Genomic DNA, 57,831 nt, shown 5'->3' on the forward strand with positions numbered 1-57,831 from the left:
TAGAAAGCTAAGTTAGAAAAGTCAACCGGAAGTTGACTTATGAGTAAACGAATTCGGATTTGGATTTTTATGATTCGATCAGCTTCGTTGGGTGATTTTAGACTTAGAAGTGTGTCCGAAATGTAATTTGAAGGTCCGTGATAGAATTAGGCTTGAATTGGCGAAAGTTGGAAGTTTAAAAGTTTTTAGGCTTGAATCCGAGATTGATTTGGTGTTTTGGTGTTGTTTTGGGTGTTCCGAAGGTTCGACTAAGTTCAAATAGTGATATATGACTTGTTGAAATTATTGGTTGAGGTCCCGAGGGCCTCGGGTAAGTTTCTGATAGGTTTGGGTTGTGTTGCGCTCGTTTTTCTTATGTTTCGACGCCGTTTCTTCAAGCATAAATGATATCATATTAAATAAATGATCTCCGATTTCTTTTTTGATTGAAGCATTAGATCCGTATCGTAATTACGGACCCGTAGCAAAAAGAATTGTTGAATTTGAACATCGTCTGAGGATTTTATGATCAGTTTACTAAGAATTAGGTTGTGAGATTTTTTTCAGATTAATCACGAAATTGCCACTGACGGCGTATTTAAAAATCTGCACTATTTGCAAATATTGAAACCAACATATCTCCTTCATTATAAGGTCAAATTGAGTGATTCAAAAGCCTAACTTGACTAAGATTTCACAAGAATCCATTGGAGGCATAAAAATGAGTTTAGGGATCGTTTGGCATGAGAAACGAAGCAAAATAGCTAGCAGAAAAATATATAAAATGAGGGTTTGTTCATTCAGTCATATTTTGAGTTGGAGAGCTCGGATTTGAGCGATTTTGGGGGCGATTTTCAACATAAGGATTGGGGTAAGTGTTCTCTACTCAGTTTTGGTTATATTTCATGAATCCACCTTCGTTTTGGCGATTTGATTGATGATTTCAAAGTGAAATTGAGGGAGTTAGGGTTTGAGTTTTGGAGAGTTTAAGTGAGGATTTGAGGGACCAAACGGAGTTCGATTTTGATAAATTTTATATGGTTAAACTCGGGAGAGGACGAGGTTTATTATTCTACCATTTTTGACTGATTTCGAGACCTGGGCCCGGGGGCCGAGTTTTTGGCCGGTTTCGGATTTTTGGCATATTTTATAGTTTTATTGTGAAATTTGATTCGTTAGCCTATGTTGATGGTATTAATCTGATTATGGTTAGAGTTGGAGCTTTTGGAGACCGAGTCCAGAGACGAGGGCACTCCGGAGTAGGATTTTACGCTGTTAAAGTAAGTAACAATTTTAATTTGAGGGTATAAACCCGGAGAATTTGATATCGTGTGACTGTTTGGAGGTGATACCCACACTAAGTGACGGGCGTGTGGGTGTATACCTCGAAGGATTGAGACTTGGTCCGTCCCGTGAGGCCTCATGGCCATCATCTATGTTTACGTAGTTACTTGTTGTTGAACTTGCCTGCCTTCATGTTAGAGATCATGCTTAGGCTTTATTCATGCTCACATTATTTGTACTCAGTCATAGAAATTATTGTACATGTTTATCTCAGTCTCTATTATTTGCTAATATATTGTAATACTTGATGTGGGTTGTGTTCCCTTATTTGTTGATGATGGTGAGGCTAGTAAGGTACATGATTGAGTGAGGCCGAGGGCCTGGTTGTGAGGATATTAATACCATAGCGCGTGTATTGACCGTGCGGGTCCAGGTATTGATACCATAGCACGTGAGTTGGCCGTGCGGATCCAGGTATTGATATGATGGCACGTGAGTTATCCGTGCTTAGCGCTTCAGCTTTGGGAGCCCCTCTGGAGTCTGTACACACCCCCAGTAAGTGCAGAGTGTTGAGCGTTGAGTACTGAGTGCGAGTGCTGAGTGATGGAGTGACATTGTTATGAGGTTGCATTTACTTTTGTCGTTGCTGCATTTACCTGTTAATTTTCCTTGTAGTCTTACTGATTTATGAAATTATCTGTCTACTCCTATTTGTACTTAATTGTGGAAATAATAATTGGATTATTCTGCTTAGCTCGTCACTACTGCTCGGTTCCTTAGTTATTTCTATTACTTGCTGAGGTGGTTGTACTCATACTACACCCTGCACTTTATGTGCAGATCCAGGTGAGTTAGAGTGCGGCGATCATTGAGTTCAGGCCGACTATCTGTGGAGATTGCAAGGTAGCTGCTAGCGTCCGCAGGATCTTGTTACTCCTTTTGTCATTTCTTCTTTTAGACAGTTAGACAGTTTATATATCTTAGTTTATAGTTTTAGATGCTCATGATTTAGTGACACCCTGATGTTTGGGGCTCGTTTCCGTATTTTCTATAATTATATTTAGAGTTGATTTAGTTTATGAAAAAATTCAAATGTTTTATTAAATTCTTATAATCGATTTAGTAGTAAAATTTTGGGAAATAGGCTTGCCTTGTAACACGATAGGCGCCATCACGACCATGGTTAGATTTTGGGTCGTGATAAGTTGGTATCAGAGCTCTAGGTTACATAGGTCTCACGAGTCATGAGCGGGTTTAGTAGAGTCTTGCGGATCGGTACGGAGACGTCTGTACTTATCTTCGAGAGGCTACAGAACCTTTAGGAAAATTTCATTTTCTTGTATTCTATCGTGCAGAATTGATTCAGCTTGGAACATAACTCCTTGAATTCCTTCCACGCATTCGTATGCGCACATGAGCGCTCGGTATCAGTTGTACCTCGACGGCTTATGATTCCCTGGATGAGGTGCGAGATATGATTTCTGTGTGTTGATGTTGGGCCAGTTTGGAGGATTCGAGACCGGGGTTTGACTATAACTTGAGCACTAAGGTGTTGATTGTGTGAGCGCGTGCTTGTGGTACTTTTGGGGATATTTAAGAGAGTATTCAGCGGCTTATGAGCCTTAGGGCTGTGTGGTTTTATGCTTGGGTCTCATGTGGTGAGTCCGGGTTGAGGATTGTGGTGTTATGGCGGGGCGAAGTATCAATTTGAAGGTAATTCAGAAGGGACTCGGAGAGATAGGACATCTTGGTAGTAGGTTGGATCGGCATGGTAATGGGTATGATTAGTTCTTTGGGTGTGAATGAGGTAAGAGTTCTACAGTGTGTAGGTTGTAGGATTCAAATTTTTTTTTATAAGAAATTTCACATGAGTAAAAAAAATTGATTCCAAGGCTGGTGGGTTTGGTTGAATTGAGAAATTTCACTTATGTTGTGTTATCGGACCTATATTGGATAGGGGTGGCATGGAATCACCCCCGAGTATGTGCAAGGTAAGGTTATGTGGTGGTTTGATGATTTTGGGAACAACTCTTGGCTCATTCGAGGACGAACGTTTGTTTAAGAGGGGGAGGATGTAACGACCCGATCATTCGTTCTGAGAGTTATAGACCCATTTCCCTCATCTATGCTTATTTATATGTTGTTCAGCTGTGTTGAGTTGTATCGAGTTGGTAGGTTTGGGTTCGGAGTAGTTTTGGAGTGAAATGAACACTTAGTCTCTTAGTTAGAAAGCTAAGTTAGAAAAGTCAACCGGAAATTGACTTATGAGTAAACGAATTTGGATTTGGATTTTTATGATTCGATCAGCTTCGTTGGGTGATTTTAGACTTAGGAGTGTGTCCAGAATATAATTTAGAGGTCCGTGGTAGAATTAGGCTTGAATTGGCGAAAGTTGGAAGTTTAGAAGTTCTTAGGCTTGAATCTGAGGTTGATTTGGTGTTTTGGTGTTGTTTTGGGTGTTCCGAAGGTTCGACTAAGTTCGGGTAGTGATATATGACTTGTTGAAATTATTGGTTGAGGTCCCGAGGGCCTCGGGTGAGTTTCTGATAGGTTTGGGTTGTGTTGCGCTCGTTTTTTTAATGTTTCGACGCCGTTTCTTCAAGCATAAATGATATCATATTAAACAAATGAGCTCTGATTTCTTTTTTGGTTGAAGCATTAGATCCGTATCATAATTACGGACCCGTAGCAAAAAGAATTGTTGAATTTGAACATCGTATGAGGATTTTATGGTCATTTTACTAAGAATTAGATTGTGAGATTGTTTCAGATTAATTACGAAATTGCCACTGACGGCGTATTTAAAAAACTCCACTATTTGCAAATATTGAAACCAACATATCTCTTTCATTATAAGGTCAAATTGAATGATTCAAAAGCCTAACTTGACTAAAATTTCACAAGGAATCCATTAGAGGCATAAAAACGAGTTTAGGGATCGTTTGACACGAGAAACGAAGCAGAATAGCTGGCAGAAAAATATATAAAACGAGGGTTTGTTCATTCGGTCATATTTTGAGTTGGAGAGCTCGGATTTGGGCGATTTTGGGGGCGATTTTTAACATATGGATTGGGGTAAGTATTATCTACTTAGTTTTGGTTATATTTCATGAATCCACCTTCGTTTTTGGGATTTGATTGATGATTTCAAAGTGAAATTGAGGGAGTTAGGGTTTGAGTTTTGGAGAATTTAAGTGAGGATTTGAGGGACCAAACGGAGTCCGATTTTGATAAATTTTATATGGTTAGACTCGGGAGAGGATGAGGTTTATTATTCTGCCATTTTTGACTGATTTCGAGACCTGGGCCCGGGGGCCGGGTTTTTGGCCGGTTTCGAATTTTTGGCATATTTTATAGTTTTATTGTGGAATTCGATTCGTTAGCCTATGTAGATGGTATTAATTTGATTATGGTTAGATTTGGAGCTTTTGGAGACCGAGTCCAGAGACGAGGGCATCCCAGAGTAGGATTTTACGCTGTTAAAGTAAGTAACAGTTTTAGCTCTGGCTTTGAGGGTATAAACCCAGAGAATTTGATATCGTGTGACTGTTTGGAGGTGATACCCACACTAGGTGACGGGTGTGTGGGTGTATACCTTGAGGGATTGAGACTTGGTTTGTCCCGTGAGGCCTCATGGCCATCATCTGTGTTTACGTAGTTACTTGTTGTTGAACTTGCCTGCCTTCATGTTAGAGATCATGCTTAGGCTTTATTCATGCTCACATTATTTGTACTCAGTCATAGAAATTATTGTACATGTTTACCTCAGTCTCTATTATTTGCTAATATGCTGTAATACTTTATGTGGGTTGTGTTCCCTTATTTGTTGATGGTGGTGAGGCTAGTGAGGTACATGATTGAGTGAGGCCGAGGTCCTGGTTGTGAGGATATTAATACCATAGCGCGTGTGTTGACCGTGCGGGTCCAGCTATTGATACCATAGCGCGTGAGTTGTCCGCATAGCACGTGAGTTGATCGTGCGAATCCAGGTATTGATATGATGGCACGTGAGTTGTCCGTGCTTAGCGCTTCGGCTTTGGGAGCCCCTCTGGAGTCTGTACACACCCCCGGTAAGCGCAGAGTATTGAGCGTTGAGTGCTGAGTGCGAGTGCTGAGTGATGGAGTGACATTGTTGTGAGGTTGCATTTACATTTGTCGTTGCTACATTTACCTGTTAATTTTTCTTGTAGTCTTACTGATTTATGAAATTACGCGTCTACTCCTGTTTGTACTTAATTGTGAAAATAATAATTGGATTATTCTTCTTAGCTCGTTGCTACTGCTCAGTTCCTTAGTTATTTCTGTTACTTGTTGAGGTGGTTGTACTCATACTACACCCTGCACTTTATGTGCAGATCCAGGTGAGTTAGAGCGCGGTGATCGTTGAGTTCAGGTCGGCTATCTGTGGAGATTGCAAGGTAGCTGCTAGCGTCCGTAGGACCTTGTTACTCCTTTTGTCATTTCTTCTTTTGGACAATTAGACAGTTTATATATCTTAGTTTATAGTTTTAGACGCTCATGACTTAGTGACACCCCGATGTTTGGGGCTCATTTTCGTATTTTCTATAATTATATTTAGAGTTGATTTAGTTTATGAAAAAATTCAAATGTTTTATTAAATTCTTATAATCAATTTAGTAGTAAAATTTTGGACAATAGGCTTGCCTATAGGCGCCATCACGACTATGGTTAGATTTTGGATCGTGACATATGTACACAAACCAAAAGAGAATTTTAAAACTCTAACCTTTCCCTCTCCTCCAAAACAATTGCAGTCCTCCTTAAGGAGTATGCCATACTTTAGTAAACAGGAAATAAATTAGCTTGATTTGACCTTATTTTCTCGATTTTAGAAAGAAAGCTCCAAACCAACAAGATTGTTTATCAAAACATATAGAGGGAATTTCTATGCAAGTGTCCATCTATTTTAGCATAGGATGGGTCTATCTTAGAACTTCACAAAGCCATCAATTATTAAAGTACCTCATGCCTTTATAGATCTATTGGTTATACATTGGCTTTAAGACCATGCTTTTAGGTTTTGGTGGGTTTTCAAAGTACTATCACTTTGTGCTAACTTTCATTAGGTTAACATGCTGCAACTTCTTATTTTGGGTGTGTTGTTTATGGGCCTAACATTTACAATAAATACGCAGAAAGAAGTACTGTCAGATAAGTTAGCATCATTCAATACATATAACTAAACTTGTACATTAAAAAAATAAATGTCAATTGAGTGACCATTTTTCTAAAGATCGAGGCTTGAAAAAGATGCTAAACTCGAATTTTAACTACATGTTTATAATTAATTAATTTGGATTTACAATACGTAAAATGTGAATTGAATTTCATTGGCATATATCACAAACAAAACAACTTAGGTGAACATACTATATACTGTAGTCTGTATAATTACATAATCAAACTTGAGAGAAGACCTGGCATGAATTGGTAGTGCGTCCAATTATGATTAAGAAGACCTGAAATGAATAAAACGAACAAATCCTTTATATTAGCAATAAACAAAGCAAAATCAAGAGAAAAGAACGACATGCAGACAGAGCAATAACACAATCTGCTGTACTTCTACAAAAAGGGCCTAGTTTGTCCTAACGCACTACCAAATTTAAGACTTCCAGCAAGATCAATTATATGCTCAAATATACGCTGCAACTCCTTGTATCTTTGGATGTGGTCAGACACTTGAGGATAACTTCTTCATGTGAAAATGAATCCATAAGCTTTCATAAGAGAAACAAAACATCACATGAAATAATCAAAATATAACTTTCACATTTGTATAATTTTACTAGTTCAGACGAATCTTAGTCACTCTCAGTCTTTTCAAACATAATGGTAATCAACAAACGAGCTTTTTTATTCCAAAACCAGCAATCCTTTGGTCTTGTAAGCGTCTTTTTATTACTTATTTAAAGCTAACTAAAGAAAAACATGTAATAATAGCTAAAAGAAAGAAATATGCAAAACTCAAGAAGGGGCTCCCAGAAGAAAATATAGAAAAGGTTAATTTGTCTTTCTCCTTGTAGGGCATAAAGCAACTACACAAAATAAAATCACACCCCTAAACATTATTCAACAACTTAACCCAACTCCAAACAACACAACTAAAGATATTCAGGCATTTCTTTCATAGAACCAACATTAGATTACATTACACATCTCCTTTGCTTGTTTTACTTAATCTACCAAATTTAAATTTTTTACAAAAACAGTTAATGGAATAGCAATTCAACCATTTTTATTGCCAAAGGGGTCAATCATGAGCTCCATGATGTGAATAATAATCTCAGAAAAAATCTTTTCAACATCTTCTGAAGTTCCTTCTGCAAATTTCCTTTGCAAGAAGCGGCATCCATTTTGATCCTTCGCCATGAGATATATTCTTCCAGCAATGTCATCAATTAAATTATACTTCTAAGATTGTGATCTCCGATGAAATTTGAGATCAACAATATCAGGAGAATAACTTCGTGAATCTAGACAATCCAAGCGAGATTCTGTACTTAGAGCATAGAAACCACGCTTCGGATAAGCACTAGGCAAAACTCTTCTATTTCGGTTCATACTTGAAAGACAGTGATTCCCTCCAAAAGAACCGAATTTAGCGGACTTGACTGGCTCTAGTCCGTGGGATCGTCTTAACATTCTTTCAAGAAAATATTGTTTCTCTCCTTTGTCTAGACCCTGCAGCGCATCAGAACCCATAGAGCAAAACAAAAGATTTAATATGGGCATCTTCATGAATGGTGGCCGGGGGCTACTATTGATTGCTCTACCTGTTATCATCCCATTTGGTTGAATTGGACGTTGATTGTTCAACTGTTGATTTTGAAGCTGCTGCATAGAACCAACATGAGATTACATTACACATCTCCTTTGCTTGTTTTACTTAATCTACCAAAATTTTCTTTTTTACAAAAACAGTAAATGGAATAGCAATTCCATTAAGCATTATGCATCTCACAGTTAATTGCTTCCTCACTTTACCCAAGAACTTCTAGCAACCATTGGTTTTTCTATCCTCTTATTACAATCTCTCGTTAAAATTTTATCTCCTTTAATTTGGTGAAGCATTGATGAGGTCATTGCCGAATTATTTGTTTTCTTGCATTTTTCTCATGCTCAAGCTTATTGGACCAAGTCATATTTGTATGGTTGTTGCGGAGATCCAAAAAAGCACAAGTGTTTTACCGAGGAAGAGACAATGATGTTAAGGAATCCTTGATGTATGTCAATGAGAGTCTTTTGGTTTTTTCTCGTAATGCCAAGTAACTTGTTGAAAGATGGACTATCATCCATCTTTCAAGAAGAAGAAAAAGATTATTGGAATTAAAACAGAAAAGCAACTAATTTAGGAGGATTATAAATAACATGTATGTAAATAACAAACTTTAGATAGTCAACTCTCTAATTGGAAATTTATGAGGAATGTTTTATTTGTTGAGTTATAAAATAGAAATTAAGAATGCAAATTGTTAGTGTCTGTCTTTCTTGCTTTCATAATTGAAGCTATAGTATTCTTACAAGAGATAAAGCCTCTAGTTTTACAAGAAATATTATTAGGAATATTTATTTATAATGATACAGGATATTTCAAGTTAACGAGATATTTTAGCCATGTGATTGCAATATACTACTTTGGATCTTATTGTAAAAATTATTTACTAATATGAATGTTTGAGTATTTTGACTCAAAAACCTAAAATATTTGGCAAAGTTCTAAAAACTCAAAAAATTTGAAATTTAAAAAGATTGGAACCCGAGAAAGGAGATCTATTGAACTCTTAATGTCTTAGTAAAGCATTTTTTTTTAATTAATGATAGGTCAAATAACGAATACACGAAAATAATGAAATTTTTAAATATCAATTAAAACTTATTGTTGTTTGAGTATTTTAACTCAAAAACCTAAAATATTTGGCAAAGTTCTAAAAACTCAAAAAAATGAAATTTAAAAAGATTGGAACCCGAGAAAGGAGATCTATTGAACTCTTAATGTCTTAGTAAAGCATTTTTTTTAATTAATGATAGGTCAAATAACGAATACACGAAAATAATGAAATTTTTAAATATCAATTAAAACTTATTGTTGTTTGAGTATTTTGACTCAAAAACCTAAAATATTTGGCAAAGTTCTAAAAACTCAAAAAAATGAAATTTAAAAAGATTGGAACCCGAGAAAGGAGATCTATTGAACTCTTAATGTCTTAGTAAAGCATTTTTTTTTAAATTAATGATAGGTCAAATAACGAATACACGAAAATAATAAAATTTTTAAATATCAATTAAAACTTATTGGTACATGATGTTGTAGAAAATAAATTGCGTCGAGAAAATAAAATCAAGACCGAAAATAATTGCAACAATCGTAGTATTTTATTTCAAATATTTGAGTGTTACAATCTCTATGAATCCTCCGATTCTTCTTTCCAATAGTAAATAAATTCAAGGGTCTTTGAGCTTGATCTTGAATATGTAGTTGTTGCCACGAACGATGATCTTGTTCTCGAACTTGAGTTTGATTGCTTGAACTTGAAACTTGTGGAGGAATTTGCAGTGTTTGATCCACGAGCTCTTTTTTGCTTCTTGTTATAACTTCTGGTCTTTTTTTTCTGGGTTATGAAGACCCTTATTTACAGTTGGGGAAGGGAAGAGTTGTGATAAGAACAAATTCTTTTCGACCAATCAAATTGAAGTATGGCATGGCCGCATTTGATTGGCCAGAACATGTTACTTGCACACGTGGCGCGGTTTCATTGGCCTTCTAAAGTGACTTGACATGCCTTGTCATTTTGACACGTGACACGATCATATTGACTCTTCCTTTTAACTTGGCGCGCCACGTCATTTGAAAGATTTACGTGCCTCTCTAAGTTGATGAGCTGCTAGTGTCAAGCTTCAAGGAACTTTGGAAATTGGTGGCAGGGATCATTATACTACTAAGGCCTTATCTTAGTTCATGTAAATCTCCTCTGTAATAACTTAGGAGATAAGAGATCAAAGCATTTTTCACCAGCAAGGAGTAGCAGATATTATAACATTCCAGTCCCGCTATTTGCGTTTTTTCTTCTGGATGAACTAAGCCAAGCTTGTACATGAGTTAATCCTCTTTGCAGTTGCTAAACTTCTCTTGTATTTATCTAATTATTCTAAATCCAACTAATTAATCTTAACATTACAAAAGAAAGAAAGAAAAAATTAAAATTATAACACCATTGTAATGAAAATTGTTGCCAAGGCCAAAGTAGACTAGGCATGTGCCACGTGAGTTTGGTATCAACTAAGGAGGCAGAAATTGCATAGGAAAGAAATAAATAAATCCGATTCCTATAATTAGGGGTGGGCGTCGGTCGGTTCGGCGGTTATTATGAAAGTACGGTTCGGTTTATCAATTTTCAGTTTTGTAATATTAATAACCAAATCAAACCAAAGTATTTACGGTTCGGTGCAGTTTTTTCAAAGTTCGGTTCGGTTATTTCCGGTTTATTTTTTCGATTTTAAACGGTTCAAGAAAATTTTATGCTTCTCTGGCAAAAGGAAATAGATTGTCATAATGAATGAATAGAAAAGAAGATATTGGTCCAACGGCCATTGCACATAACAGAGACGATATTCTCAGTTCTCATGCAATAAACAAGGCTAGAATTTATTTGATGTTCGTCCAGCCCAGCAAATTATCATTTTGAGATAGAGTTCTCTTAGAGGAGACAACAGAGAAAGACAGCGGCAGAGTGATATTGTCAGTTCTCATGCCATTGTTTATTTGCTGACAATATCACTCTCATGACAATATCACTCTAATTGTCATTTTGAGAATATATTCTCAGTTCTCATGCAATAAACAAACCTGAAAATGCTGCAAGGTCATCAAAAGAAACTAGTGTAAGATTCTGGTGATCACTAAAGAGGAGGATATTTGAAACTATACTATAAATGAAACGAAGAATAGAGAACAGGCACACAGAGAATAGGGAGGCCTTCAGCGCAAACAGAACACAGCAGCTACCTAAGTAGCAAAATACCGCACAGTTCAGCAGTGGCAAACTAGTCCAAAATAGTTTAACACAGTGACAAATCTAGCAGCTAACAAAGTCCAAAACAAGTCTAGAAATACCATCACCAAATAACAAAATAGTGGCAAACTAGTCACAACCCACAAGCCACAAAGTAAGTCTAGAAAATGATACTTAAAATCTTAAATACGAATCACTGGATGAGGCATGAGACACTTCTTAATATGATTCACTAAGCCATAAGTGCCATAATACTTTGGATGACAATTATAAATTCGACCACAATAAAGACACTTTGCTTTGCGAGCTTCTTCATTTATTTTAACTAGCTCAAAGTATTTTCAAATAGGCGATCTAGCTTTAGGATCACGAGGCATAGTTGAACCTACAAAAAAAAGAAAAAGATCACAAGTTAATAAAATATTTTTAATTATAAATAACAAAAGAATATCATAAAACAAGCAAATCTTTAAACTTACCACTTGTTCAAACTATGCATCAACAATACTAGTATCTCTTTCAACAATGGAAGTTTCTCTTCCGCTCGTTGCCATATCTCAAAAAAGATTGATTTTTTATTAGTCTTTCAAACTTTGGAGACAAACACCACCCTAAGAAAAGACCTCAAATCCAGATATAACAGGAACATTCTCATCTAAATCGGAAAATTGGAGTTAACGTGATATGATTAACAAAATTACTACGGCACCATAGACTAAGACATTTTCTTTCTTCATAAACTTAAACTTGACTTTGAGCTTTCATATACTGGAGTATTCTCAATCACATTTTTTTTGCAACAATAAAAGGGAAAAGAATTGTTCAAAATTATTTCAAGGAAAAAAAGAACTAAAACACAAAAAAAAGAAGCCTTATCTTAATAAAAAATCAACCAAAGAAATCTTGAACACCTTTTCCAGCAAAAACTCTATTAGAAAGTTCGGCCAAACCGGCATTAACAGTGAGCAAAACTGCAAAACGACACTAGACCCAACTCAACTCAGAACTCAGAAGAAGTCGCACTAATATGAGGAAGAAGGATGAGCGACGAGCTGAGGAAGAAGGCGTCACAATCGAGTTGAGGAAGAAGGCGTCACAGTCGAGCTGAGGAAGAAGGCAGCAGTCGCACAGAGCTAAAGAAGAAGGCAGCAGTCGTACAGAGACAGAGCTGAGGAAGAACCCTAAATCTAATTTTTGATTTAGGTTTGGGAAATGGGAATTGGGAAGTAAGTGACTAAGTGTAACGTATAAGACTATCAGTAAGTTTGGGTAAATTGGGCTTCAAAGTTCAAATGGGTATTGGACTATTGGGCTTCAGCCTAAAATGGGTAATAAGTTTTGGACTCTCAAAAGAACCCACATGTTCAAACCTATTTTTCTTAACTAATACCCAAAATTTTGGTTTTTCGGTTTAACCAAAAATCGAAACACAAAAATCGTAAACCGCACCGAAAAACCAAAAACTAATAATTTAATAACCGTGCACCGACCGAAAAACTGATTAAACCAAAACCGAAAAATCAAAATTCATGGTTCGGTCGGTTTTTTCGGTTCGGCCGGTATTATGCCCACCCCTACCCACAATGACTCTATGTCATCCACTTTAAATCCTATCTGGAATAGGAAAATTTTGACCGCTTCACCGTAAATACTTTCTATCCCACATCGAGATAATTCCTCCAAACAGCCATCCTTTGATTATTATATATTGCACCATCGTCTTCAATTGTTAACATCAAGATGCATTCTTTGCATCAACTCTCAAGTTCGATTTGCGAAGACTGGAGAGGTAACAAACTCTTTTTTTTTTTTTGTCTCTAATTTTCGGTTGCCTTCTTTTTCCTTTTTTTTTTAACGAGATGATCCATGCATGATGAAGACAATCATAGGGTGTAGGGGGATGAGTACTCATCCTTGCCCGAATATCGGAGAGATTACTCTCATGGTCCAATTATCGGAAAGCTTACTCTTAATATGGCTAGACTACCGGAGAGATTACCTTCAATGTGGTCCGACTACCGTAGAGATTTCTCTCAATTTGGCCTGACTACCGGAGAGATTACTCTCAATGTGGCTCGACTACCGGAGAGATTACTCTTAATGTGGCCCGACTACCGGAGAGATTACTCTCAAAATATGACTCGATTACCGGAGAGATTACTCTCAAAATGACCCGACTATTAGAGAGATTACTCTCAATGTGGTCCGACTACCAGAGAGATTACTCTCAATGTGACCCGACTACCGGAGAGATTACTCTCAAAATGACCCGACTATCGGAGAGATTACTCTCAATGTGGCCCGACTACCGGAGAGATTACTCTCAAAATGACCCGGCTACCGGAGAGATTACTCTCAATGTGGCCTGACTACCGAAGAGATTACTCACAATGTGGCCCGACTACCGGAGAGATTACTCTCAATGTGGCTCGACTACTAGAGAGATTACTCTCAATGTGACCCGACTACTGGAGATATTACTCTCAATAAAAATTATAGTTCCTTTTAAGGACAAACCCACGAAGAGGCCAACTTAAGGTACAAAGGGACTTATATGTTCACCTTAAGATTAGAAAGTTATAAAGCTTCAACTCAAAGACGACATTGACTTGAATACTTGGAAAACTTTGAAGATTTGGCGGACTTTACAGACTTCAACTCAAAGAGTGGTTGACTTTTAAAATTCAACTTGAAAAATTAGCAGACTTGAAGACTTCAACTTGAAGATTTGGAGGGCTTCAATAATTCAACTTTAAGACCGGCGAATTTGAAGACTGAAACTTGAAGACCGACGGGCTTGAAGACTTCAACTTGGAGACTTGGAGGACTTAAATATTTCAACTTGAAGAGTGGCGAACGTGGAGACTTCAACTTGAAGACCGACGGACTTGAAGATTTCATCTTTGAGACTTCAACTTAAAGACCGACGGACTTGAAGACTTCAACTTGGAGACTTCGAGGGCTTAAATATTTCAACTTGAAGAGTGGAGAATGTGGAGACTTTAACTTGAAGACCGACGGACTTAAAGACTTCTACTTGGAGACCTCGAGGGCTTAAATATTTCAGCTTCTCTTTTGCTTTACATTGTCCGATTTTTATCTTAGTCGCATAATTTTCAGCTTTACGCGCTTGTAACAAAAGATACATATCTTGTCGTGAGAGAGTCCAAATAATGAACCGTTTAATTTCTCAAAACTTAGACTTCAATATATAAAATATATCCAAAACTTAGAATCAAACACCTTCAGAATCACCCCTAGATAATATTTTTTTTGAAACTAACTTTAGATTCCACCACGTTGAAAATTTTAGATTTGTGCAGTCTCACCAAAAATATCATATCTTGGTGTAGAAAAGTCAAAATCATGAACCGTTTGATTTTTTGAAAACTTAACTTGCAAATATATAACATATCCAAAATGCAAGATTTAATGCCTTAAGGATATTATCAAATAATAGTTCGAAATCAATATTAAATTCTGACGCGGCGATGATTTCAAATTTGCACGACTTCACCAAAACTTTTGTATCTTGATGTAGGAACGTTGAAATTAAGAACCGTTTGATATATTAGAAACTTACTTCCAAATATATAACATATCCAAAATACAAAATTTAATGCCTTAAGTATAGTTTCAGATAATATTTCGAAGTCACTACTAAATTTTGACACACCGACGATTTCAGATTTGCGCTACTTCGCCAAAAGTTTTATATCTTGAAGTAGAGACGTCGAAATCATGAACCGTTTAATTTCTTGAAAACTAAACTTCAAAATCTAAAACATATCCAAAATGTAAAATTTAATACCTTAAGGGTAGTTTCAGATGATAGTTTGAAGCCGACTTGGGTTTCTGATATGCCGACAGTTCCAAATTAGTGCGACTTCACCAAATTTTTTGTATCTTGGTGTGGGAAGCCACAAGATCGCAAGACCTTTTTAATTGCCAGAAGTTTAAATTCAAGAGCTTCATTCTCACCAAATATCTTGGGTTCAAGTCTCACTGAATTTGAAACGTCGTGAAGGCTTGCCAAAAAAGAAACTTGAAGGTTTGGATAACATGAAGGCATAACGAATTCCCGGACTTCAATGCAACTGCTTGGCAGCCCCCTAGAAGATATTAATCATTTAATTGCAGACACCAATTTACCATAGCGGCTTGGCCCCTTTAAATTAAATGGGATCCAAAGTTTAACAGAAGAATGGTATATCAGCTCGATTTTCAAATGCTGATTGAGTGAATTACATCTCATCGTACTTCATTCGGACAACGATTGGGGGGTTATGTATCTTTTGAACTTATGCGACTGAACTCAGAATGAAACTCTAAGCTGCCTACGTACCTCGGTGAAGAGGATCAAGTCATACCGTAGTTCAGAATGGGTAATTTTTTTTTTATGTCCTAACTTTTGCCTAGGCCGCCTCTTTCAAGGTTTTCAACCTAGCGGACCCTTTTTTTTTATGGTGGGCCGTACACAATTTAGACTCATGCGGGCCGGGAGTGTAGGAACATGCAGTTTAGGCTCATGCGTCAAGGAGCGTAGCAACTTCAAGGACAATACTTCTTCAAAACCTTGCCATTGATAGGGCCGATTCTCATGCCACCTGCATTAACTAGCTTGTAAGCCCCGCGTGAGTAAGCTTCTTGTACGACATATGGCCCATCCCATTTTGAAGTGAACTTCCCTACAGGTTTATGGGAAGTAATTATGGGTCTTCGTATGGCAAGGACTTGATCTCCTACTTGAAAGGATCTTGGGCGAACTCTTTTATTGAAGGCGCGAGACAATCGAGCTTGATAACATTCAAGACTTTGTTGAGCTTCCAACCTTTTCTCATCAAGAGCATCCAACTCTGCTAATCGAAGTCGAGCATTTTCTTCATCAGTGATGCCTTCTTGAATAGCTAATCGTAATGAAGGTATTTGACGCTCGAGTGGCTAGACGACTTCAACTCCATAAACGAGTGCATAAGGGGTCACTTGTGTTGGCGTGCGGTGAGTTGTCCTATATGCCCACAGAGCTTCCTCCATACAGTCATACCAATCCCGTTTGGATTTGGAGACGACCTTCTTTAACAAGTTGCATAGAGTTTTGTTGAATGCCTCAGCTAGACCATTGGCGGCAGCATTGTACATAGAATAGTTACGATGCTTGATGCCAAAGAGTTCACAAATCTTGTTCATCAACCTATTGTCGAACGACTTTCCATTATTCATTATTATGTAACGATGAATGCCAAAGCGATAGATAATGTTTACTCGGATGAAACTTACAATATTTTCCTTCTTTACTTCCTTAAGAGCAACAGCTTCAGCCCATTTTGAGAAGTAGTCAGTTGCAGCCAAGATGTATAGGTGCCCACCAGAGGACTTTGGCAGTGGTCCAACAACATCCAATCCCCAAGCGTTAAACGGCCAGGATGCAACAGTCGGGTGCAACACTTCAGGAGGTTGATAAATAAAATTCGCATGGAATTGAGAAGCCTTGCATCTTCGAGCATAGTCCAAGCAATCTTTTACCATCGTTGGCCAATAATATCCCATCCTTTTTATATGGAAGTGAAGCTTTGGTCCAGACTGGTGTGACCCACATACCCCAGAATGTGCCTCTTGCAAAGCTTGGAGTGCTTCTTCTTCCCCTAAGCATCACAAGAGTACTCCCTCACCTTCTCTATAGAGTATCTTTGTAGTAAAGAAAGCGAGGTGCACGACGACGGATTTCAGTCCTTCTCCTCGGATTTTCTAGAAGTATCCCATAGCATAAGTAGTTGATAATGGGTTGTCGCCATTCTTCTTTCTCAACTTTAGAAACAGCGACAAGATGCTTGAGTTTATTTTCTTCACCTTCAGCCTCATTTGGCGGCGGTACTACCCATTTTTGGCAGACAGTAACTTGCACTTGATCAGGCAGGGTTAACGACGAAGCTAGGGCAGCTAAAGCATCAGCCTTCTTATTTTCTTTCCTTGGCACATACTAAATAGTCACATCACCGAGCCACCCCATTAAGTTTTTAGCGTAATCATGATATGGGTGTAGTTCAGGCTTCTTGACCTCGTAACTACCTAGAAGTTGATTGACCACTAACTGAGAGTCACCAAAGACTTGCAATTGCAACCGCTTCATTTTGACAGCCATTTCAAGCCTAAGTATTAGTACTTGATACTCAGCAACGATGTGAGAGCAGAATTGCGTCAACGTAAAAGAGTTGGGCAGAACTTCACCTTGAGAAGTGAAAAATACTACACCAACACCAGCACCAGCTCCTCCGTGATGTGCAGCACCATCAAAGTACAGCTTCCATGGAGGCTGAACTTCAATAACCATTGCGTCCTTATCAGGTAGTTCGTCACTTAGCTCCCAATCATCAGGTATAAGGTGATCTGCCAAGAAGTCCGCTAACGCTTGTCCTTTTATAGACTTTTGAGGGATGTACACGATTTTAAATTGTTGAAACTGAAGGTACCACCTTGCTAGTCGATCATTAAGGACAGGTTTTGACGTCACGAACTTGATGGGATTTGCTCTAGAAACCAAACGAATGACATGAGCTTGAAAGTAGTGCTTTAACTTTTTGATTGAGAAGACTAGCGCCAAACATAACTTTTCAATTGGCGAATAATTCAGATCATTTGGTGTCATCATCCTGCTCGAGTAGTAAAGGGAGTTTTCTTTTCCTTCACTATTTTCTTGGGCCAACAGCACTCCAACAGACCTTTCTTGTGCTGAAATATATAGTATCAGCGGCTTTCCAAGTATAGGGACTGCCAAAACTGGAGGCTTCATCAAGTAGGATTTAATGCACTCAAAGGCATTACTACACGCTTGATCCCATTTGAAAGGGACACCTTTCTTCATAAGGCGACTGAATGGTTGGCACCTCCCAGCTAGGTTTGAGATGAATCTTCTAAGGTACGCTAACTTTCCTTGCAGACTTTTCAATTCGTGAATATCCCGAGGCTCAGGAATTTTCAAAATGACATCCATTTTGGCATGATTAATTTCGATCCCTCTATGTCGGACAATGAACCAAGGAACTTTCCAGAAGTAACTCCAAAGGCACATTTCAATGGATTCATCCTAAGTTGGTACCTCCGGAGGAACTCGAACACCATTCTCAAGTCTTTCAAGTGGTCGCTCTTCTCTCTTGATTTTACCGCCAAGTCGTCAACATAGCATTCGACATTCTTGTGGAGAAAATCATCAAAAATATTCTGCATAGCCCTTTGGTAAGTAGCACCAGTGTTCTTCAAGCCAAAAGGAATTACCTTGTAGCAATAAATTCCCTTGGGGGTACGGAATGCAGTAAGCTCTTTATCTTTTGGCGCCATGCAAATTTGGTTATAGCCCGATGAACCGACCATAAATGACATTGCCTCATACAGTAGTAGCATCGATCATCGGCTCTGGAATAGGAAGCGGGAATTCATCTTTGGGACACGTATTGTTGAGATCCCTGAAGTCGACGCACACTCGAATTTGGCCATTTTTCTTACTTACAGGGACAATACTTGAAACCCATGTTGGGTATTTAACTTCGCGAATAAAGCCAGCTTCGATGAGTTTGTTAACTTCGGTTTCAATCAAGGGAACCAAGTCTGGCCTAAAGCACCTTTGGGCTTGTTTAGCAGGACGAGCACCATTCTTGACCGCAAGGTGATGGACTGCTACTTTAGGGTCCAAGCCAGGCATTTCTTTGTAACTCCAAGCAAAGAATCCCTAAACTCCTTGAGTAACTCAATATAAGTGCTTTCTTCATCAACTTCTAGTAAAGCACTTAGGTAGGTGGGTCTTGGTTCTTCATCAGTGCCAAGGTTAACTTCTTTTAAGGCATCAATCGTTGCCTTCACCCCTTCTTCAAGTTCTGGGGGAGCATCTTTCGTATCTTCATCTTCTTGAGGGTCCCCATCATTGAAGGATATGTGATAACACAGTGAAACGTCGTCCAATTTCTCGTCATCCTCCATTAGAGATAAAACACCATGCTCGCCTTGTGCAGAAACATGATATGAAGAACCCATATTTTCTTCGTCTTCATCATGTTCTTTAGTGTAGACCACAGTGTATGGCTTCACCTTCAGTACCTCATCACATGAAACCATGACTTTTGTTTGTCGCTTCATTCTAGAAGGAACCAAACTTTGGAAATCTGTAGAAATCTTCTGAATTTTGGGTAAAGTGTCTATTTTTGTATTTCGATAATTTCTCTGGAACTTATTCCCCTTCTTTAATGGACCCAATCTCTCAAACACGGAAGTCCTCACAGTTGATTTTCCAAGTCGATCAAAGACAAAAGGTTTGTTAGAAGCGGCAGATTCATCTTCTACAGTGATATCATTGTTGCTCGCCCTTCTTATGGAGATACGCACTGGTGACGGTTTCTTGTATCCCACCTTCACGTGGTTGCCTCATCGCATCTTCTGATGGGAGCTTCCCTAACTTTGACGGCTCATTGGGATTGTATCCAGCTTTTGCAAATAGCCTGTAAGCATTAGAATCAAAACCTTCATCTGTTCACTTTATAGGGAGTGCCACATTCTGCAAACGATTTTGGGCTACAAACCCTACAAGTGGCTTTGAGGACAACTTTACTGTCTCAATTCGTTTTACCGGAAGAGTGGAAGAGTTAACTCCTTTAGCATGTTAGTTTGGAGATTAGATGATCCACCTTCATCTTTATTTCTTTTAGGGACATATTGGAGTGCAGGACTTACTTTCTTGCCATAAGATGCAATATCCCCTCTATGAGATTTATTCGGGTTGGGTTGTACCTCCTCAGTAATAGCTTTGGCTCTACCAGCAGTCACTTCAGCTCTTTTAGTTGTGGGCTCATCATTCTTGCTTTTCATGCCATCATCAGCTTTTAGCTCCTTCACAATGCGGTTCTTCAAGTAAAACTTTGCATCGGCGAAGTGTGACTCAGCCTCGGTGAATGGCTCATCATCAGCAACTATCTTCTTCTCGACTTCACCCTCGTAGTACTTCAAACAGTGATGGTAGGTAGATGGAACCACTTTATTCTCATGTATCCAAGGCCTTCCAAGCAAGACGTTGTATGAAGTCTTTGCATCGATCACATACAGCCATGCACTTGATTGCAAATCTTCAATAATGATTTTCAGCCTGATCGCGCCTATGGCTCTTTGCCTCCCTTGGTTGAATCTTTGGATCATCACACGACTTTCTGAGAGTTCGTTCATGGGAATACCAAGTTCTTTCATAGTGCGAATTGGCAAAATGTTCACTGAGGATCCTCCATCAACCAAAATTCGATTTACCCTTTCATCACGCATATAGCCAACCAGGTACAATGGACGGTTATGATGAGTGTCACCTAGCAGAAGATCATCATTTGTGAACGTGACTTTTTCCTTACAAGCACTAACTTCTTGAGGAGTGGACTCGATGAGCTTTTTCGAAGATGGTGCCAACAGTAGGTCATCACTCTTTTCTTCCCCTTCGTCAGCATGGCAACAAGAGGCATCGATACCCCCATGGGAAATCTTCATGTGGAACCAACTTGGTAAAAACTCCTCCAAGGTCACTGGAGTTTGTGGCTTTTGAGAGTGATGCACCTCCACTTTTGCTTTCTTTAAGTGCTTAACCGGATTCCATCTCCTTGGTCTTTTTACCATCATTTTCCTTGTTGGTTGTTCTACTAATTCTTTTTGTGGGCTCCTTCTGTGGTGCCTACGACGAGTCACCAACGTCCAACCTTCATCATCATCAGGTTGATTGACTTCAGCTTTGTCGTTCTCCAGTAATTCTTTATCTTTACTTTCTTTAAAACCACATAATTCATCCGGACTGAATGAGCCAAAGGTGATAGAGACTTATTTTGCACTTTCTTTCTCATCTTCAAGCACGATCTTCTTTTCGTGAGCCAAGTCCATAGCTTTGTCCTTGAAGAAAAAGCACTTCTCCAGAGGGTGGATCACAAGTCGATGGTATTTGCAGTAATTTGGGTCATTTGTTTTCCCAGCTTCATTTGGTCGCTTCATTTCCGGAAGCTCAATGAGATTTAACTCGAGGAGTTCTTCAAAACTAGCTGGCACATCAGAATCCAGAAATGGGTACTCTTTCTCTTGCATTTCTCTTAGAGTCAACTTTTCACTTGGCTTATCTTGAAAAGAAGTGGATTTCATACTCTGCTTCTTGCTCACCTTCGTCGTGAACTTTACAAGTGATGTGTTGACATTCATAGCTTCTTTGCTTTCAGGCTTGGGTACGAACTTGCCCCACTTCCTGACTTCTTGCTTATTGTTCCCCTTGCGAGGTTCATAGATGGGCAGCCTTTCATTTCCAGCAGAGGCCATGCTCAATTCCATGTCATGGGGACGAGTTGCAAGTTCTTCAAATATGCTAGGCTTGATACCTTGCAAGATGTAGCGCAATCCCCAATTCATGCCTTGGATGCATATCTCTATGCCTGAAGCTTCACTAAGCCTATCTGTCACGACCCAAACTAACCCCTGTCATGATGGTGTCTATCATGAAACTAGGCAAGCCGACTCATTTCCAAAACAAATCGATATTTTCATTTCAAAGATAATTTCAATGTTATTTAATATAAAAACCTTCGTAAAGGAGTTCAAATCAAAACAAAAGTGCAGAAGGAAAAGCCCGACATCGGGGTGTCACTAGTCATGAGCATTTACTATAATCTATCTAACAATATCAAGGCTAACTCAGCCTGGAAAATCGCTAAATACTACTAGAGGAAGATAAGAGGGAGAAGAGCAGGGGCTGCGATCGCCAAACATCTACCTTGCTATCTCCAAGAAAATCTGCAACTAGAACACTCAATAACTGCTACCATGTCCAGCTACACCTGAATCTGCACACAAGGTGCAGGGAGTAACGTGAGTACGCCAACTCAGTAAGTAACAACAATAAATAAAGACTGAGTAGTAGTGACGAGCAATAAAACATATAATATTCATATCATAAAATCTCAGTAAAGTACAGCATGCTTTAAAAATCAGTGTTTGAATCAAATCATCTCGTTTAAACCCGGTTCCATTAAAAATCATTTAAAGATATTTTTCCAACACTTTTTCAAACAAAGGCTCAATGCAAAGGTGAGCAAAAATGATAAAAACATAAACAGCCCCTCGGGCAAAACATCACTCATAAACAGCCCCTCGGGCAAACCTCACAATCACTCGTGCCACTCGGGCATACCTCACAATCACTCTTGCCACTCGGGCATACCTCACAATCACTCATGCATCCCAGTCACTCAGCACTCGGCACTCGCACTCAGTAGGTACCTGCGCTCACTGGGGGTGTGTACAGACTCCAGAGGGGCTCCTTCAGCCCAAGCGCTATAATCTGCACGGACAACTCACGTGCTGCATGGACAACTCACGTGCTATAATAATAAAGTATGTTGCAGGCGGGCAGCCCCGATCCACACTCATCCACACAAATCAGGCACTCGACCTCACTCAGTCATAAATATACTGCAGGCGGGCAGCCCCGATCCACACTCATCCTCACAATTCAGGCCCTCGGCCTCACTCAGTCATAAACCTCTCAAGTCACTCGGGCATTTTAGTAAAACAGGGCATTCGGCCCAAAACATTTATATGCATCAAAATAGAGTCATAAAACTGAGTTATGCAGTAACCAAGTATAAACATGACTGAGTATAGATTTTCAATCGAAAACAATGAGATGATGGTAAGAAACAGCCCCTAAGGGTCCAAACAGCATTGGTGCAAGGCCCAAACATGGCATTCAGCCCAATTTACAGAATTTGTTTCTAAAACATATAAGTATCATATGGTTTCAACAAAGTATGCAACTTTACAGTTGCTACGGGACGGACCAAGTCACAAATCCCCAACAGTGCACGCCCACACGCCCGTTACCTAGCATGTGCATCACTAAAAATAGTAGAATGATACAAAAATCCGGGGTTTCATACCCTCAGGACCAGATTTACAATCGTTACTTACCTCAAACCGGTCAAATCTCTACCCCGCAATGCTCTTGCCTCTGGACTCGGCCTCCAAATGCTCCAAATCTATTCACAATCAGTACAATACCATCAATATACGCTAATAGAATGAATTTCACAAGAAAAGCTTCAAAATTAGACCATAATCCAAAATTGGCTCAATCCCGGCCCTCGAACCCACGTCCCAAAATCTGACAAAATTCACAAAACTAGAAAGCTCATTCACTCACGAGTCTAACCATACCAAATTCATCAAAATTCGACATTGTTTGGTCCTTCAAATCCTTAAATTACTCTCCAAATATTTCAAGCCCTAACCCCTCATTTTCACTAATTTCCATGATTAAAACAACGAAAAATCACCATATATACAAGTATTAGGGCTCAAGTAACTTACCTCAACGAAACCCCCTTGATTCCCTCTTCAAACCTCTCCAAAAGCTCCCAAAACCGAGTTGAAATTGTGAAGAATGATCAAAATTCGCGAAGGGTTCTATTTATGGTTTCTGCCCAGGTTTTTTCGCACCTGCGGCCATTTTCTCGCACCCGCGCGACCGCACCTGCGGTCCAAGGAGCCGCACCTGTGCAACTCACTTAATACCCAGCTTCCGCACCTGCGGACCCCTTCCTCGCATCTGCGGTCTCAGGTTCACATCTGCGAAACCAGTCCAAACTCCTCATCTCCGCATCTGCACTCAAGTCCTCGCACCTGCGGGCTCGCATATGCGGCCAATTCTTCGCACCTGCGTTCCCAGCCTTGGCCCAGTGTCGCCCGCACCTGCGCACTCCCCACGTACACCAGCGGCCTCGCACCTGCGACCCTTTCTTCCCCAGGTGCGAAAATAGCAGAAGCAGTAGCTCCAGCTGCAAAGTCCAACTTCGACCAATCCGTTAACCACCCGGAATCACCCCGAGGCCCTCGGGACCTCAACCAAAAATACCAACAAGTCATATAACAATATACAAACTTAGTCAAACCTTCAAATCACTCAAAACAACATCCAAACACCAAATTACCCTCGGATTCAAGCCTAAGAACTTCTAAATTTCCAAATTCGGCAACCGATGCCGAAACTAACCAAACCACGTCCGAATGACCTTAAATTTTGCACACACGTCACAAATGACACTACGAACCTACTCCAACTTCCGAAATTCCATTCCGACCCCGATATCAAATTTTCCACTGCCGACCAAAATCGCCAAATTTTCAATTTCACCTATTCAAGCCTAATTCTACCACGGACCTCCAAATTACATTCCGGTCGCTCTCCTAAGTCCAAAATCACCTAACGAAGCTAATGGAACCATCAAAATTCCAATCCGAAGTAAAATACTAAAGAGTCAAATTTTGGTCAACTCTCCCAATTTAAAGCTTCAACAATGAAATTCTTTCTTCCAATTCGATTCCGAAATACCTGCAACCCAAAACCGATGATTCACACAAGTCAAAGTACATCATACGGAGCTACTTATGCCCTCAAACAACCTAGAAAAGTGCACATGTTCAAAATGACCGGTCGGGTCGTTACATCCTCCTCCACTTAAACATATGTTCGTCCTTGAACGTGCCCGGAGTTGTTCCAAAAGCCATCAAATCGTTGTGTAACTTTCCCATGCACATACCCGGGGGAGATCTCATGTCACCCTATCCCATATAGGTCCGATAGCACAGCATAACTAAAATTTCTCAATTCAACCTAGCCCACAAGCCTTCGAATCAAATTTCCAACATCGAAAATTTCCTATAAGATGAGAAGTTTGCATCTACATACCGTATAAGTCTGAACAATCTATACCAAAAGCCGTAACCATAACTCAAATACTCAAATTCAAATACCGTATAGCTCGAATGCTCGAAGCAATTATTTCAAATCACAGTATCGACTCAAATCAATCTAGTGCCAGTAATAAACCTCATATCAAACAAACCCTCTTTCTAAAACCTCCGTACAATGCCGATGATGAAAGAAACATACCGAATTCATAAACATTCATTAGACCATCAGGTCATGGAGCTCTCGTTCCTTCTATAAGAACTATAGCCAATTTCAAAGCCGACTTCCAATATTATCCTCCTAATTATACCACAATCAAACCTGATAGCATCCATTCTAGGCCCAATGACCCCGTCTCCTCCAACACGACTACTCTAGTGACATGACACATCAATACAATTTAAAGTCACAACATGTGCAATCCGTGCACCAGATAGCAACATTCCAAATGTACCCAATCGTAATAATGACCCAAACAGGAGAACCATTTCGCAAGCTCGACGAGTACCACCCCGACGCAATGCTAAGAACCCATCACACACCGCAGAACCATAACATACGAATCTTACACAAGGGATCATATTTCCACATAACTCTGCTGCAATACGCGACCCTATCCAAATACTGGTCCATATGAAACACCTCAAGCCACCCTGCTAAAATCAATAACCATGCGCAACTCGACATCAAGTACCCAAAGTGCATTACCATAACCACGAAGAAGAAAACGACACCATGACACACAAATCCGAAAGAACATGACCAATACGCCATCAACCAAGCAATATCCAATACTATTCTCGCTCAAATTCCGCTATAAGGCCACAATAGAACCGCACCATATGTGCATGTAACCAACGAATCGCAATAAATAACCTCCGAAAGTCCATAATGACTGAATCATAACACATTTTATCATCTGGCTAGCTCCGGCCACAACTTCACAGTCCACAACCATGAAACAATCTGCTCCTGAGAACTCCCAATCTCTAATTCCATAGAACACATGAATCGCCATATTTGGTTCCACCTCCACCGCCCGAATGCCTAACACCTCTCTCATATACAATCCTCCCATGAGAAATACTTTAAAACATCTTCCGTGCCACCTGGCAAAAATTTAAATATCAACGGTCAATCAACGAGGAAAGTGCCGCAATACCAGCGAAGTACCCATAAATCAAAACACACTGCCCCTTCTGAAATGTACACTCTCATCAAGCTATACCAGATAGTAATATCATTTACCCAGTCATCGAAAATCGTTCATGCTGCCTAAGAATTTATATCCTTCTCTTCAAAACTGAGTTGTGACCCGGTACATGTAAATCCTATTCCCGCACAACACACCACATCTATTATGCCATCACGTGACAAGCATAAGAATTCCATTATCAACTCTGAGTCACTAGCAAATTACATACCTTATTAGTTAGAAACCTATTCCTTGCTTCTTTCTAGGAGGAAATCATAACACACAACATGCTCCGTACATCAGAAGAAATTATCCAGTTCAAACCATGGTAGAACCCATCATGAACACTTTGAAATCCATTTGCACATACCAAGCTATCTGAACCGAATTCCTCTAACTTCACCAAGCCACACAGGTTGCCAAATCCGGGAGAATTACCATGAAACACCTGTAGATATTAGCCACGTCATAAATACACAAATAATCGATCATACCCATTACTGTGCTACCCCAACCTACTTCCAGACTGTCCTATTTCCCTAAGTCCTTTCCAAATTGCCTTCAAATTGCTATTTTATTTCCTTGTTAAAATACTACTATCCTTAACTAAAACTTACCCCACGAACTCTAGCATAGAATCACGCCGCCCTAAGGCTTATAAGACGCCGAATTCCCTTTTTATGTATTCCAAAGGTTCCACAACCAAAAATGCTTACTTCGAAGAGACTTTATGTGAACCTAAAATTGTTTCCTTCACCCTCTTGATACTAAAATGCATAATTCACAATGATACAAGATGCAACGAGCCTCAACACTGTTCAATGCAACTCCCAGTTTTCTAGCCATATTTATAAATCTTGAATCCATTGTAACCATTCTCGAATTAACCGACCAAACGGACCAAAATGACCTGTGCCCCATTAGCACACCAACACCCAAGGGAATAAAGAGTAACCATCACTCCTACGCAATCGAGCAAATTCCCACTCCATGTACACTACATTCTCTGTGAATAACCACTCAATTATTTTTATGGTCCTCCTATAACCATAGAGTGTAATACAACTTGTGTCTAGAAATTCCTTTACCCGAGTCATCCTCGATCTCGACCTCTGCAAGTTATAACTGATTCACCGGTATACCCCGAACCGAAACTAATACTACCCATAACCATGCAATCAACTCGTCGATAGCAGACTCCCTCACTTAGCCTTAAGCTGCAATTATATAAAATTAGAACTCGTAAGGATTTCTCCTTCTCAATTACCAAGGTCTCGCACCATTAACCTGCCAGACTTCTCGAAGTCTTTTATTAAGCCTTTCATGAACATTCTGAATCTCCAGCCAAAATTACAAACGCGATCTCCTACCGGGTAGCTAGTAATATTCCTTGCAAAAGCTTCATCAATATCACGCCACTGCTAGCTGCACACAGGAGATAACCCACGTGTGAAATTCCTTACCGACATCTCCTAATGACACTGCACTGAGTGCAACGACCACGAAATTCGTAAATTCTCCTAAGTTCATGCTCGCCCACCATTTATATAAGTCTGCACTTTCCCTATTGACATCAATTGTACATCAACAATACCTTTCGAACTCAAGTCATATTGCACATGACACGATAATCAGATTTTCACGCCTCTATTCATTTCAAACACACTCCTTTCTGCCATATTCAATTTTTTCTTTGTACATTAATCATCACTCCAAATAGAGTCTGCAGGACGATTCACATATTAACACGATTCCAAACCATTCTACACTTTCTCAAGGTGCACGACTACCCTACTAGTGGATTCATATGCTAATCTATCACTCTTACTTCGGTTAAATCATCTCCTTTAAGAAACTTCTCAACCTCTGCTTCTCTTACTTGACCTGCTAGTACTTCAACCACCGCGAAACACTTCCCGCGATGTCTTTCCTCATACTTTGCTACCCAACTGCTGCATCAAATCGAAATGTATTTCTGTCGCACCTGAACCAATAAAATGTTACCGACTCTAAGTCTCTTCAAAGATTATCTTTCCCGAGCCATTAACATCAAAATACCCATTCGCAACCACCATTACTACACAACCACTTACTCTTCTTGAGTTCAAACTCATTGACAGACATGAAAATTTAATTTGCCCCAAAATTTAACAACGTGAAAGATCCTTCAAAACATTCACACTCGAGATGGTACGTCGCATCAAAACGTAAATCAAGCACCCAATGGCCTTCCATTACATTTCAAGAAAATACCTCTCGTCACATTCACATAGTCTTAACACTTCCCGCAGTTACGTCATACTCATCACAAGCCATTCCACTGCTCATCGAGCCACAATTCCACTCGTAGGGACATTATCGTACATATGAGTCCAAATGTATAGGTTACAACTGAAGCTACCGAGCCTAAGCTGTGGTGTAACCATGGCCTCAAGTCTTCCAGACTGGCCTACCACCACAACACAAAATACACATCTCAACCTTGTTCATAGAATCACAAGCCGGCGATGCACAACTAATACTGAGCGCTCATGTGTGCATACGAGATGCGTGGAAGGAATTCAAAGAGTTATGTCTCAAGCTGAATCAATTTCGCACGATAGAATACAAGAAAGTAAAATTTTCCTAAGAGTTCTGCAGCCTCTCAAAGATAAGTACAGACGTCTCCGTACCGATCCGCAAGACTCTACTAAACCCGCTCATGACTCGTGAGACCTATGTAACTTAGGCTCTGATACCAATCTGTCACGACCCAAACTAACCCCTGTCGTGATGGCTCCTATCGTGAAACTAGGCAAGCTGACTCATTTCCAAAACAAACCGATATTTTCATTTAAAAGATAATTTCAATGTTATTTAACATAAAAACCTTCGTAAAGGAGTTCAAATCAAAAATAAAAGTGCGGAAGGAAAAGCCCGACATCGGGGTGTCACTAGTCATGAGCATCTACTATAATCTGTCTAACAATATCAAGGCTAACTCAGCCTGGAAAATAGCTAAATACTACTAGAGGAAGATAAGAGGGAAAAGAGCAGGGGCTGCGATCGCCAAACAGATACCTTGCTATCTCCAAGAAAATCTATAACTAGAACACTCAATAACCGCTACCGTGTCCAGCTACACCTGAATCTGCACACAAGGTGCAGGGAGTAACGTGAGTACGCCAACTCAGTAAGTAACAACAATAAATAAAGACTGAGCAGTAGTGACGAGCAATAAAACATATAACGTTCATATCATAAAATCTCAGTAAAGTACAATATGCTTTAAAAATCAGTGTTTGAATCAAATCATCCCGTTTAAACCCGGTTCCAGTAAAAATTATTTAAAGATATTTTTCCAACCGTTTTTCAAACAAAGGCTCAATACAAAGGTGAGCAAAAATTATAAAATCATAAACAGCCCCTCAGGTAAAACATCACTCAAAAACAGCCCCTCGGGCAAACCTAACAGTCACTCGTGCCACTCGGGCATACCTCACAATCACTCTTGCCACTCGGGCATACCTCACAATCACTCATGCCTCCCAATCACTCGGCACTCACACTCAGTAGGTACCTGCGCTCACTGGGGATGTGTACAGACTCCGGAGGGGCTCCTTCAGCCCAAACGCTATAATCTGCACGGACAACTCACGTGCTATAATAATAAAGTATGATGCAGGCGGGCAGCCCCGATCCACACTCATCCTCACAAATCAGGCCCTCGACCTCACTCAGTCATAAATATGCTGCAGGCGGGCAGCCCCGATCCACACTCATCCTCACAATTCAGGCCCTCGGCCTCACTCAGTCATAAACCTCTCAAGCCACTCGGGTATTTCAGTAAAATAGGGCATTCGGCCCAAATTATTTATATGCATCAAAATAGAGTCATAAAACTGAGTTATGCGGTAACCAAGTATAAACATGACTGAGTATAGATTTTCAATCGAAAACAATGAGAGGATGGTAAGAAACAGCCCTTAAGGGTCCAAACAGCATTGGTGCAAGGCCCAAACATGGCATTCAGCTCAATTTACAGAAATTCTTTCTAAAACATATAAGTATCATATGGTTTCAACAAGGTATGCAACTTTACAGTTGCTACGGGACGGACCAAGTCACAAATCCCCAACAGTGCACGCCCACACGCCCGTCACCTAGCATGTGCGTCACTAAAAATAGTAGAATGATACAAAAATCCGGGGTTTCATACCCTCAGGACCAGATTTACAATCGTTACTTACCTCAAACCGGTCAAATTTCTATCCCGCAATGCTCTTGCCTCTGGACTTGGCCTCCAAATGCTCCAAATCTATTCACAATCAGTACAATACCATCAATATACGCTAATGGAATGAATTCCACAAGAAAAGCTTCAAAATTAGACCAAAATCCGAAATTGGCTCAATCCCGCCCCCCGAGCCCACGTCCCAAAATCCAACAAAATTCACAAAACTAGAAAGCTCATTCACTCACGAGTCTAACCATACCAAATTCATCAAAATTCGATATTGTTTGGTCCTTCAAATCCTTAAATTACTCTCCAAGTATTCCAAGCCCTAACCCCTCATTTTCACTAATTTCCATGATTAAAACAACGGGAAATCACCATATATACAAGTATTAGGGCTCAAGTAACCTACCTCAACAAAACCCCCTTGATTCCCTCTTCAAACCCCTCTAAAAGCTCCAAAAACCGAGTCGAAATTGTGAAGAATGACCAAAATTCGCGAAGGGTTCTATTTATGGTTTCTGCCTAGGTTTTTAGCACCTGCGGCCATTTTCTCGCACCCGCGCGACCGCACATGCGGTCCAAGGATCCACACCTGCGCAACTCACTTAATCACCCAGCTTCCGCACCTGCGGACCCCTTCCTCGCACCTGCGGACTCGCATCTGCGGTCTCAAGTGCACATCTGCGAAACCAGTCCAAACTCCTCATCTCCGCATCTGCGCTCAAGGCCTCGCACCTGCGGGCTCGCAAATGCGGCCAATTCTTCGCACCTGCGTTCCCAGCCTTGGCCCAGCATCGCCCGCACCTGCGCACTCCCCATGCGCACCAGCGGCCTCGCACCTGCGACCCTTTCTTCCGCAGGTGCGGAAATAGCAGAAGCAGCAACTCCAGCTGCAAAGTCCAACTTTGACCAATCTGTTAACCACCCGAAATCACCCCGAGGCCCTCGGGACCTCAACCAAAAATACCAACAAGTCATATAACAACATACAAATTTAGTCGAACCTTTGAATCACTCAAAACAACATCCAAACACCAAATTACCCTCGGATTCAAACCTAAGAACTTCTAAATTTCCAAATTCGGCAATCGATGCCGAAACCAACCAAACCACGTCCGAATGACCTCAAATTTTGCACACACATCAAAAATAACACTACGAACCTACTCCAACTTTCGGAATTCCATTCCGATCACGATATCAAATTTTCCACTGCCGACCGAAATCGCCAAATTTTCAATTTCGTCAATTCAAGCCTAATTCTACCACGGACCTCCAAATTATATTCCGGGCACGCTCCTAAGTCCAAAATCACCTAACGAAGCTAATGGAAGCATCAGAATTCCAATCCAAGGTCAAATGATAAAAGGTCAAATTTTGGTCAACTCTCCCAATTTAAAGCTTCAACAATGAAATTCTTTCTTCCAATTCGATTCTGAAATACCTGCAACCCAAAACCGATGATTCACACAAGTCAAAGTACATAATACGGAGCTACTCATGCCCTCAAACAACTGAGCAAAGTGCACGTGTTCAAAACGATCAGTCGGGTCATTACACTGTCTTTCTAGTTGAGGCTTGCATTCCTCTAATGATTGATAAAGTCGATAATTGGTTCACCCTTTCGTTGACGAGTATTTGTAAGTTCTATTATACCCACAGTACGTCTTGTGCTATAAAATCGATCCCAGCTATCAATTCTTGCTCTAGTTGATCCCAGCTATCAACAGATCCAGCCTTGAGGTCCGTATACCAATCAAAGGCATTTCCTTTTAATGAGCGGACAAACTGCTTGACGAGGTAATCTCCATAAGTCCTAGAATTGTTGCATGTCTCAACTAAGTGCGCCACATGTTGCTTTGGATTTCCTTTGCCATCAAACTGTTGAAATTTTGGAGGTTGATAGCCAGCACGCATCTTCAACATATTGATCCTTGAAGTGTACGGCTTTGCGTAGGTAAAGGAGGACCTGGAAGCGACTTCATATTTGTTTTTTATAGTCCCTTCAATGAACTCCTTTAGTTAATTGATTGGAATCATCCCTTCCGAAGAGACTGAAATTTCCTTATTGGATGCAACTTGTCGTGGGGGATGATCAATCTCTTTAACTTCTGGGAGTTTGCTATGTGCATGGGTGGATTCTTCTTCCATCAAGATTCCCACCCTATCTGTTAGCTTGTCGATTCTAGCATCTTGATTTTGCATGCACTTGGTCAAGCCAGCGATTGCTTCTGTCAAGTTTGCCAACTACTCCTTCACAAATGAAGTGTTTGTCACCATGGCTTGCATGATTGTCGTGGACGATAGAGAGTAGCATAGATTTTCACATAGATTGATCCTTGATTGGCTCACGCTATGTGGTATAAGTGGGGAGGATCAATCACTTGAAGCATCATCATCTTCCTTCACAGCAGAGTGCTTGGATCTGGAGAGGTCAAGCAGGGCAAGAGTTTTCTTGATCTTTTCAGCAACATCGCTTCCTCCTTCGGGTACGTTTGTGAAAGATCTTGCTCCTTTTGAGGATGAAGATCCAAAAATAGGGGTTGATGCGGATGGCACTTGGGGTGCTTGTTATCCTAACGAGCTTGTTTTGCTCCTCGTAACTGGTCCAAAGCTTCTAAAAGTAACATCGAGGATGCTTTTCACATCAGCATAGAACCTGAAATTAGCAACCTTGGTGGAAGTTGAACTGGAGTTGATTTTCTTTGAAGCCATTTCAATGTTCTTGAACTTTGGTGATTGAAAAGTTGAGATGAGAGGTAGAGATTGTCCCATTGGGTGTGCCAGAATTTGTAGACAATAAATTACGTCGAGAAAATAAAATCAAGACCGAAAATAATTACAACAATCGTAGTATTTTATTTCAAATATTTGAGTGTTATAATCTCTATGAATCCTCTAATTCTTCTTTCCAATAATAAATAAATTCAAGGGCCTTTGAGCTTGATCTTGAATATGTAGTTGTTGCCACGAACGATGATCTTGTTCTTGAGCTTGAGCTTGAGCTTGATTGCTTGAACTTGAAACTTGTGAAGGAATTTACAGTGTTTGATCCACGAGCTCTTTCCTGCTTCTTGTTATAACTTCTGGGTTATGAAGACCCATATTTATAGTTGTAGAAAGGAGGAGTTGTGATAAGAACAAACTCTTTTCGACCAATCAAATTGAAGTGTGACATGGCCGTATTTGATTGGCCAGAACATGTCACTTGCACACGTGGCGCGGTTTCATTGGCCTTCTAATGTGACTTGACATGCCTTGTCATTTTGACACGTGGCACGATCCAATTGGCTCTTCCGTTTGACTTGGCGCGCCACGTCATTTGACACGTGGCACCAAACTGGGCCTCTAGGAAGATGACATCTTGGGCCTAATGAAGTGGGCTCATCACTTTAGCCCAACTAAATGAGCTAGCCCAGACAATATCTGTTGGACTTAAGTAATTAATCCAATTATATATATTAGCCCATAATTTATTTGGACTAGTATATTTAAAATATAATCCAAAGTTTTTATTGAATTTGAATTCAATAAATTTTACATGCCTACAGATGTCAAAGTTCATACTTGGTAGATTAAATTGGGGGAGTTTAGCAAATACCCATGCGCAGGAAACTATTTATCCGTCCCTACCCATACCTTTTCCCCCGACCCATTATTTTTTTAATATCTAGTCAAATAAAATCAAACTAAGCTACTATAAACCAAGCCAATTCACGTCAAGCCAAGCCAATTCAAGCCAAACCATGCCTAGCCAAACTAAATCAAGTCAAGCTAAGCCAAGTCAATTCAAGCGAAGCCAAACAAAGCCAAGCCAAATCAAGCTAAACTATGCCAAATGGGTAAAAAAAAAAAAAAGTTGGGATGGGTGTGGGTAGGTAGGGGTAATTAGTTTTAATTGGGTAGGTATATATTGTAAATATTTTTCAAATGGGTAGAAAAACGTAATTATTTTAAGCTCAATGGGTATTTTGCATAAATTGCTCATTAAATTAGGGGTGGGCTAGGCCTGTCTAAGGGACCAATCGTGGGCCTATGAATAGGTTCTGGGCCGGTCCTAGTCTAGGTTTCCTAGTGGGCGTGGGTTCAATGGCTAGGGGGCCTGTACTTGGGGCTTTTTAGGGGGACTGAACCGATGCACATACCGGTCCTGGTGGGGCCGATAACGGCCTTTTCGAGTTTTTTTGTTTTTTTTTTTCGATTTGTATAACTAAAATTCGAATATTGGAACACATACAACTTAAAGAACTAGAAAAGAAAATTTCAAGGCTAATAGCCTATAATATTAAATTGAATTTTGAAGTACAATGTGTAATTTGACGGTACTTAATATTTATTTTAACTTCGGGAACTTGACAAAGCCGTTTTTTCTTCCGTAGATGACTTCCTCTGAATGAATACACATTTTTCCTAACATAGGCACTTGGATTCAGCATCGGAAAACCTTTGCCCCATCCACATCTTCTTTATCGAAAATTATATTGTGTAGTTAAGTTATTTTTTAAAATATATATATATACTACAAGTTAAATTCTTTTAGTATGTTTATTTCTTAATTTATATTTTGACTTACTTTAATGAAAAATTCTTGCTTCGCTTCACCACAGTTTGGATTAACTTATAATATCGGATATTATAATGCATTTATTTTATATGTACTGATAGTGTAAATTATCAGTGTAATTTAATTTGTTGTAATAGGTTTCCTGCCTTATTCTCAGGTAATAATTTTTATTATTATGAATATTTACATGTAATTATCCTTAAATGAATGTGATTTATACGTTAAACTCTATTATAATTTAAACTTTATATTGTGGACAAGTTGTTGCGTTAGGTTCACTAATCCACCTTTGATGTATGTTAATGTTTTTCCACGCTGTGTTAACGTTCATTGTATACTTTGTATTCACTGAATCAGGTTTTGTCATTCCACTTTGCCACGCTTTAGTGCAAAAAGAGTTTTTAATGAGATTTCTACGATGAACTCATTATACTTTTAAAGTTATGGGTTCATATTTAGAGGCGAAGTTAGGACCTGAAATTTATGGGTTCGGGATTTTAAATTCTTTAAGTTATTGGGTTCTAAATTAATAATTAATATATATTCAATGAATTTCTTAAGACAAATACATGGTTTGCACCAAAGCCGCTGGCAGTGGCGGAGGCAGGATTACCGCCAAGGAAGTTCAAAAAAAGGAAAAAGTTAAAAAGAATGTAACTGGTGGGAATAGAACCAATGACCTTACAAAGGTTTTGAACTCTCTTGAGCATTAAGCAGGGGCGGCTTAACAATATTTGTGGCCTAAAGCCAATGTTGATAAGAGGCCCTAAACTTTATTTTTTATAAAAAAAAAAATCACACACACATACGTTATATATATATATATATATATATATATATATATATATATATATATATATATATATATATATATATATATATATATATATATGAATTCTATTTTTCTAATATTCCGAGATACAAAATTACTAATAACTTTTTATAATCAATCTCTCCTAAAAATATTTTGGACAATATTAAAATAGTTTTTAACTCTTTTATTTTAGTTTTGAACAACTTGATTCATATTTTTCGTGGCATATTTAAATTTTAATATATGCATAAAAGACAATATATAACTATGAAGTAAGAATAAAATGAGATGATAATAACACTTGAAAGTTATAATAATAGAATTTAATTCAAGAAAAATGATGACTTAATTTCAAGATATTTTTTTGCTCCTTCAATAACACAAAATGCTTGAAACTTCAGGAAAAAACAAAAAAGAATGCACGATATATGATATCAATAGTACTTTTAAGCTATGTGAATTTTCGAATAATACTACTCCTACTAAGTTATCAGACTTAAACTCGAAAAAAGTAAGAAAGAGAATATATATAAGAGTATAAAGTTATGCGAGCGATTAACTCTTGGACAAACCAAGAAAGAAAATGAATAGTGTAAAAATATGATTTAGTAGTACATTTATTCTGATGAAAAAATGGGTAAAAAGTGGAATATAATAATTTCACTTATTAGATTTTTTGTTCATACAAAAAAAGGTTTGAAAAAAATTCACATTTATAAAAAGTATTACGCTCACTTTAATTAGTTACGCATCTATTCTTTCCTTTTATAAAAAAATATCTAATTTTCAAGATAAAAACTACTCATTATTTTTCTAAAACAGCCTATAAACCTATTTTGGTATTAAAAAAATGGGCCCCAATTTTGGGGGCCTCAAGCAAATGCTTTAGAAGCTTTACCCTATAGCCGGCCCTGGCACTAAGCTATGCTTTTGGGTTGTGTTAAGGGGATTCAAAACATAATATATAGAGGTAAAAAAACAGATTTTGTCTTACATATACAGTATAATTTTTTGGCGAAGGGGGTTCGAGTGAACACTCTTCCGCCCCCCTAAATTCACCCCTGGCCACTGGATTCGGTCGAACCCGTAGCTCCTATTCTCCCTCCGCCCCTGCTCATATCTATTATTTGTTGCAACTTTAATAATTTTTTTTATAAAAAGTTATGCTCTACGTCAGAAATTATGAGTTTAGTTGAACTCGATGTCAAAAGACTAGATCTGCCTCAGCTTGGAGTAGCTAGCCTTTCGACATGTCAAGGATCCCTTGTCATTTAATACTTATAATTCGCACTAGTATATGTGTAATAAAAAGCCATCGAATACAATACGTAGCGTTTCCTAAATTCTAAATTAGCAAATTAGACTTATTATATATAGTTATCCATTATTGCATGTTATTTTAACCTGCTGTAAAAATTATGGGGCTTATGATAATTTTGACAGGTGTGGCCAAATTCAAGAAAGTGATAGGTGGTTAAATTAGGAATGCCTACGTCCATATGAAAGTAATTAATTGAATATGCACTGTCTCGACTAATTTATGCATAAAAAATGATTAGGCAAAGAATAATAGCCAAGAATGACTCAATGCTATTTTTAGCCGTTCATTCTGGCACTGGGATTAGTTAATGGTTTATCATATACTCCTATTGAATATGCACTGTTTCGACTAATTTATGCATCAGAAAATATGACTAGGCAAATATTTTAGTAGCCAAGAATGACTCAATGATGTGAAGTCTCCTTGTTTAGTTTTGGTTCCCATCTGTTTTTCACCTAAATCAGGTGTTAAAGTTACATCGTGAGTGATGGGAAATGCCGTGTACATATGCTTTGCACCCCTTCACCTACTTTCTTAGGTTTTTTCCCCTTCATATTTTCTTAGTTACTCTTGGCTGCTGTGTACATAATAAGTCCAATTTCACAAACAAGTGATAACTACTCCTTTTTCTTCAAGTTGTGGATATACATGTAGTCTTTTGTCAGAGAGCGTTTTATCTCTTAATATGAAATTTTTCGACACAAATTCGAATTTAATTGAATCTCAATGTATATATCAAATACCGGATGAAAAACCAAAAAATCAAATTCAAACATAGTTTGGGCATTGTGGCTGATTTATCACTTTTTTTATACTTTAATAACTTGAGAATAGAAGAATTTCGGTCATAGTATATATTCGAACTTATCATACTACGGTTTAATTACATTCTAAATACATAATTACAAAAGTATAATGAGTTTGTGGTGAGAATATAAAGGTTGGACGTACGTTTAAATTTTAAATCCACCTCAGCCAATCAACAATGGGGCATGCATTACAGGTTCAACAGATTCAACTGAACCAGATTTTTTTATATATATGTGAAAAATTATTAATCCACTAATATTGCATTCCGAACTCATAATTCCAAAAGTATAATGAGTTCAATAACAAAAACATAAAAGATAAATATTTAAATTCTAAATCCGCCACTGCCCAAGACACAATTTTTTATCCAATGTTTTTTTTCAGTGTTGGCTAGGTTTGTGTTTCAAGAGCATCTTTCTCAGCTCAGCAGCATCAATCTCCTTATTGGCATGAGACTCTGGCCTGTAATAACCTGTAACAGGATCTGGTACCCATGAAATTGTCTTGTTTGATTCCTCTACACCTTTCTTCATCGTCACATTGCTTCTCACAACCCCTCCTCTTACTGCACCTTGTGATGCAGCTGCATACCCACGCCTGCACAATCAGAAACGGATTCAGGATTTAAATATAGTAAAGTAATGACGGAATCAGAAATTTTATTAAGGGATGCTAAAAATATAAAAATAAAACACATGATAAAAATAAGCGAAGTTAATATATAGTATATATGCATAAAAATATTTTTTTTTACTTAGCTAAATAGTGTAATTTTTCAGCAAAAAGGGTGTTAGTTGACGCCCATAACATAAGGTGGCTCCGCCACGGGTGTAAATGCACCTATTTATATATATACATATTCTAAAAATGAATCTTCAGATTTTATATATTACATATTTATTGTTGAGCCTAAAACAGTTGATGCTGGTGCACCCCTACTTATATATCCACCTCTACATCAAAGAATAGTATAAAAGATTCAAATTTACCTTTTTCCTTGCATAAAATATCTTAATTTTATCCTTCATTATAGTTTAGGGACATTCATCCACTTTCTGTTGGTAAATTATTTTGTATTCTTTCTTAACAAGATGAAGGAAAAAATAAATTTAAATTTACCTATCTGCTTTTAGCTATAATTTAAAATTACCTTTAATTATACTTCAGGTTTGAGCCTCACTAGGAATACGACTAACAACAAGGATACGAATAACATGTAAAATTAAGATATTTCATATAGCAGAGAATTATTTGGACCCTATTTTCTCATAATATAATGACCCAAAAATCCCTTCTTTTATTTTCTTTCAAGAAAAAAAAAAAAGTGGAAAAAAGCATAGGAAATTTTACCTATTAATAGCAGCAGAAAGAGAGTCTACAATAAAAGCAGAGACAATCTTGGAGTTGGAGAAAGAACGAGCCATTGTTATTGAGCTAAGAGTCAAAGCGAAAATTTTTATAATATCAAAAGGAAATTAATTAAAAGCTGCAGCGGAAGCTATGTATTATGTATTTTCAGATAAATAATTAAATTCCGCAGCAGCAAATTGAAACTGTTTCTTTTTTTTTCGCAGCGACTCTTAGCTATATATATGAAGAAGATTAGAGAGAATTTGTGAGAAGTTGTGAGAGAAATAGAGGTATATATAGAGAAAATATTTGGAGGAAGAATTGAAGAAAGAAGGAAGAAAGAGTCAAATTACCACTTACCAGTTGAGTTATAAATGGAGACGCGTAAATGTGGGCTTCTAAGAAGGTGAAAAGGTCTTATTGTTAATGAACACCCGGTCGTTGCAGCTAAGAGTCGTCTTAAGTTATAATATTATTATTTGGATTTAAATTATATAAGTGTCGATTAACCTTGTCACCTACAGTTAACGAATTCGAGCCTTTAAAACAACTATTAATATTTGTATTAAAGTAGACTATCTACATTTACTAAATTTTAAAAATTCATTAAATATATATATAAATTATTATTAATTTAGAAGTCTAACATAAACGAACTAAAATTTTAAACCTATCAATTTTAAATTCTGAGTGCATGAACATGGAATTATTTGTGGATTAGCTTCTTTTCTTTATCTATCAACATCTGTACACACGTGATGGGTGAAATTACATTTACGTTCACACAACTATTGGTTCCTTACGTGTCAAAAATTGTTACAAAACAGTCAAACACTGTGGCGACGGCGTTTCCTTACTTCGAGATTCTGGAAGCCAACTTGCAACTTGTGTGTACCTCATACAACTAGGATTTTCCTTCCATCCGTTGACTCTCGGGCTTTTGGACGACTTAGAAATTACTTATTTTATAAATATTTTTATTCAAAAGTATGTGCAAATTAGCCGTTTGTGTTTCACTGATTCAAATGAGTAATGCTTTTTGTAACCAATCTTTTCAAAAAATACTTTTGAGTGTCAAATTATAAAAAAAAAAGATAATAAAAATTCAGTTTGTATTATTTAAAAAGAGATATGCATTTAAATATTTATTATAAAGGAATTCAACTTAAATATAAACATAAGTAACAATATAAATTTAAGATTTAAATTAATATAAAATATAGTTATTTCAATCAATAATATTGGGTGCCTGATATTACTTATCATTTACATGATAATTTAAATATATCAAAATACACATTCAATATAAATAAAAATTCTACTCTTATAATTACTATATAAAAGAAGAGATATATTTATAATAGAGAGAACATTCCACGTAGGAATAGGAGAAAGAGAATAAAAAAGAGAAGAAAGGTATGGTAGAAAAATTAATTTAAGGGATAATTTGAAAATATAAATTTATTGCAAGGATATTTTTGTCTTAAATAAATTAATTTCTACTTTCGCTTCTTGGAAGAACCTAGAATTTGTAGCTTCCCAAAAGCAGAAAAACTGCTTCTCCTACTGCTCAAAAATACTTTTTTATCCTAGCCAAACATCTCAACTTTTTCAAGAAGTACCTTTTTGAGCATGTTTACCCTTAAAACGGATAACAATTGAATTTATATGTGGTTTTAAGGATATGTGAATTAATTCAATACGAGTGATTAATGACGTTAAATTAAACAAATAAAAAACGTAATAGATGACCAAACCAATGATAAGGGTGATTCCGAGCTCGATTGACGGCTCGATGAAGAACCTGTCCTCGATTCCAAGCTTATACCTATGAAGAATTTAAGAACAAGAATAAGAACTTTGAACAACAAAGAGAATTAAAATAAATTGCATTGATATACGTGTTACAATGTGTCCCCTGAATAATAATCTTTCCCCTGCAGATAGGAGCCGAGATTCACGTCGTGATATCCAGTTGGGCACGGACATCACAACCCTCTATTAGTCGTGTGTAGTTGTTTGATAATGCCCTATGAAGTCTTAATCCTCGAACCGGACCCGGAGGATATGGCCTCGATACCCTCGAGGGCAGATGTTTTGCTCGAGACCCGATACGAGGGTTCCTCGCTCTGACTCAGTTTCATTACGGTAGCGTTCCTGCTCTGTTTGGCTTACTGAAAAATCAAGGTGTTCAGTGGGCCCGGTTTTACCCGTATACAGAGCAAAAAAGTACTTTTAAACTCTAAGAAGCTTGGCCAAACAAGCTCTTTTATTCATCCCCAAGTCTGTATTTTATTTTATTTTATTTTTTCCCATATAGTTGACCTTGTCTGTCTGAGTTTGTTCACGTTGTCATTTCAAACTCAGGTAAAAGGGAATTAGGGTTGTGCTATTGGCTGTCAGCATACGATCTACTAATTTATAATAAATTCTCACAATACAAAATATATTACATGTTTACCCAAAAAACGGACTTTAGTTGAATTTGTACGTAGTTCTAAGTATATATGGTATCACTTAATACAAATCGTATGGATAAATAGAAATATCAAATATGGATTGGAAAGAATGCAAAATAAACAAGGTTGGAAAGAAGATGATTTTTAGGACTACGCAAGATGAATCAATTAATGAAGCCTAAAAGAATAATCCTTAAATATAGGAGAATATGGTGATTGAATTACAATGTAAGCAAAAAACTGACTTCTATAGAAATGTAGCCATCCTCTTTATAGTGGAGGATCCCACTTTAGATATAATTAAAAATACATAGTGGAGAACCCATGATAAATCAGCTTTTCCCTAATTTTCGCCGAGATTCTCTCCCTTAGTGTGCTTGCAACGGCTCTTGTCTGTGAGCTCGAGCTCGATCGGCCTCGGTGCTGGTCGGTATTACTTCTAGAGTTCGATGTGGACTCGGGATCAGGGAATGATTCGGGCTCGGTATCGGTTAGCCTCTGCCCCTTAAGCTCGAAATCATCTCATCATAATTCGATTCGAACACGAGCTCGATAATGACTTCGAACTTGGTGTTTGACTTATACCTGAAATCTGAAGCTCGTTCGTACCATCTTCGGAACCCATCTCGATATTATGAAGTCTTTCTCCGATCCATTATATTACGACCTCGATCAATCGTACGAAGGCTGAAATCTATTTCGACCGTATACAGATAGTCCCCTCGATTCTCGGGAAGGATGTGGTGAGAAACAATGTGATTTCTCAATGGCTCGATTGGATATGCGCTAACGTTTGCATCGAGCCCGACCATGACGTCCGTGATAACTGTCTGTCGGTTTAGCTTACCAAGGCATTTAATGCATGTCAGACGGTGGTCGGCACCACTGATATTGAACCGCCATTGCTTCAATCTATAAATAGCCCTTCCTTCCACCATTTATCACTTCTACGTCCTTAATCTTCCAAAAACTTTTAAGTTCCTTTTCGTCTCTTCTGAGTTCATTCGCTGATCTGTGACTCTTTTATGCAAAATTCTTCTTCTAAACCACCAAATCTTTGTCACCTTCTTTAAATCAAAAAATGGTGAAGACATCAAAAATCGTCCCCCAAAAAGAAAAAGCTTCTTCTTCCCACTCTGCCGCCGACAAAACACCGATGGATCCACGACCTGAGGAGTGCGTTCTGGTGGCGTATGTTCTTACCTCCGATTTCAAACTCGATAAAGGTTTGCCGGTTTTCGGCCGATGTGAACCCGTATCGAGATATATTTGTTCGATAACCGGGGGGGTATATCAAGTAGATAAAAAAAGATTGTAACTGGGGAAACAAAGAAGTGGTAGTGCCGTCTCCCGGAGAGGATATTACTACTCACGTGAAAGGATTTTTAAGTGTGTACACTTACCATTTCACGTTAGGTCCCCTCGACCCTGTTATCATAGATTTTTGTCGTAAATACCTAATAACCCTAGGCCAGATCCATCCTTCTTTTTGACGGATCGTTATTTTGATCTAATACTTTGTGAACAAAATCGAGGGGATGTCTTTCACCCTCGATCATCTCATCCGATTGTACCGTCCTCGCCTTTTTCAAGGAGGGTTAATAAAACTTCAACGTCAAGCTACCAAGGCTCTGTTCTCGAGCATAGACGAGGACAGGGATCGAGGCTGGATGGGCAGGTTCGTTCGAGTAAGGACTTCGGACCTGATTTCGACTGAAAAGATGCCTTTTCCCGAGGAGTGGAACATGAAGCGTAAGTGTAATTCTGCTGTTATCTCCTACTATTTTGTCTTTTCATCTCTTTTCTCACCGATATCCACTTTTTGTGATGCAGTGGTTCCCTGGATGCCCGACGCAGTTCCGGATCTCAAAAACTGGGTACGGGATCTGGTTTCGACCTCCACATACGTCGAGCGCTCATGACACGACTTGTCAAAGGGCCGATAGGAGGCCAAAAATCATGGTAAGCCCCTTTCTTATATTTTTTGGTAGTTCGAACAAGATGCTTTCCATATACTTAAATAAAATTTTCCGTATGTAGGTGTGGGCAAAGATGCTGTTTTGAGGCCCTCATCCGTCGAGGAAGATGCTTCGGCCACTGTTCCAAAGCCGGTGAAAGACAATAAGAGGAAAAGGGCCTCCGTTCCCGAAGATCCAAAACCAAAGAAGAGGACGGCTCGTAAGCCGAACAATGATACCATTCCTTTGACCGTAAAATCAGTTCTGCATCTAGGAAGAAGAAGAAGAAAATGATGGGTCCACGCTGGCGTCCCGAACGAAGAAGACCACCGACGTTCCACAGGCAGTTGGATCGATGGTGGTTTATAAGGCTCCGCCTCGAACTAAGGATATATCGGAGAAAGATTCGGGCAGAGTCCCCGAGTTGTTGGAGATCGAAGATGCTTCCCATCGAAGCCAACAAATGGGGGATATGTCTGAAGGGGCTCTCCCCGAATCTCTTCGAACCGAAGAGAATGCTCCAAGTGATTCACTTGGGGCAGTAGCAATCGAAGACTCGCCCACCTTCCTTGCTTTTTTCGCAGGGGCGATTCGGGAAGTCCAAGCTTTGGGGGCCCTCGAACTAGACGGGCCTCATGATGGAGAGGATCCTTTTCATGACCTGTTTACCAGTGTTGAGGACGTTGCCGGTACTAGTGATGCATCGGATCTTTTTCACGGAGTGCGGCAGGCTTTGAATCAGGTAAGCCTTAAATTATTTTGTTGGCATTACCTTTATGTTTGATTTTCTTTTCTAACTTTGTTTCTCCTCTCTTTGCAGGCTGTGACAGTTCACCAAGAAGCATGTTCTCGGTCCTGAACCGAGTTGCGTCGATACGAGGCCGACTTCCAACGGGTTACGGAGGAGAGGAACTCCCTTAAACTCCTTTTAAGGCAAAGGGGAGAGAAAATAAAAGACCTCCGAGCTGAGTTGGCCAAGGCTCACCAAGATCAAACCGATTTGTCCGAGCAGGTAATGATACTTTTAAATGCCTATGGGAGTCTTTGAAGTGGAAAGAAGGTATGGACCACTTTACTGCAGAGAAAGAAGCTGCTCGAGCATAATTATCATCGGCCGAAAACCAACTTCAAAGTATGAAGGAGAAAGGCTCGGTTCAAGCAAGAAGAATAGAGGAGCTCGAGGCTCGGTTGGCCTCTGAACTTGCCAAGGCCGAATCTGACGCCGAAAAGGCAAAGGCCGATGCAGATGCACTCGTGGCCGTCTATCGGGCCGATGCTGAAGCTGCCCAGGTCCAAGAAAGAGAGGAAGCCGAGACCGCCGATACTCGAGCTCATTGGGTCGCTGAGCTTGTTAAGTGCTGATATCGGAGGGAGACCCTCGAGGAGATCCATGCTCAAGGTTTCGATCTCGCTGAAGAGATAAAAAGGGCTATAGAGCTCGAAGCCGATGCTGAAGCCTTGGCTTCCGATGATGAAGATGATGTTGATGATGATGATTATGAGAGTAAGAGCGGGTCCGAGAACGAGGGGGAGTCCGGTGGAGAAGAGACCGCTCCCGGAGATAACCAAGAAACTTAGCCCTTAGTTTCTATGTTGCAATCAATCATGTAAAGAATCTTGTATATATATATATATATATATATATATATATATATATATATATATATATATATATATATCTTTTTCTTTTACCGATTTGCTTCTGTTTTGTTTCCTACCTTATGAAGATTTTTCATAAGGATTTAGGCAATTTGATCGAATTTGGACTTTGTAGCCTTTATAACCGAGTGAGCGCTTACTCAAACTTGAGATAAGGTAGCACATAGGCTTAGTAGTCGAGTTGAGTGATTGTTTGAACTTGAAGTAATATAGCCCGTAGGCTTATTAGTCGAGTGAGTGCTTGCTCAAACTTGAGATGATGTATCCCTTAGGCTTATTAGTTGAGTGAGTGATTCGAACTCGAAGTAATATATCCCGTAGGCATAATAGTCGAGTGAGTGTTTGCTCGAACTCGAAAAATAAAAATAGCATGTAGACTTAGTAGTCGAGTGAATGATTCGAACTCGAAGTAATGTAGCCCGCAGGCGTAATGGTCGAGTGAGTGCTTGCTCGAACTTGAAATAAAAGTAGCCCATAGGCTTAGTAGTCGAGTGAATGATTCGAACTCAAAGCAATGTAACTCGTAGGCATAATAGTCGAGTGAGTGCTTTCTCGAACTCGAAAAATAAAAATAGCATGTAGGCTTAGTAGTCAAGTGAATGATTCGAACTCGAAGTAATGTAGCCCGCAGGCTTAATGGTCGAGTGAGTGCTTGCTCGAACTCGAAATAAAAGTAGCATGTAGGCTTAGTAATCGAGTGAATGATTCGAACTCGGAGTAATGTAGCTCGTAGGCATAATAGTCGAGTGAGTGCTTGCTCAAACTTGAAAAATAAAAATAGTCCGTAGGCTTAGTAGTCGAGTGAATGATTCGAACTCGAAATAATGTAGCCCGTAGGCGTAATGGTCGAGTGAGTGCTTGCTCAAACTTGAAATAAAAGTAGCTTGTAGGCTTAGTAGTCGAGTGAATGATTCGAACTCAAAGTAATGTAGCCCATACGCGTAATGGTCGAGTAAGTGCTTGCTCGAACTCGAAATAAAAGTAGCCCGTAGGATTAGTAGTCGAGTGAATTATTCAAACTCGAAGTAATGTAGCTCGTAGGCATAATAGTCGAGTGAGTGCTTGCTCAAACTCGAAAGATAAAAATAGCCCGTTGGCTTAGTAGTCAAGTGAATGACTCGAACTCAAAGTAATGTAGCCCATAGGCGTAATGGTCGAGTGAGTGCTTGCTCGAACTCGAAATAAAAGTAGCCCGTAGGCTTAATAGTCGAGTGAATGATTCGAACTCGAAGTAATGTAGCCCGTAGGTGTAATGGTCGAGTGAGTGCTTACTCGAACTCGAAATAAAAGTAACCCGTAGGCTTAGTAGTCGAGCGAATGATTCAAACTCGAAGTAATATAGACATAGGCGTAAGGGTCGAGTGAGTGCTTGCTCGAACTCGGAATAAGAGTAGCCCGTAGTTTTATTAGTCGAGTGAATGTTTCGAACTCGAAGTAATATAGCCCGTAGGCGTAATAGTTGAGTGAATGTTTCGAACTCGAAGTAATGTAGCCCGTAGGTTTAGTAGTCGAGTGAGTGCTTTCTTGAACTCGAAATAAAAGTAGCACATAGGCTTAGTAGTCGAGTGAATGATTGGAACTCGAAGTAATATAGCCCGTAGGCATAAGGGTCGAGTGAGTGCTTGCTCGAACTCGAAATAAAAGTAGCCCGTAGGCTTAGTAGTTAAGTGAATGATTCGAACTCGAAATAATGTAGCCCGTAGGTATAATAGTCGAGTAAGTACTTGCTCGAACTCGGAATAAGAGTAGCCCGTAGGCGTAATAGTCGAGTGAGTGCTTGCTCAAATTCGGAGATTTATCTCAATCCTGTTTGCATAATAAATCTCGAAATAGAGGAATATTTCTTGGATATAAGATATCGGTAAAGAAGAAAACTTTATTTGCAAGACATTATACATGTGTTCATGTTTTGCGTCAGGGCTCGGGCCAACTACATGAGCATGGTTTGTTTTGACCATTTGGCTCTTACAACTTTTCCTATTGGAACCCTGTTGTTACGAAGTAACTTTCTTGCATCGGAACTTGATATATTTGAGGGCTAATGCCCCCCCCCCCCCCCCAGTATTCGAGGTCGATTGTAAAGAGGCCTCGGACACTGTCGAATTGTTTCTAAGTTTAGCACGATCAATGGCTGCCTCATTAAAAACCTTGCCGAAAAACCCTTTTGGGATAAAACCGGTCTAAGGAAAAAAGAGTGCAACGCGTGCTTTCAGACCTAGGGTTTCGTATTGAAGGTTCCATCCTAGCTCCTGATCGGATTCCTACAGGAGTTAGTTTCGAAATGTAAACGAATATGGGAGGGTCGTTCCTTAGCAGTAGTATCGTTTTAGGTGCGACACATTCCAATTGCTTGATAGTTGTTTGTCGTTTATAATACCGAGCTTGTATGATCCTTTTCCAACATTTTAGAGAACCTGATATGGTCCTTCCCAATTCGGTCCTAGTTTTCCTTCGTTTTCATTTCGGGTACTGACAGTGACTTTCCCTAGCACTAAGTCCCCGAGTTTAAAATGGCGAAGCTTGGTTCTTCGATTATAGTATCTTTCGATTCACTGCTTTTGTGCGGCCAATTGGACGAGAGCAGCTTCTCATTTTTCATCCGATAATTCGAGGCTAGTATTCATAGCCTCGTTATTTGACTCTTCTGTTGTATATCGAAACCTAGCATTGGTTTTCCCGACTTCGACTGGAATAAAGACTTCGGAGCTATATACTAAGGAGAATGGGGTTGCCCCCGTACTAGATTTTGATGTTGCTCGATATGCCCAAAGAACTTCGGGTAGGATTTCTCTCCATTTTCCCTTAGCGTCATTCAGCCTCTTCTTTAGGTTTTGAATGACAGTTTTGTTTGTTGATTCGGCATGTCCGTTCCCACTGGGGTGATACGGTGTTGATAATATCCTTTTTATTTTGTGGTCTTCGAAGAATTTCGTCACTTTGCTGCCGGCAAACTGTGTTCCCATTGTCACACACTATTTCGGTGGGTATCCCGAATCGACATATGATATGATCCCAGATAAAGTCTATAACCTATTTCTCTCTTACTTTCACGAATGTCTGTGCTTCAACCCATTTAGAGAAATAGTCAGTCATAAATAAAATGAACTTAGTTTTACCTGGGGCCGATGGCAGAGGGCCGACGATATCCATTCCCCATTTCATGAATGGTCACGGGGATAGGACTGAGTGAAGTTGCTCTCCAGGCTGATGGATCATTGGTGCAAACCTTTGACATTTGTCACATTTTCGAACTAACTCTTTTGCATCTTTATCCATATCGATCCAATAATACCTTGCTCTGATTATTTTTCGGACTAATGAATCGGCACCGGAGTGATTTCCACAATTTCCCTCGTGCACCTCACGTAGGAAGTAGTCGGCGTCTCCTGGACCTAAGCATACTGCCAATGGTCCATCGAATGTCTTTCGGTATAGCGTTCCATCTACAGTTAATATGAATCAAGCAGCTTTGGTTCGTAGGGCCCTCGAATTTTTAGGGTCCGATGGGAGCTTTTCATTCTTTAAGTATTCAATATACTTATTCCTCCAATCCCAGGTTAAGCTTGTAGAATTTATCTCGGCATGACCTTCTTCAATCACAAATCCCGAGAGTTGAACGACAGTCCCCGAGCTTATCTCGCCTTCCTCGACTGATGATCCCAAATTTGCAAGTGCATCGACCTCACTGTTTTTCTCTCATGGAATGTGCCGTAAAGTCAATTCTTTGAAATGGTGCAAAGTGACCTGCAGTTTGTCCAAATACCTTTGCATTCTATCTTCTCGAACTTCGAAGGTTTTGTTTACTTGATTTACCACCAACAAAGAGTCACACTTGGCTTCAATGACTTCTACTCCCAAGCTTTTAGCTAGCTCGAGACCTACAATCATGGCCTCAAACTTGGCCTCGTTGTTAGTCAACCTAATAGTTTTGATAGATTGCCTAATAGTGTTACCCGTGGGTGGCTTTAAAATGATGCCTAGCCCAGACCCCCTCACGTTCGAAGCCTCATCCGTAAAAAGGGTCCATACCCTCGATGACGTACCTGATTTCAATAAGAGTTCTTTTTTGACTTCGGGTACTAGGGTCGGCGTGAAATCGACCACGAAGTCCGCTAAAATTTGAGACTTGATGGTTGTACGGGATTGATATTCGATATCGTACCCACCGAGTTCGACGGCCCATTTGGCCAATCGGCCTAATTGTTCAAGCTTGTGCAAAATATTACGGAGTGGGTAAGTGGTCAATACGCATATGGAGTGACCTTGAAAGTACGGTCTAAACTTTTTAGAGGCGCTTATCAGTGCAAGTGCCAATTTTTCTAAGTGTGGATATCTAGTTTCTGCTTCTCCTAAGGTTCGACTTACATAATAGATGGGAAACTGCGTACCTTGCTCTTCTCGAACTAGGACACCGCTCATCGCGATTTTCGATACTGCCAAGTACAAGAAAAGTTTTTCGTCTGTTTTTGGAGTATGAAGAAATGGTGGGCTCGATAGATATCATTTTAATTCCTCTAATGTATGTTGTCATTCCGAGGTCCAAGCGAAATCGTTCTTCTTTTTTAGTAGAGAGAAAAATTTGTGACTTCGATCTGATGACCTTGAAATGAATCGACCTAGGGCTGCAATCCGTCCCGTTAGCCTCTGCATGACTTTTACATTGTCCACGATGGCGATGTATTCGATGGCCTTGATTTTATCGGGGTTGATCTCGATCCCCCGATTTGATACCATGAAGCCGAGGAATTTGCCCGAACTGACCCTGAAAGCACACTTCTCGGGGTTGAGCTTCATATTGTATTTTCTTAAAATATCGAATGTTTCCTGCAAATGAGCCAAATGGTCCTCTGCGCACAGGGACTTAACCAGCATGTCATCAATATAAACTTCCATTGATTTACCTATTTGTTCCTCGAACATTTTGTTTACTAGGCGTTGGTAAGTAGCTCCTGCATTTTTAGCCCGAAGGGCATCACATTATAACAATACGTTCCATACTTGGTGACAAATGAAGTCTCTTTCTGGTCTTTCGGATTTATTTGGATTTGATTATACCCGGAATAGGCATCGAGAAAAGTAAGGATCTCATGGCAGGCCCTGGCATCGATCATGCGATCGATGTTGGGCAGCAGAAAAGAATCTTTGGGGCATGTTTTGTTCAAATCCTTATAATCAACACACATTCTAAGTTTGTTCCCTTTTTTAGGCACTACAACTACATTGGCTAACCATTCAGGATATTTCACCTCCCGAATGGACCCTATTTTGAGAAGTTTAGTTACCTCGTCCTTTATGAACGCGTGTTTTACCTCGGACTGGGATCTTCTCTTTTGCTTCACCGGTCTGAGCCTAGGGTCCAAGCTTAGCTGATTGGTCTTATATTTGGTGGGATCCCTGTTATATCTAAATGGGACCAAGCAAAATAATCTATGTTATCGATAAGAAATTGAATAAGCTTTTTCCTTAGTTCAGGGGTTAATCCCGTTCCCAGGTATACCTTTCGTTCGAGCCAGTGCTCGATTAGTATGACTTGCTCCAATTCCTCAATCATTGATTGGGTAGCGTCGGAATCATCAGGAACCACGAAGGATCGAGGGAACCTTTGATCATCATCTTCATCGATCTTTTGATTTTCTAGTAGGTTAAAGCAGATGTCTGTGACTGCTATTTGCCATCTCGTTCCTCCTTTGAGCCTGAACCCTTTGTCGATAAAGGCGAGGATATCAAAATTGTTACTTCGACGGGAAACATTTCCCTTACGGCCGGTTGTTCCCCGTGTACCGTTTTGATTCCCTCCGAGGTTGAGAATTTAAGAACCTGGTGGAAGGTCGAAAGTGCAGCTTTCATTTTGTGGATCCACGGCCTTCCAAAAAGGGCGTTATATCTCATATCGCCTTCTATTACATGGAACTTCGTTTCCTGGATAGTCCCGGTCATGTTTATCGGCAGGATTATTTCGCCTTTGGTAGTTTCACATGCCATATTGAATCTGTTTAGAACCAGGGTTGCGAGTATGATCTGGTCCTGTAGAACGAGTTGTTCTACAACCTTCGATCTAATAATGTTGGCCGAGCTACTTGGATCAATTAACACACGCTTAACTTTAGTTTTATTCATGAGTACGGATATTACCAGTGCATCGTTGTGAGGTTGCATGAACACTTCTGCATCTTCATCATTTAAGGACAAGGTTCCTATGGGTGCATAATCCCAAGTTCGAGATCGCTTTTCTCTCATAACCGATGTCTTAGTGTGTTTAAGTACCGGCCCCTAAGGAGTATCGATGCCACCGATGATCATATGGATGATGTGCTGTGGTTCTTTCTGTTCGTTTTGTTTACCGAAATCCTTGGTTTAGAAATGATTTTTGGCTTTGTCGCTTAGAAATTCTCGAAAGTGTCCTTTATTGAATAACCGGGCTACCTCCTCTCTTAGTTGCCTGCAATCTTCCGTTCTGTGCCCATGGGTGCCATGATATTCACACATTTTATTGGGGTTCCTCTGAGCAGGATCGGTCTGCATGGGTCGAGGCCATTTAGTGTCGTTGATGCGTCCGATAGTCGACACGATGGCGGATGCATCGATGCTGAAGTTATACTCTGATAGCCGTGGTGCTTCCTTAGGTCTGGTATGCCTATCGAACCCATTTTCGTTCATCAGTGCCCGAAATCCTTGGCTTCGAGTATTTCTCTTTTCGCCCCGTATGAGGTTACGTGGAAGTTTGTTATCCGACGATCTTCGTTGTATGGCTGGTATCGATCCTTGCTTGACCTTGATTCTCAATCGGCATCCCCTTTAAAATCGGACCCGGAACCCAACTGGTCATCTTCGACCCTTATTTTAGATTGATACTGATTGTGCACATTGGCCAAAGTAATAGCTGGGTATTCGATCAGATTATGTTTCAGCTGCTGTGAAGCCATCGAGCTCCGTTCGTTCAGACCTTGAGTGAAAGCTTGAACGGCCCAATCGTCTGTGACTGGTGGTAGATCTATTCGTTTCATTTGGAAACGAGATACAAATTCTCTTAGCATCTCGTTATCCTTTTGTCTTACCTTGAATAGGTCTGACTTCCGTGTCTCGACTTTTATGGCCCCGGCATGTGCTTTTACGAAAAAATCTGCAAGCATAGCAAAAGAATCAATATAGTTAGATGGTAAATTATGATACCATATCATTGCCCCCTTCGGCAGGGTTTCACCGAATTTTTTCAATAATACAAATTTGATATCATAATCTTCTAGATCATTTACTTTAATGGCACATGTGTAAGAGGTGACATATTCGTTGGGGTCAGTCGTCCCATTATACTTAGGAATTTCGGGCATGCGAAACTTCTTTGGGATTTGTTTAGGGGCCGCCCTCGGGGGGAAAGGTTTCTGTACGAATTTTTTGGAATCTAAGCCTTTCAATATCGGGGGTACCCCCGGGATTTGATCAACCCTGGAGTTGTACGCTTCCACCTTTTTATTGTTTCCTTCGATCCGTTTCGTCAGTTCTTCAAACATCTTAACCACTTTAGGATTAGTCCCCGATTCTTGCTCGTTTGACCTTGCTACAGCTGGCTCTATTCTGCGGGTGATCTCTCGGGGTGAAGTGGGCTCCGATCTGCTCGGTACCTGTATTTGACTTTGCAACTGAGCTATCGCTACCTATTGAGCTTACAATATTTCAAAAATCATACGCAAGCTGATTCTGTTTTCCTCAATGTTATGGATATCTCGAGGTGCAGATCGAGTGCTGCCATGAATGCTATTTTCAGGTTCAGAATGTAGGTTTGTCTCAATGGCCACATGTGAATTGATGTCTATCGGTACTTCGATTCGAGCTCCAACGGCGTTGACAAATAGTCTTTCGGTATTGGGTGTCAAGTTGTTGTTCTCATCTTGAAGACCAGCTTCGCTGTCGCTAGGCAAGGCCATTTGATTGATAGTTAATCGTTGCTAATCCGAAATCCAAGATACTTTCGAGAACAAGCGCAAAACGGTGAATTTTTCTAGATTCGTATCAAATAACCACTGTTATCCTTAGCTCCACGGTGGGCGCCAAACTGTTTACCCGAAAAACGCATAGAGTTGAATTTGTACATAGTTCTAAGGATATGTGGTATCGCTTAATACAAATCATATGGATAAATAGAAATATCAAATATGGATTGCAAAGAATACAAAATAAACAAGGTTGGAAAGAAGATGATTTTTAGGACTAAGCAAGATGAATCAATTAATGCAGCCTAAAAGAATAATCCTTAAATATAGGAGAATATGATGCTTGAATTACAATGTAAGCAAGAAACTATCTTCTACAGAAATGTAGCCATCCTCTTTATAGTGGAGGATCCCATTTTAGATATAATTAAAAATACATAGTGGAGAACCCATGATAAATCAGTTTTCCCTAATTTCCGCCAAAATTCTCTCCCTTAGTGTGTTTGCAACAGCTCTTGTCTGTGAGTTTGAGCTCGATCGGCCTCGGTGCTGGTCGGTATTGCTTCTAGAGCTTGATGTGGACTCGGGATCAGGTGATGATTCGGGCTCGGTATCGGTTGGCCTCTGCCCCTTAAGCTCGAAATCATCTCATCATAATTCGATTTGGACTCGAGCTCGATAATGACTTCGAACTCGGTGTTTAACCTATACCTGAAATCTGAAGCTCGTTCGTACCATCTTCGGAACCCATCTCGATATTACGAAGTCTTTCTCCGATCCATTATATTTTGACATCGATCAATCGTACGAAGGTCGAAATCTATTTCGACCGTATACATTACCGGGACATACTAACCTTGGAATACGCATTTAAGATGAGTTTAAATAGAGCAATATATTAGTGAACCTTCGTATAGCCTCCAACTTTTTGAGATCCAAGGCACAGTTTTGAAAGAGCTTTGTGTAGGTTGAAAAAACAAAAACTAATTTGAATTAAGAAGAAAAATTAAATAGATGGACAATCACCACAAAAATAATTTAACTATTGTGAAATCATTTGAATAGATGTTGATAAAGACAATGTCAACTACTTCAATTAATTTAAAGAGGAGCAAAGAACTGAATATAGAATTGCACATTGGATTGATAATAATGGTAGGAATATTCAAATATAGCAAACAAGGAGGCAAGCAGCTACTAGGATATGTTTCTTTATGTTCACCTTGTGTCCTCTTGCTCATGGCCGGAGGCACAATAGTCGAGTTACAGGTTCGGCTGAATTCAATAGTTTTTGCTCAAACAGTGTATTCGGTATTTAAAATTCATTGAAAATGTAAAAATATTAAATTTAGAACCTAGTCACTAACATTTAAAGTCGTATTTCTAAAATTCAGAACTCATAAAATTGAAATTCTGACTCTGCTTCTACAGTCTTGCTATTCAAACGGCCAGCATATAAATCATTATGCACGAAATGTTTCTTTTTCTCGAGTTTAATCAATTGATATTAGTCAAACGTTGTCATTTTTAATCATAAAAGTTAGGGCACATTGTGGGTAGTTTACCACAAAAAAAAAGGTTATTTGGATTCCTAAATAGTTATAATCAGCTAGTATTACATAAATTATGATGAAACAAAGCAGGTGTGGCAAATGCTTAACAAAGAAGAAATTTTGGGAAACAAAGAGTACTTAAATATTAGGGAAAGACTTTTAGCCCGCGACCGAAACTATTTATATTCGACAGCTGCAAAAATGTATAAAATTTATATTATTTTTATATAATATACAGAAATGTATATATATATAAAAATATATTTTTTTGATTATTATTTTAAGAGTAACTATACAATGTCATTTATTCTTAAATATTTCAGCAATATAAGCCTGCTGGTGTGTTCATTAATTCTCAAGTTGATGATTAATATAAAGACTTCTCTGAATGGTACGGTTAGCTGACTTCGCAAGTCAAAAGTTATAAGTCTATAAATAGTTATAATCAGCTATTTTAGACAACTCTACTTGACGGTGATATATCTCGTGGACACACTATTACGGTGATAGTATAGATATTTGTATGACTATAAAGTATTTATTAAGAATAAAATTAGAGTTTAAAGTTAATTATTTATAACTATAGAAAAATATCATTCTTTTTATGACAAATTAAAATAAAAAGTATATTACATAAATTGGGACAAAAAGAGTACTTATAAATGAATAAAACATTTATCGCACAAACAATAAATGTTTAGCATAGTACTCTGGATTACCTCCTCTAATAGACATAGTACTCTGGATTTCAAATTAATTGGCCAGTGTATAATTTGTGAATACTTTCCTAAGGTAATAAAAGGAACTTTTTCCTATTGATACAAAACAAGGATAATATTTACTCGTTTTAGCTAGGTTTTCTTATTTACAAATTGTAAAATATTAGTAGCAACTATTGAATATACCATGCTATGGTGGAAATTACACCTCTAAAAAGTCATCTAAAGCAAAAAAGTAAGACTTCTTTGTAATAGTATCGCTATAACACAATCACTCACTATAAACGTCAAGTATTTTATGAACTAATTTTCATGCTATGTTATAATATATGTTCTTTTTAACAGACTTCGCTATAACATCTAAGAAAATGCGGTACAAATAAGGTTGTTATAATACAAAATATATCGCTGGAACTAGGGGTGTACATAAATCGGGTTGGTTCGGGTTTTATCAAAACCAAATCAAACCAACTATATCGGTTTGGATTGGTTCGATTTTGTCGAATTTTTTGTTACTTAAATATTATTTCAATATTACTTTGTTAAATATTTGATAAGTAAATATATATTTAGTAATAATATAAAAAATTGACAAACATATTATCGATTAAAATATTCTTATGGGAGAATTCTATTAGTAACATATACTCCCTCCGTTTTAATTTATGTGAACTCATTTGACTGGACACGTGGTTTAAGAAAAGAGAGAAGACTTTTGAACTTGTGGTGTAAAATGAATCACATATATTTTGTGTGGCTATAAATCATTTCATAAAGGTAAATTGTTTCCAAATAAGGAAAGAGGTCATTCTTTTTGGCACGGACTAAAAAGGAAATAGGTTCACATAAATTGAAACGGAGGGAGTAATAGTTATTTTTTTAGTCATCTGACAATAATTTTTCGTTGATGTACACTTTCAGGTTAACCGAATTTAGTAATTAAACATAAAAATTAATATGATACCTAAATATTAATAATCACTTCACATTCGAAAAAGATATAAGAATTTAATAGATTTTAACATATGATATGAATATGGAAGAACAAAGAGACAAACGCATTTCAGTAACACTTGATAAGAAAGTGATCATACAACCCATTATTTAAGGTCAATAAATACGGAGCACTTCATATTCTATTAAAATTTATATCCCGCAAAAGAATCTCAAATATTTCTAGATATTTTTTAAAGAAAATTCCATATAAAATCTTAAAATTATATATAAAAATTATATATTTATATGTCGGATTGGTTCGGATTTTTTTACTCAATACCAAACCAAACCAAGTCGGGTTTTTTAATCGGTTTGGTTTGACTTTTCGATTTGGTGTGATTTTTCGGTTCGGTTTGTACACTCATAGCTGGAACCTAGTCATCTAGGCACACTTGTGATATGAGTTAATTTAAACGGAGCAATATAAGCAGTAAGGATACATATAGCCGACCCCAACTCAGTTAAAATTTAAACATAATTATTGTTTTAGTAAGGGGGGAGGATAACTCTGTGTATGTGAACACTATAAAGATGAGCCAAATTTGAAATAAGAAGAAGAGTTGCAGTAAACTGACTATCAACATAAAAAAGATTTAACTATTGTGAATCATTTGAATAGATGTTGATAAAGTCAATGTCAGCCAACTAATTTAATGAGGAGCAAAGAACAGAATATGGAATTTGAAAAAAGCATTTTTTTTTTTTTTAAAAAAAGAAGTGTTTTTGGCCTTTGGCTAAACAGGCTATTAATTCTTAGTAAGTTAAGTAGGATATATGAATCTTTATTGTTCATATAGTTTCGTTTAAGTGAGCTATCTCAGTCCTACATTATACAAAATAAAATTAATATAAAAAGCTATATGCATATGAAATTTGACATGACTAAAAGACTCTTAGACGAGTTGTCTCGAACACTACCGATATCAATATAAAAAGAAGAAGATGATGAAGTTTCCTTACCGATTTAGTGTCTTGCCTCCAGTATATCAGTATTTTTATTTAACAATGCTATGCTTTAGGTGCATGTCACAAGTTCAAAATTCTTTAGCAGCCTGATATTTAAGTAATACAGAGCACCAGCTGGCCCTAGGGATTCTCAATCACCAAAAAAACTACAATATAGCTATATTGTGGGATGGGGTGGGGAGATATCATACAAATTGATGCATAGATACAAATGGTTCCAATAATTTCATCGAACATTTGGAACAGTACGTCTCGTCTCGGAGCAGAAGAGACGTTTAC

At 38.8% G+C, this 57,831-nt stretch overlaps 2 protein-coding genes across 2 annotated transcripts; both read right to left on the reverse strand.

The window, feature by feature from the left end:
• Positions 1–15,848: 15,848 nt before the first annotated feature.
• LOC138906301 (uncharacterized) lies at positions 15,849–16,517 on the reverse strand. Its single transcript, XM_070194835.1, has 2 exons — positions 16,334–16,517; positions 15,849–16,204 (listed from the first exon to the last, which is right to left on the reverse strand). Exons 1-2 carry the CDS (start codon positions 16,515–16,517, stop codon positions 15,849–15,851), a joined length of 540 nt encoding a protein of 179 aa, XP_070050936.1.
• A 21,650-nt stretch (positions 16,518–38,167) lies between these two features.
• LOC104096861 (protein SENESCENCE-ASSOCIATED GENE 21, mitochondrial-like) lies at positions 38,168–39,581 on the reverse strand. The gene is made up of 2 exons (XM_009603308.4): positions 39,315–39,581; positions 38,168–38,561 (listed from the first exon to the last, which is right to left on the reverse strand). The coding sequence occupies exons 1-2, from the start codon at positions 39,386–39,388 to the stop codon at positions 38,345–38,347; spliced, it is 291 nt and encodes a 96-aa protein (XP_009601603.1). The 5' UTR covers positions 39,389–39,581; the 3' UTR covers positions 38,168–38,344.
• Between the last annotated feature and the right edge of the window lie 18,250 nt (positions 39,582–57,831).

Source organism: Nicotiana tomentosiformis, chromosome 2, assembly GCF_000390325.3.
Source record: "Nicotiana tomentosiformis chromosome 2, ASM39032v3, whole genome shotgun sequence".
NCBI lineage: Eukaryota > Viridiplantae > Streptophyta > Magnoliopsida > Solanales > Solanaceae > Nicotiana > Nicotiana tomentosiformis.

Excerpts from the sequence above, each read along its gene's own strand:
- LOC138906301 (XM_070194835.1), bottom strand. The coding sequence starts at position 16,517 with ATGAATAATGGAAAGTCGTTCGACAATAGGTTGATGAACAAGATTTGT. Across the intron at positions 16,205-16,333 it reads CAAACGGGATTGGTATGACT|CTATTCAAGAAGGCATCACT; the intron begins GTATGGAGGAAG and ends CATTACGATTAG.
- LOC104096861 (XM_009603308.4), bottom strand. The coding sequence starts at position 39,388 with ATGGCTCGTTCTTTCTCCAACTCCAAGATTGTCTCTGCTTTTATTGTA. Across the intron at positions 38,562-39,314 it reads CTTTCTGCTGCTATTAATAG|GCGTGGGTATGCAGCTGCAT; the intron begins GTAAAATTTCCT and ends CTGATTGTGCAG.